The 71,910-nt window shown below is 44.3% G+C and overlaps 2 protein-coding genes across 3 annotated transcripts in view; one reads left to right on the forward strand and one right to left on the reverse strand.

The window, feature by feature from the left end:
* Positions 1-5,696: 5,696 nt before the first annotated feature.
* TTLL6 (tubulin tyrosine ligase like 6) lies at positions 5,697-44,792 on the reverse strand. Its single transcript, XM_040245596.1, has 14 exons — positions 42,506-44,792; positions 41,462-41,580; positions 41,193-41,323; positions 39,471-39,627; positions 38,571-38,714; positions 37,862-37,947; positions 32,480-32,705; positions 30,978-31,153; positions 29,494-29,682; positions 28,520-28,697; positions 27,329-27,610; positions 14,456-14,825; positions 13,690-13,958; positions 5,697-7,053 (listed from the first exon to the last, which is right to left on the reverse strand). The coding sequence occupies exons 2-13, from the start codon at positions 41,480-41,482 to the stop codon at positions 13,690-13,692; spliced, it is 2,229 nt and encodes a 742-aa protein (XP_040101530.1). The 5' UTR covers positions 41,483-41,580; positions 42,506-44,792; the 3' UTR covers positions 5,697-7,053.
* Positions 44,793-65,435: 20,643 nt separating this feature from the next.
* Positions 65,436-71,910, forward strand: part of CALCOCO2 (calcium binding and coiled-coil domain 2) — a 23,363-nt gene continuing 16,888 nt past the window's right edge. The window contains exon 1 of one of the 2 annotated variants that reach the window (XM_040245597.1): positions 65,436-65,546. In XM_040245597.1, the coding sequence (XP_040101531.1) occupies positions 65,446-65,546 (101 nt within the window). In that variant the 5' untranslated portion in view covers positions 65,436-65,445. Of the gene's footprint in view, positions 65,547-65,752; positions 65,977-71,910 lie in introns of those variants that run through there. The other variant, XM_040245599.1, reaches the window with a different exon arrangement.

Below are 71,910 nucleotides of genomic sequence, written 5' to 3' on the forward strand. Positions count from 1 at the left end.
AATTCCACTTCTCAGCCTCCGACTTCGTCTGTAAATGGATATAGTAGCCCCCTCATCAGGTGGTTTGGGGGATAATAAAGCTTCTTATGCGCTTTGCCCCAGTACCTGGAACATGATGATTGCTGAATAAACGGCAGCGATGCCTACGGATTCTCTAGTCCATACCCAAGGAAGCCAATTTCACACCCTGACGTTACCTCAGAGGCTTTGTGGAGCGAAGCCGAGAGTGGAGCGAGGGGGAAGCGCCTGGTAACCGGCGGTCTGGCCCTGGCCCGAGCATTCTTAGCGAATCTCAGGCGCAGCCCGGCCGACCTCTGTCCTACTTCCACCCCGGACCCATCGTCCCCCGACCCCGCTGGGGCGAAAGCCTGGCCTCTCTACGGGGAGCCTTTTCGCCCGCGGCCGCGGCGCCGGAGCCGGGATGCGCTGGGCGGGACACCGCGTGGGAGGCGCGGCGTCTGGAAAGCAGGCAGCGAGAAACGGTCCACCGGGGCTTTTCTCCCCTGGACTCAGCGCCCCGAGTCAGCCTACTCCTTGGGTCGCTTGGAACCGCATTTCGGGCTTGGGTGGTGGGGAGCGAGGTTTTTACTGCTCGTTTCCTAATCTCCAACGACAGGCAAATTCCCCCCATGCGCTTTTGCCGGCGGCATCTTCTCCAACAGAAGTTCCAAACCAGCTCTGCACAGGCCTCGCTCTCTCCCGATGACCCGCAGCCCACCCTGCCTTCTAAGTCCTCTCTCCAGAGACAGGGACTGGAGGACTTGCTCCAAGCGCGCCGTTCACCTCCTCTTTCCCAGGCTCCTTCTGACAATGGCTTTTCCCTGAAAGGTCCCCAGAAGCAGAGCAAATAAAAATGTTAGAGGAAAAAAGTACTGGTTCTGTCCCTCCTTCTCCTCAAACAGTCATGTTGGAAAAATAATCAGAAAATTTCAAATAACCAGGAAATCTGCTGAGAAATGGGGACCCAGAAGGGAACAGCCCACCCAAGAACTGGCTTTTCTTTTCTCAATAGGAGCCCAGTCCCTCCATTAGATATAAATATAGCTTCTGTGTGGCTGGCCATGAAACATATATTTCCCAACCAGGCGGCAAGGGATATGAATTTTCATTGTGCCCTAGGGACATCAAGAGACCTCAGGTCAGAAGAGGGTTTATTCAGACGGTGTCCAAACACAACGAAATTATAACATGAAAAGCAGAGCTCTTGATTCAGATCTTTCCTGTTTAAATAAGGGGTGAGGGTAAGAAGCACTGGTGAAATATCCAAATAACTGAAAATATTTGTAAACAAATTCTTCTCACTGGACCTCTGTTTATGTTGGTGGGTGTGGCACACAGAATCAGGGGTCCACTAGCTGTTTCCTAATAACCCCTCCCCCTCCTTTGAGCTTCCCAGGTGGCACTAGTGGTAAAGAACCCACCTACCAAAGCTGAAGACATAAGAGACGTGGGTTCAACCTCTGGGTTGGGAAGATCCCCTGGAGGAAGGCACTCCAATATTCTTGCCTAGAGAATCCCATGGACAGACAAGCCCAGCAGGCTGTAGTCCATAGAGTCTCAAAGAGTCGGACACAACCCAAGTGACTTAGCACACACGCACGCTCCTTTGAGTAGCCCCTCATTTTCTCAGAAACAGAATACTCAAGTCCACTTTAGAGTGTTAGAGCTCTGCCAGTGGAAGGACTGTGGGAACTGACGGGAGAGTTTGGAGTGGAGAGTGGAAGGGCAGATGCTGAGTCAGAGGCCTTGAGACAAAGTCCTGGCTCTGTGTCTTTAATGGCTCCTTGCCTCAGTTTTCTCATCTGCAAGATGGGGATAATACTGATCTACAAGCCTGCTGTGAAGAATAAACAAAGTAATACATGGGAACATGCTTGATCATCATCGTATGTTCCTTGCTGCTGCTGCTGCTAAGTCGCTTCAGTCGTGTCCGACTCTGTGTGACCCCATAGACGGCAGCCCACCAGGCTCCCCTGTCCCTGGGATTCTCCAGGCAAGAACACTGGAGTGGGTTGCCATTTCCCCCTCCAATGCATGAAAGTGAAGTCGCTCAGTCGTGTCTGACTCTTCACGACCACATGGACTGCAGCCCACCAGGCTCCTCCATCCATGTGTTCCTTGGCCTGTGCCTAATTCAAAGGGGATCATGGCAAGGATAGCAAGGGTCCAGGTTTTGCCCCAACCCATGGATGGATATGAGTGTCCCTGTGGCTATTTGATGCCCTGACCGCTGGGCTCAGCTGGCTCAGGTCTCACCCTCTACCAGATCCAAGGGAAAGTGAGAGTCCCTCTCAGCAGGCTGCCCCAGCCCCTGTTTACTTTGGCCACGTTGTGATGGCCCTGCTGGGTTTGCCAACAGGATTTGGGTGTTTGCTCTCCCGCCTGGCGTGACTGCAGAGGCAGCTGGCACTCTGCTCCTGATTGTCATGCTGACCAGTGTTGCTCACAGCAAGGGGATGCTGTGACTCCCTGCTGCTTCCGCCCTGTTCTCAGATGGGTGGAGTCTCTTTTTATTATCATTCCTAAGACTCCTAGGCTCAGGAAAGCAGGGTGGTAGAGAGATACCACAGTCTTTCCCTTTAAAATGGCTGCCCAAAGAGTACATACTCAAGAATTAAAAGGAACCAGAAAATAGCAAAAGAAATCAGACAGAGAGCTGAAGACACCAAGCACAAAATCTAAATTAAAAAAAAAAAAAAAAGTCCTAGGTTTTGCTTTTTTTCCTCACGCTTTTTCGGGACAGTAGATGTTCAGGAGTAAAAAGGAAGGGGGCGCTTACTGAGGCCACCCCAGACCAGTCATGGCCCATGGTTCAGGAAATTCATGGCAGAAGCATGATTAGCAGGTGCATGGTGGGAAAAACACATGCTCAGAACGATCCTTTCCCACCTCAGGGCAGCTCCAGGAGCCTCTCACCACCTCCCCAGCACATAGTGTGCTCTCAGGAGACGTGCAATATCCTCCCCAGGACACATTGCCGATTGGCTTTCCTAGGCTGCCAGTTAATAACTTAGAGTCATGCCTGGAGAATGGGAAATAATTGAAAGCAATGCTTAGTAAATTGCAGTTTCAAGGTCTTCATTGCCTTTCTAACAATTTGCAAAACCCATTTTATTGCTTTTTTAGATTCCTTGAGTTGAAATGCCACTGTGTGCTGTAATTAAGCTAAGTGACATGCCAGCTGTAAAGACAAGGCTTGTGAATGATTACATTTGGCTCATGTAATCATCCAATATGGGTGGGGGAGGATGCTTGGAACAGCTGCCAGTCTGCCAGCCTCACACCCCCTGCCAGGGTGGAGGGAAAACTGGACTGATTCAGAAATGGCCCTTTTAAGGCCAGGGAGAGCTAGCTTGCCTGTTTGAGGTGGCTACGGCTGTCCAGTGGGACGAGTCAGATGATTGGCTCCCGAACTTCACTAGGTACCAGGACCCTCTGAGGGAGATTTCTAAATCCAAGGTCAATACCGCCCTACCCCAGCCAGATTGACTAATTTCGTCTGAGAGAGTGGAGGCACCGGATAGTTTTTTTAAGCTGCCCAGATAGTTTTGAGCCTAGAGAACCTTCCTGATCCAACATGGCTGCATTTAACAGCTTTGTCTTCAGAAAATCATTTTTGTACTTGGAAACGTGTACTTCAGTGCTGCTCTTTTAAATCCATCTGGAGACAGGAACTCATCCATCTGCTTTATGAAACAAATACCCTGATCTCCATCCCCCAAAGCTCCAAAGTTCCTATTTTCTTTCACGGGACTCAGTTCTTTTGAGGCCATCTTTCTTGTTCCCCTTTCTTTTCCTCCTCCATTCATTCAGCTGCTGTGTCCCAGCTCTACAATGTTTGCCTCCCCTGTCTCCCTTTTTTTCCCACAGTCAGCCATTCTGATAGGGGCTGCAAGGGCTTGAAACCTGGATCAATGAGCCTCCTAACCTCTCTCCCAGCTTCGTTCTCTCCCCCTTGCTAGTCATCCATTCTATCATCTACTATGAAATTCACCTTTCTAACACTAAATAAAACCTATCCCATTCAAAAACCTTTAGTGGTTTCCTACTGCCCATTAAATTAGGTTAACATTTCCCAGGAAAACATTTTAGACTCTCCACTACATCAATTCATTTGGCAAGTATTTACTGAATCACAGTTTGGTCTTAAGCACCAGGCTGAAAGCAGAGGAAACAAAGAGGTAGAGACATGGTACAGTCCAGTGGAGAGACAGCCACAGACAAGTTCACCATCATGAAGTTTATGATAATGAAACAAAGAACACCTGGGTCTCCAGGGCCCTCTTTTAAACTATCTTTCTATTGTCATCTCCCAGTTATCCTTTCTGATCCAGCCAAATTGGACTAGACTTTACTTCTTGATCATGTCCCGGGTTGTTTATATTTTCTTCCAGAACTTTATTCCTCAGTCCCACCCCTCAAACTCACTTTTTAAAACCCTGTTTATATGGAGAAGATATTTGTAAATGACATACCCAGTAAAGGGTTAACATCTAAAATATATAAAGAACTCACAAAACTCAATACCAATTTTTTAAAAAAGCCAAACAATCCAATTAAAAATGAGCAGAAGGCCTGAACAGACATTTTCCCAAAAAAAGACATATAGCTGGTCATCACGTGAAAAGATGCTCAACATAACTATCAGGGAATAACAGGCAACAAGTGTTGGTGAGGATGTGGCGAAAAGGGAATCCTCATGTACTGTTGGTGGGAATGCAAATTGGTGCAGCTACTATGGAAAACAGTATAGAGGTTCCTCAAAAAATTAAAAATAGAACCAACCATATGATCCAGAAATTCTACTTTTGGGTATTTATCCAAAGAAAAATCAAAACACTAACTAGAAAAGATATATGCACCCCTATGTTCATTGCAACATCATTTACAATAACCCAGTTATGGAAGTAACTTAAGTGTCCTTTCATAGATAAATAGATGAATAGATGGATAGATGTAGTGTACATACACAATGGAATATTCCTTAGCCATAAAAAGAATGAAATCTTGCCATTTGCGACAACATGGATAGTTCTAGAGAGTGTTATGCTAAGTGAAATAAGTTAGACACAGAAAGACAAATACCATATTATTTCACTTATAGTGAAGTCGCTTAGTCGTGTCTGACTTTTTGCAACCCCACGGACTGTAGCCTACCAGGCTTCTTTGTCCATGGGATTTTCCAAGCAAGAGTACTGGAGTGGGTTGCCATTTCCTTCTCCAGGAGATCTTCCCCACCCAGGGACTGAACCCAGGTCTCCCACACTATAGGCAAATGCTTTACCATCTGAGCCACCAGGGAAGTCCCAAGCAAAACAAAAACAGACTCATAGATACAAAGAACAAACTGGTAACCACCAGAGGGAAGGAAGGTTGGCTAAATAGGTGAAAGGGATTTAAGAGAAACAAACTTCCAGTTATAAAATAAATAAATCACAGGGATGTAATGTATAGCATAGGGTATGTGTCAGTAATATCGTAATACTTTGTTTGGTAACAGATGGTTACTACATTTATGGTGGTGATCAATTCATAATGTGTGTAAACGTTGAACCACTATGTTGTATACCTGAAACTGATATAACATTGTATGTCAATTGTTTTACAATTAAAAATTTTTTTTGAAGGAAAGGCATTTCAAACCTAAATTTTTATACAAAATTTCATACAAAGGCAAATAAATCATCACTGCAATGTGAAACTTTTTACATTAAAATTTTTAATTAAAAAATCCATTTATCTTTTTCCGTCACCTCAAATATCACCTCTTCTAATGAAGAAGACTTAATCTTCGCAGCTGGGTGTGAGGGCATTTCCTTTTCATCCACCGGTGCTCTTCTTTAGTGGAACTTAAATCTGACTAGTTACCCAGGGACCCTTCTTACCCCACCACACACTCCATGGGGGCAAGGACTGCCAGGAGCATTTTTTGTCCCCCATAAGCATTCAGCAGACAATCGCTCTGCATAGCTCCATGGCTGAACAAGCAGGAGGCAGGTGGGGCCAGGAAAGCATCCTACTATTAACAATATTTTGCCTTTGGACAACCCAGAGCCATTACAGCCTCTAGGCAGGATCAGCTACCTAATTTGGTGGGCCCAGTGCAAAAATGAAAATACAAGACTCCTTGTTCACAAATTATTCAGAATTTGCAAGGCCTTCCTAGTGTGGAGCCCTGTGTGACTGCATAGACTGCATGAGCATGAAGGTGACCCTGTCGTTAGGTTCAAAAGTGCTGGCACCAAATTGTCCCTTAGGAAGACAAATAATTCTGACTTCACCTTAAGAGACTTCCATTTTATCAGCTCAGGAACCTTGACTGGCTGGGGTTGGTGACTAGGGAGAAAAAAGGAAAGATACAGAGCTTCTAGGAAGTCCCATTTCAGCAAGTCTCACAGCTTTTGTCTGGGCCAGACTATGACCTATGGCAGCCTAATAGTGACAGTGGCATCAGAAAAGGCAATCTGAGTTAGGATGGTAGGGAAGGCAGCCGAAGATATGTGGGCACAGAGCTGCTGGTGTAGGAGGAGGTCTGGTTTTTACCTGATGAAGCTACAACTGTCCTGATTCCTTTACTCAGGGCTCAGAGTTCTCTATCAAGCCTAGCTCTTTGTCTTTTCTCTCTGGAGTTGAAGACCAACTCACACTAGCCTGTTGGTGCCCTGAGGGCTCTGGGCTTCTGGAAATGTTGCAAGTCCTTCCTTGCCACACTCCTCCCTTCATGTTGCTTTATCCTTGGGAGTGTCCTGGATGGCAGTGCTGTGTGAGGGGCCCGTAAGAACACCACTGGTGGGGCAACTAGGACGTGTCCTGGGGCAGCACCCGTAACTCCCAGAAGTCGTGGTCCTCCAGTACTGTAAGCTAACTGGGGGGCGGGACAAAAGGCAAGGCTGTTAGCTTCAGTGGTGCAAATGGGAGGTAGTCATGAGACCAGGCTCTCTAGATGAGGAAATAAAACTTTCAGTTGCTTCTGCAGGCATCGTAGACATTGTAGGAAGAGACAAATCATTTCCTGGGAGTAAGAGGAAGAAATGGCAGAAATCCAGTCTGACTCTGGAAAGAAAAAAAACAAAAGATTTTTTTCTTAGATTTTGGTTTAAAATGGCTTCTAGAATATTTATGTCAATTAGCCCATCATCACCATTCCTATCTTGTGGTGATTCACATCCACAGTAACCAAAAACTCATTTTACCTACACAACATTCATATTCCTGAATCCTTATCATAGCCCCAAACATTTGACAAGGATCATTTAAGAGCTGCCAACCTGGCTGGTCCAGAGACAACAAGTGGTACTCGTTTAAGAGCACAAACTTAGCGCCCTGTATCTGTGTGCCCTTGGGCAAGTTACTTAAGTTCTCTAAACCTTGGTTTCCTCATTTGAAAAAAGAGAATAACAGTAGTACTTACCACAAAGAGTTGCTTTGAGGATTGAGATACTGTAGGCAGAACTTTTAATACACCCAAAACAAGTGTCCAGTCTGTGTCGGGCTCAACACCATCAGCACAGTATCATTACCACCATCATCACTACATTAGCTACATTTATTGAGGAGGTTGCCAAGCACCCTGCATTAGCAAGCTTTAAATCATCCTTAAGTCCTACAAAAGGGACTATTTATCCCCTAAAGCTCAACTGTTAGCAGATCTGAAGCCCTAACCTCAGTGGCCTCACTGCGAAAGTGGATCCCAAGGAAGGATGATGAGGTTGTGGAGATTTAAGCAGAAAAAATGGAGGACTTTGTCAGGGCTCCCTTCCTCACATGAGTCAGGATGGGATCTAAGTTCATGGCAGATTGGTAAAGAGGAAGAAACACTGGAACCCGCCACTGTGTGACATTGGGCAAATCAGTTAATATTCCCAAACCTTGATTCTCTTCCTCTGCAAATTGAGGATAAGGGAATAATTCTGTCTTGCCAACCTCACAGCATTGACCTGAGGATTACATGAGAGACAGTAGGTAAATGTGATGTGTGGAAGGTATTGTTATTATACCTACAGAGAAAGTTCATGATCTGTAATCTGAATATCTGCTCTGCGCTTTCCTTCTCTAATTCAAGCATTATTATGCAGAAGCCCTTTTCTCATACCACATCCTTCTCCATTTGTAAACCAACGTGTTGATAGGCATTCTGCTGCATATAATTAGACTTTTGCCAGTTTGCCTTGTATGTGTCAGTTCCTTGCAGTCTGATCAGCTGGGAATTTTGAGAAGCCATTACTTGACCTAAAAGCAGAGGATAAGCTCTGAGATCTGGTGACTCCACACAATACCCCAGAAAGCCCTGCTTGGCTGTGGCTACCACTGATTCCTGCAGAAATACCTTCACTAAAGAGCCATTTATCATTCCCTCAGCTCTAGCTGAAGACTAATATTAAAAATACCACTTGAAAGAAAGAGTGGTTGTAAAAGCTTGAGGATTGTGAATCAGAAACATCTCACTCAAACCCTTCACCACTGAAAGCTGTGGAACCTCCTGAATGTTAAACATTATGCTCTTTGAGCCTCAGTTTTTTCTTTTCTAAACTTCACAATTATGATTGAAATTAAATTATATTTATACAGACAGAGAGAATGCTAGTGCCTACAGACTACATTACCAAAAAGAAAGAGTAAATTTTACCATCATTAATATTCATCAGAAAACATGCCAGTACCTTCAGCCATCATCTACTATGGTAGAAAAAGTCCATAATAGCAAGTGACCACATGACAAACTGCTCTTAGAAATCAGAGGCAGTGAAAAGAATCACCCCTAAAGAATCACCTGTTTACTAGATGAGTAAATTTATCTTTACTCATTTAGGAGAAAATATCAAAACCTTCTCTGCCTACAATATCCCAGAGCTTCTCATGGAGTCCAAATCCAAGCTGGACTTTGCTAAAGAATGGCCTGAAGAAGCAGCATCCCATGTCAGAGCTTTCACCAAGGTTGAACTGAGAGAGAAGCTGTCTCTGTTCCCAGACTAGTTACATGAATGCCAGCGTGTATGTGCCAAGAGGTTGCTGTTGTTCAGTTGCTCAGTCATGTCCCACTCTTTGTGACCCAATGAACTGCAGCACGCCAGGCTTCCCTGTCCTCACCATCTCCCAGAGCTTGCTCAAACCCATGTTCATTGAGTTGGTGATGCCATCCAACCATCACATCCCCTGTCCTCCCCTTCTCCTCCTGCCTTCAGTCTTTCCCAGAATCAGGGTCTTTTCCAATGAGTCAGTTTTTTGCATCAGGTGGCCAAAGTATTAGAGCTTCAGCATCAGTCCTTCCAATGAATATTCAGGACTGATTTCCTTTAGGATTAACTGGTTTGATTGCCTTGCAGTCCAAGGGACTTTCAAGAGTCTTCTCCAACACCACAGTTCAAAAGCATCAATTCTTCAGCGCTCAGTCTTCTTTACAGTCCAACTCTCACATTCATACATGACTACTGGGAAAACCATAGCTTTGATTAGACTGACCTTTGTCAGCAAAGTAATATCTCTGCTTTTTAATGCACTGGTCGTAGCTTTTCTCCTAAGGAGCAAGCATCTTTTAATCTCATGGCTTCAATCACCATCTGCAGTCATTTTGGAGCCCAAGAAAATAACGTCTGTCACTGTTTCCATTGTTTCCCATCTATTTGCCATGAAGTGATGGGACCAGATGCCATGATCTTAGTTTTCTGAATGTTGAGTTTAAGCCAGCTTTTTCACTCTCCTCTTTTACCTTCATCAAGAGGCTCTTTAGTTCCTCTTCACTTTCTGCCATAAGAGTAGTGTCATCTGCATATCTGAGGCTATTGATATTTCTCCCGGCAATCTTGATTCCAGCTTGTGCTTCAACCAGCCCAGAATTTTGCATAATGTACTCTGCATATAAGTTAATAAGCAGAGTGACAATATACAACCTTGACATACTCCTTTCCCAATTTTGAACCAGTCCACCGTTCCATGTCCGATTCTAACTGTTGCTTCTTGACCTGCATGCAGGTTTCTCAGGAGGCAGGTAAGGTGGCCTGGCATTCCCATCTCTTTAAGAATTTTCCACAGCTTGTTGTGATCCACACAAAGACTTTAGCGTAGTCAGTGAAGCAGAAGTAGATGTAGAAGTAGCCAAGAGCTGAGGGGATGAAGAAACCAACAGAACCAGCCCTAATCTTGGGGAGTGTCCTGTCTGGGGTTGGGGTGGGAGGATGAAAACCCTGCCTTCAGGGAAACCCCAGTGTGATGGTGTAGTCATAGTCTATGTCCTTTGGGAGTCTCTGACTGGGGAGACAAAAAAGTCCAAAACAGGATGCAATGTTATTTTTTTCTGCTAAGAGGTCCAGAGCCAAATTCAATTGTCATTTTAGGAAGCACTTAATCATACCCTTTCAATATAATTATTTCTCCCTTTCTTGGTGTGGCTTCTGATCATTATAACTTTAACACTCATATTGCATATAAGGTTTCATGCCCCAGGCTTCCTGGTGGTTGAGTTGGTAAAGAATCTGACTGCAATGCAAGGAGACCCAGGTTTGATCCCTGGGTCAGGAAGATCCCCTGGAGAAGTAAATGGCAACCCACTCTAGTATTCTTGCCTGGGAAATCCCATGGACAGAGGGGCCTTGCAGGCTACAGTCCATGGGGTCACAGTGAGTCAGACACAACTTAGCGACTAAACCCCCACCACCACTTCACTTTAAAAAGTATTTATTTATTTACTTGGCTGCTTCAGGTCTTAGCTGTGGCACACAGGTGCAGTTGCTCCAAGGCATATGGGATCTTAGTCCCCCTATCAGGGGTTGAACCCATGTACCCTGCATCACAGGATGGATTCTTAACCACTGGACCACCAGGGATTACCAGGGAAGTCCCCTCTCCTTCCCTTTAAAAGTAGGAGCATAAATAACTTAAAATTCTAGAAAATTATCAACCAGGGACAGTGGGGGTGAGTTTGAGCCCCATCAGGACTGAGGAGTTTTGTTCCTATAACAGGTCCACAGGTCAGGGTGGCCATCACAGGTTCCTCTGCCCAGGCCTGGGTCTACATGTAGGAAAGTCTTCATTTCCACACTAGAGAGATGTCTTCAAAAGGCAAATTCCCAGTGGCCTGTCCCAAATCTCGTGTCAGAATTTCCAGAGGTGTGGCCTTGGAAACTACAGGCTTAACAAGGGCCCCCACACAATTCATATCATCAGGGAAATTTGGGAAACACTGGGCCAATTTTTTTTCCTTTGAGGGTGGTGAGAGGACCATCAGAACACATAGTGGAGCTTCTTAAAATGCAGATTCCTGAACCCCTCAGTAGGATCTACTGATTCAGAATTTCCAGGAGCAGGCCTTGGAATATGATTTTTATGAGCACCCAAAGTGATGCATATGGGCTGATATTTACTCGTCAGCCCTTCTGCAGTGTGAACTACAGGTCACAAGGGGGCCAGACGGTCCACTCAGTCTGTTTTAGGTGGCAGAAGTGAATGAGATGATTAAAATGTATCTCCTATGGGCAATCAAGCAGTATAAATCCCTCCACCATCAGTTCAGTTCAGTTCAGTCACTCAGTTGTGTCTGACTCTTTGTGACCCCATGGACTGCAGCACGCCAGGCCTCCTTGTCCATTGCCAACTCCCGGAGTCCACCCAAACCCATGTCCATTGAGTTGGTGATGCCATCCAACCATCTCATCCTCTGTTGTCCCCTTCTCCTCCTGCCTTCAATCTTTCCCAGCATCAGGGTCTTTTCCAATGAGTCAGTTCTTTGCATCAGGGGGCCAAAGTATTGGAGTTTCAGCTTCAGCATCAGTCCTTCCAATGAATATTCAGGACTGATTTCCTTTAGGATGGACTGGTTGGAGCTCCTTGCAGTCCAAGGAACTCTCAAGAGTCTTCTCCAACAGCAGAGTTCAAAAGCATCAATTCTTCAGCGCTCAGCTTTCTTTATAGTCCAACTCTCACATCCACATGTGACTATTGGAAAAAAAGCTTTGACTAGATATCTGGACCCTTGTTGGCAAATAATGTCTCTGCTTTTTAAAATGCTGTCTAGGTTGGTCATAACTTTTCTTCCAAGGAGCAAATGTCTTTTAATTTCATAGCTGCAGTCACCATCTACAGTGATTTTGGAGCCCAAGAAAATAAAGTCTGACACTATTTCCACTGTTTCCCCATCTATTTGCCATGAAGTGATGAGACCAGATGCCATGATCTTCATTTTCTGAATGTTGAGTTTTAAGCCAACTTTTTCACTCTCCTCTTTCACGTTCATCAAGAGACTCTTTAGTTGTTCTTCTCTTTCTGCCATAAGGGTGGTGTTATCTGCATATCTGAGGTTATTGATATTTCTCCTGGCAATCTTGATTCCAGCTTGTGCTTCATCCAGTCCAGCGTTTCTCAAGATGTACTCTGTATATAAGTTAAATAAGCAGTGGTGACAATATACAGCCTTGACATACTCCTTTCCCTATTTGGAACCGGTCTGTTGTTTCATGTCCAGTTCTAACCCTCCACCATTGGCAATGCTATCTTGTAGAGCTCTAAATTTTTACGTATCACCTTCCTTCAGGAGCACTAATGCTCTGACAGAGGGCTCTCTTGCCATCTCTTTGGTGCTTTTACATAGTGGAATTAAAGCTTAAGGGTCTTTGAACTTTTCTGGTTGTCCAGTAGTTAAGCATCTGCCTGCCAATAGACGGGACACAGGTTCAATCCCTGGTCCAGGACAAGGTCCCACGTGAACGTGCGCCGTACCACAACTACTTAGCCTGCGCTCTAGAGTCCACGTGCGGCCACTACTGGAGGCTCTGCGCCTAGAGCTGGTGCTGCACAAGAGAAGCCACCACAATGAGAAGCCTTGGCACTGTGAAGAAAAGTAGCCCCGGCCCACTGCAACTAGAGAAAGCCTGTGCACAGTAATGAAAACCCTGTATAGCCATAAACAAACAAACAAAAGCTTAAGGGTCTTTGTTTCCAGATCTTCTCGGCGCCACTGTCCTGTTATTCTGCCCCCTTAGTACACGCCTTACAGGGTCAGCTCTCAGGTCAAGTGCCCTGGACCTAAGCAGGCTAGGCCGGCAGAGGACAAAAGGTATGGAGATCAACCTTTTCGTGGTCAACATGGTTCTACTTCCAGGGCGGCAGTAGTGACTGTCTCAGTTTCAGCCAGAAGTGGAAAACAAGGCAAAGTGTAGTTAAAGCAGCAGGGCCAAATCAGTCATAGTAGAAACATATCGATACATTGCAAGGGACTCACATTTTGACTGTGGTGAGTGTTTTTTAAAAAACATTTTTATTTATTTTGGACTGGGCTAGGTTTTCGTTGCTGTGTGCAGGCTTTCTTTAGTTGTGGGGAGCAGTGGCTACTCTTCATTTCGGTGTGCAGGCTTCTCATCGTGGTGGGTTCTCTTCTTGCAGAACGCAGGCTGTAGGCGTGGGGCTTCAGTAGTCGTGGCTCCCAGGCTCCAGAGCACAGGCTCAGCAGCTGTGGTGGACTGGCTTAGTTGCCCCCCAGCATCTGGATCTTCCCGGACCAGGGACTGAACTCTCCTGCACTGGTAGGCGGATTCTTTACCATTGGGCCAGCAGGTAAGCCCTGAGGTGAGTCTTAACTGTCTACTTACCTGCATGTCTTTATGAATCTATCTGCCCACCTACCTACCCAACATTCCAGAAATATATGTAAGAGCGCCTGCCAATGCTCTAGACACACGAAGGGAATATAAGTGGGCCTACCTAGTTCCTCTCACATCCTCTTTGGCCAGAGATCAGGTAGTGACTGTATGCTTCCTGATCCTGCACACACAGGTCTTTCAAAGCACCTGGATGGCTTCTGCCAGGCCGTGGGTCCAGTCGGGCTGGAGTGGCAACCACCAGCAGGTCTTTCAGGGAAACATCATGGCCGTGAGAATTCTCTAAGAAGAGGAAGGAGGGCACATCCAGCTGCCTCTTCTCACCAGAGCTTCGGCTGCGAAAGTAGGACTCCCGGAGCAGGGAGGGGTTTTCTGGAAAGGCAAAGTCATTGGCATCATCAATCTGTGCTGCTGGACTCAGCACAAATTCCTGGCGAAGGCCACCTCCCACTAGGGTCTCCTGCTTAAAACTGGCTGAGGCTCCTTAATTAGAATCAGCCACTGTGCCTTTCTTCCAAACAGTTTCTCTTCCCGTTTTTTTTTTTTTTTCAGACTTAACACCCCAAACTTGTACAGGCTCAGCTGAATGGGTTTCATCTGAATAAGAACCCGAAAAGATTGAAAAGGGTACTTAGACATAGCATTCTATTTTTATCACTTTTTTTTTGTTTGTTTTTTTGCTTTCCCATTAAGGCTAGAGACTCCCTAAGTACAAAGACTATGTCTCCACTATCAGACTGGGATCTCCCTGAAGGCAGAGGTTTCAGCCCCCCTCAGATGGGGCACTCCCCAAGATTACGCTTTTTGTTTTCTTTTGTTTTCTTCATCCCCTATGCTCTTGGCTCATCTTCGAACACACTGACACTCACGTGACTGGTCACTCAGCACCAGCTTTGGGTTATAGTGAGCTGGGAACAAAGACAGCTTCTCTCTCAGTTGAACCTTGGAGAACAGCTCTGACATGGGATGCTGCTTCTTCAGGCCATTCTTTAGCAAAGTCCAGCTTGGGTTCGGACTCCACGAGAAGCTCTGGCATTTTGTAGGCAGAAAATTGTTTGATACTTTTTCTGGGATGAGGTACCAAGGCACCTGCTGTGGCTTGCATTTAAAGGAGGCCACCCTGTCCATCTTTGGGCTGCTACACTCAGAGCTGGCTGTCATAGTCACATTCAGCAGACATTCAGGGCTATCTGAGACCTGGGTGGTGGATTCTGGGAAGGCTTCTACTGAAGTTAGAGGCTGGAAGAGAAAATGGTCCAAAATGAGATTATGAAAAGCAAAGGGCTCCTTCCTATGCCCTTTTTAATTAAAACAAACAGATGAAGAGCTGCATTCATGAGCAATAAGAAAGATTTTGGTTAGAACAGTTTCTAACCATGAATTGGTTAACCACTAAGGCGGAAGATGGTGGGGAATGTCCACAGAGCTTTTTCTGGAGGTCTTTAAATGGAGAGACTTTAAACACTGGAGACTGATAATCAGAGAAATAGGTATTATTTCACAAGTATTAAACTGGCAAAAAATAGAAAGCTGGCTATCAGTGTTGGTGGAAGGCCGGGGAGCTACAGGGACGCGCACGCACTGCTGATGAGAATGTGGGTTGGTCCAGACACTCTGGTGAACCATCTAGAAAGATAAGTAAGATAAGATTACAACCCGTCCACTGCAATGAAGAGTAGCTCTTGCTCACCACTACAGGAAACCTGCGTGCAGCAACAAAGACGCAGTGCGATCAAAAATAAGTAAATAAGATTACAAATACCTTGTGACGCAGCAATTCAGCTCCTAGCTATAGATGGTAAGTAAGTTATAAGATCACTCCTTTTAAAAAAGTGTGTACACCAATGTTCCCAGTAACATTATTCACGATAGGCAAAAGGTGGATACAGCCCAAATGTCCACCAACAAATGAATGGATAAACAAAATGTGGTATAGGCAGAGTGGAATATTATTACCATCCTCAAAAGGAAGGAAATCCTGATATATGCTACAACATAAACAAACTCTGAACAGATTATGCTAAGTGAAATAAAGTTAAAGCGTTAGTCGCTTAGTCATGTCTGACTCTTTGCGACCCCATGGACAAAAGCCCACCAGGCTCCTCTGTCCATGGGATTCTCCAGGCAAGAATACTGGAGTGGGTTGCCATTCCCTTCTCCAGGGGATCTTCCTGACCCAGGCTTCGAACCTGGATATTCTGCATTGCTGGCAGATTCTTTACCGTCTGAGCCACCAAAGAAGCTCCAAAGTGAAATAAACCAGACACAAAGTACAATTATTGTATGATTCTCTTTATATGAGGTATAAATAAATATTTAGAAATAAGTCCATAATTGCAGTTGAGATTTTAAAATCCATCTCTAAGCAATTGATATAAAAAGCAGAAATCAAATTAGTCTGGATATGGAAAATCTGAGTGACCCTATCAACCAGGGTGATTGAATTGATATATATAACACTATACTCAGCAACTGCAAAATACACATTCTTTTCAAGTGCCCATGGAATATTCATCAAGGTATTGCTGGGCTGTAAAATAAGACGATAAAATTTAAGACACTGAAATTTTATCAAAGCATTGTACAAACCACAAAGGAATCAAATTAGAAATTAATAGCAATAAGCCCCAGGACTGGAAAAGGTTGGTTTTCATTCCAATCCCAAAGAAAGGCAATGCCAAAGAATGTTCAAACTACCAGATAATTGCACACATCTCACATGCTAGCAAAGTAATGTTCAAAATTCTCCAAGCCAGGCTTTAATAGTATGTGAACCATGAACTTCCAGATGTTCAAGCTGGATTTAGAAAAGGTAGAAGAACCAGAAATCAAATTGCCAATATCTGTTGGATCATAGAAAAAGCAAGAGAATTCCAGAAAAACATCTACTTCTGCTTTATTGACTATGCCAAAGCCTTTGACTGTGTGGAGAGATGGGAATACCAGACCACCTGACCTGCCTCCTGAGAAATCTGTATGCAAGTCAAGAAGCAACAGTTAGAATCGGACATGGAACAATGGACTGGTTCCAAATTGGGAAAGGAGTACATGAAGGCTGTATATTGTCACCGTGCTTATTTAACTTACATGCAGAGTACATCATGAGAAATGCCAGACTGGATGAAGCACAAGCTGGAATCAAGATTGCCTGGAGAAATATCAGTAACTTCAGATATGCAGATGATACCACCCTTATGGCAGAAAGTGAAGAACTAAAGAGCCTCCTGATGAAAGTGAAAGAGGAGAGTGAAAAAGTTGGCATACAATAACATTCATAAAGCAATTATCCTTCAATAAAAAATAAATGAAAAAAATTCATATCATAAATTTAAAAAACTAAGATCATGGCATCTGGTCCCATCACTTCATGGCAAATAGATGGGGAAACAATGGAAAGTGACAGAATTTTATTTTCTTGGGCTCCGAAATCACCGCAGATGGTGACTGCACCCATGAAATTAAAAGATGCCTGCTCCTTGGAAGAAAAACTATGACCAACCTAGACAGCGTATTAAAAAGCAGAGACATTACTTTGCCGACAAAGGTCCATCTAGTTAAAGCTATGGTTTTTCCAGTAGTCATGTATGGATGTGAGAGTTGGACTATAAAGAAAGCTGAGCACTGAAGAATTGATGCTTTTGAACTGTGGTGTTGGAGAAGACTCTTGAGAGTTCCTTGGACTGCAAGGAGGTCAAACCAGTCAATCTTAAAGGAAATCAGTCTGAATATTCATTGGAAGGACTGATGCTGAAGCTGAAACTCCAATACTTTGGCCACCTGATGCAAAGAACTGATGCAAAGACTCTGATGCTGGGAAAGACTGAAGGCAGGAGTGGGAGAAGGGGACGACAGAGGATAAGATGGTAAGGATGGCATCACTGACTCAATGGACGTGAGTTTGAGCAAACTCAGGGAGTAGGTGATGGACAGGGAAGCCTGGCATGCTGCAGTCCATGGGGTCACAAAGAGTCGGACATAACTAAGTGACTGAACTGATTGAATAGCAATAAGATATCTAGAAAACTCTTAAATATTAGAAAATTAAACAATATACTTCTAGATCACCCACGGAACAAAAATGAAATCACAAGGAAATCAGAAAAATATTTCAAAGAATGATAAAAATACAACATATCAAAATTTATGATATGAAGATAATCTGGTATTTACAGGGAAATTTATAGTGCTGCTGCTAAGTCACTTCAGTCGTGTCCGACTCTGTGCGACTCCATGGACTGCAGCCACCCAGGTTCCTCCGTCCATGGGATTTTCCAGGCAAGAGTACTGGAGTGGGTTGCCATTGCCTTCTAATATAAGTGCTAAACACTTACATTAGATAGGAAGAAAGGCTTACAGTAAATAATCTAACTTTCCACTTTAAGAAACTAGAAAATGGTGATTGAATTAAACTAAAAGCTAATAGAAAAAAGGGAAATAATAAAGATAGCATTGGGAAAAAAAAGGAAATAATAAAGAAAACACTGGTCTTCCCAGGTGTGTCAGTGGTAAAGGATCCTCCTGTCAAGCAGGAGATGCAGGTTTAATCCCTGGGTCAGAAAGATCCCCAGGAGAAGGAAATGGCAACCCACTCCAATTTTTTGCCTGGGAAATCCCATGGACAGAGGAGCCTGGTGAGTTAGTCTATGGAGTCACAAAAGAGTCAGACACAACTTAGCAATGAAACAACAAACAACAACACTGGAAAAGCAATAGCAATAGAAAATAAATAGAAAACGAACTGTAGAGAAAATTAACAAAGCCTAAACTTGGTTCTTTAATTAATAAAATGGATAAGCTCATACTGAGATCAAAATAAATAAAGAGGAAATATAAACGCTTTTATCATCCATGAAAAAGGAGATATCCTGATGTATCATGCAGACATCAAAAGGATAAGAAAATTTTAAACAACCAAAAGGGACAGTAGTTTGGTTCTGCTTCTAGCTAAGATGAATTAAGCATATTATATCTATCTCTCTCGTAGGCTATTCCTATAAAACCTGCACAGAATGCATGCATAGAATAGTTATCTGACAATTCTGAAAAGTAAACAGTACCAAGCAGATCGAGGAAGATTTGAGGAAGATGAGAATTCGAAGCAACAGCAAGTCAGCAGTGCTGTGCTTAGTCGCTCAGTCGTGTCCGACTCTTTGAGACCTCATGGACTGTAGCCTGGTAGGCTCCTCTGTTCATGGGGATTCTCCAGGCAAGAATACTGGACTGGGTGGCCATGCCCATGCTCTCTTTCATGGGCTCTTCCCAATCCAGAGATCAAACCCAGGTCTCCCACATTGCAGGTGGATTCTTTACCATCTGAGCCACCAGAGAAGTTGACTGTTTTTTCCTTCAGTATGCCCTGACCTGAACCCAAGGCAACTCAAAATTCAAAAGTGGGTACTGGGGAATATTCACTAGTTTGTTGTATCTTTTTAGATTCTACATATAAGTGATATCATACAGTATTTGTCTTTCTCTGTCTGACTAATTTCATTTAGCATAATGTCCTCCAAGTCCAACCATGTTGCTGCAAATGGCAAAATTTTGTCCTATTTATGGCTAAGTATCATTCCTTGGCCAGCTAAGTAATTCCTTAGATAGAGAAAACTCTAAGAGAACCTTTCAGTTGAGGCTCTTCTTTTCTTTTCTCTACTCTCTTTGCCCCCATGTCCATGATGAAAATCCTGAGGTGGATTTCAGTAATGAATAGAATTCAGTGATTAATAGAACAAGTATACAGAAATTTAGTAAGAATATAGAAGAACTGAACAACATCAGCAACCAAATAAATCTAATTGACCCACTGCCCAACAGCAGCAAAACAGATATTCTTTTAAAGTGCACATGAAACATTCCCCAAAAGAAACCATGTTCTGGGTCATAACACAAACTTTAACAAATTTTAAAGCACTGAAATCATATAAAGTGTGTTCTCTGATGATATGGAATTAAATTAGAAATCAATAACAGGAAAACCTCCAAACAACTGAAAGTTAACACATTTCTAAATTGCCAAGATATGAAAGCAACATAAGTGTCCAGCAACAGAAAAATAGATAAAGATGTGGTATAACCACACACACAAACATACACAGATACACACAAACACACACACACAAAAGAATGTTACTTAGCCATAAAAAGGACCAAATTTTGCCATTTGCAGCAACATGGACGGACTTGGAGGACATTATGCTAAATGAAATAAGGCAGATAGAGAAAGACAAATACTGTATGATATCACTTATATGTAGAGTCTAAAAAATACAACAAACTAGCAAATATAAGAATAAAGAAGCAGATTCACATATAGAGAATAAACCAGCAGTTACTAGTGGGGAGCGGTAATATAGGGATAGGGGAGTCAGAGGTACAAACTATTAGGTACAAAATAAACTACAAGGATTTATTGTACAAAATGGGGAATTGAGACAATACTTTATAATAACAATAAATGGAGTGTAACCTTTAAAAATTATGAATCACTATATTGTATATCTATAATTTATATAATATTATACAGCAAATATCAGAGAAGGCAATGGCACCCCACTCCAGTACTCTTGCCTGGAAAATCCCATAGACGGAGGAGCCTGGTAGGCTGCAGTCCATGGGGTCGCTAAGAGTCGGACACGACTGAGCGACTTCACTTTCACTTTTCACTTTCATGCATTGAAGAAGGAAATGGCAACCCACTCCAGTGTTCTTGCCTGGAGAATCCCAGGGACGGGGGAGCCTGGTGGGCTGCCGTCTATGGGGTCACACAGAGTCGGACACGACTGAAGTGACTTAGCAGTAGCAGCAGCATACACCAAATATAGCTCAATTAAAAAACACAAAAATAAATTAAAAAAATACGCATTTCTAAATAACCCAAGGGTCATAAAGACAATCTCAAGTGAAATTAGAAAATATTTTGGACTAAACGAAAATGAAAATAGATCAAAATTCATGGTATCTAGTTAAAGTTGTTTTTAGAAAGAAATTTATAGCATGAAATGTGTAGATTAGGAAAGAAGGTCTTATTCAACATTCTAAACTTCCCCCTTAAAAAATTAAAAAAACAAAAATAATCCAAAGCAAACAGAACCTAAGTATTAGTGACACAAATCAATGAAATAAAAAAATCAAAAAATAATAGGAAATTGGAAATAATAACAGAAAATAATCAGAAAATAATAGAAAATAAAAAAAATCCATGGAAACAAAACTCAGCTCTTTGAAAAGAATAAACTGATAAATTCTTAGTCAGACTTACCAAGAAAAAGTGAAAGAATAAACAAATTATCACTATCAGGAATGAAAGAATGTATCACTACAAACTCTGCAAACATTAAAAGGATAATAGGGAACTACTATAAACAACTCTTCATATATAAATCCAACAACTTAGATAAAATGGACCAATATCTTAAAAACCACAAGCAACCAAAACTCACTCAAAATAAAACACATAACTATTAAAACATTTAATTATAGTTTAAAATATTCCAAAAAAGAAATCACCTGGTTGAGATCATTTCACTGGAGAACTAACTGAATATTTAAACAAGAAATAATGACAATTCTACACAGTCTCTTCCAGAAAACAGAAGAGGAGAAAACACTTCCCAATTTATTTTATGGAGCTAACAGACAAAAAGTAACAAAACTATAGACCAACATCTCTGATGAACACAGACAATAAAAATCCTCAACAAAACATTAGCAAATTGAACGCAGCAATCTGTAAAAAGAACAACACAACATGGCAAAAGGGTCTTGGTCTTATATTCCAGGAATATAAGATTGGCTCAAGATAAAAAATTAATCAATGTAATATACCATATTGACAATGTAAGTAGAAAAACTTCTATCAATTGGTACCAAAAAAGCACTTGACAAAATTCAATATCCATTCATGATTTACAACAACTCTCAGCAAAGTAGGAATAGAAGTGAACTTCTTCAAGCTAGTAAAGAACATGGTCAAAAACTACAAATAATGCCATACTTAATGATAAAAGATTGACTGTTTCCCTTTTAAGACTGGAAACAAGGGAAGGATGTCTACTCTCTCCTCTCCTATTCAACATTGTGCTGGAAATCCCAGACAGGCAATAAGGCAAGAAAAAGAAATAAAAGGTGTGAAGATTGAAAATTAAGAAGTAAATCTGTCTTTATTTGAAGATGACATAATTGTTTGATGAAAATCCTATGGCATCAACAACAACAACAACAAAATAAAACCTTAAAAGAACTTATAAGGCACCTAAGCAATTCAGTGAGAAAAGCAAGTCTTTCAGTAAATAGTCTTGTAACTAGATGTGCCTATGGGGATAAAACCCTACTACCCATCACCTAGCACACTCAAAAGTTAATTTGAGTTGGATCATGGACCTATACACAAAGCTAAAACCATAAAGCTTTTAGAAAAAAACTAGAGAAATATCTCTGACATGGAAGTGCATGAAAACTTCTTAAACAGGACACAGAAAGCAATAACCATTAAAGAAAAATTCATAAGCTTCATCGAAATTGCTTTTTCACTAATCAAAAAACACTGTTAAGAAAGAGAATAGGTAGGTTTCCAGAATATATAAAGAGTTCCTACAACACAACAGCAAAACATAAAAAAAAAAAAATCCCATTTCTTTGGATATATGCCCAGAGAAAAACGGCCCGAAAAGATACATGCACCCCAGTGTTCACTGTAGCACTGCAGTGTTTACAATGGCCAAGACATGGAAAGAGCCTAAATGTCCATCAGCAGAGGAATGGATAAAGAAGATGTGCTGTATATATACTCATGCAATGGAATATTATCCAGCCATTAAAAAGAATGAAATAAGGCCATCTGCAGCAACATGGATGGACCTAGAGAGTGTCATCCTGAGTGAAGCAAGTCAGACGAGGAGAGGGGACATATCATATGACATCCCTTACATGTGGAATCAAGACATGATACAAATGAACTTACAAAACAGAAAGAGACTCACAGACTTAGAAAAGGAACTCACGGTTGCCAGGGGGAAGGGATAGCTAAGGACTTTGGGAAGGTCATGTACAAACTTCTATATTTAAAATGGATAACCAACAAAAACCTGTTGTATAGCACATGGAACTGTGCTCAATATTATGTGCCAGCCTGGATGGGAGGGGGTTTGGGGGGAGAATGGCTCCATGTATATGTATGGCTGAGTCCCTTCACTTGTTCACCTGAAACTATTACAACATTGTTAACTGGCTACACCCCAGTATAAGATGTTTTGGTGTTAAAAAATTTTTTTTTTTAATCTGGGACTTCCCTGGTGGTCCAGTGGTTAAGAATCCACTTTGTAATGCGGAGGACATGGGTTCGATCCCTGGTCAGGGAACTAAGATCCCACATGCTGCAAATGAAGATCCCTCATGCCACAATTAAGATTGAATGCAACAAATAAACAAATATATATTTTTAAAATCCCATTTCTAAAAAAGGAGAAAGGCAAAATCTTGAACAAACTCATCATAAAGAAACATACATGAATAACCAATAAACACTTGATGAAGAGCTTGACATGCTTAATCCTCAAATTAAAACTGAAATAAGACATCACAACGTAGCCATTAGAGTGTCTAAAGTTTAAAAGACAGCACCAAATGGTAACAAACATGGAGCAATCAGTACCTTCATCCATTGTTGGCTGAAATGTACAAAAGCTATTATAATCACTTTAAATAAAGGCTTTGGTGTTCTTATAAAGTTATACATAGATCTACCCTTTGACCTAACAATCCTTCTCATAAGTAGTTATCCAAGAGAAAAGAAAACTATGTCCGCAAAAAGACTTATACAGGAATGTTCATAAGAGCTTTAATCACAATAGCAATAAAAGAATAAAAACTAGGAACAACCCACAACAGGAGAATGATGAACACACTGCAGTGTAATTGTATAATGGAACACAATTCAGCAATAAAGAAGGACAAAATACTGATATCTCCAACAACATGAATGAATCTCACAGATATAATACTGAATTAAAGGAGTCACACTCAAAATAATATATACTATATTATTCCACTTGCACAAAATTCTAAAATAGGCAAAACTACTCTAAGATGAAAAAAAGTCAGGATAGTGGCTGCCTTGGGGAGGGATGCAGGGAGCAAAGGTCAATTGCCTGGGAAAGGCCAGAGGGAACTTTTGGGAAATATCAGAAAGTTCTATATTATGACAGGGATATGGATCACACGCGTGTATTTATTTGTCAGAACTGTTCAGCTAAAACTTAGCATTTTAATGCATGTAAAATTAATCTTAAAAAAGAAAAGAAAAAGTAGAGCTCAACAAGAATAAAAATAGGACATAGAATGAAATAAATAACCCAATCATATTTAAACAAAATTTAAATGCTTGCATTTTAAAAAATCTCTTCTTTAAAAGGAAACATGAACAAAAGATGGTGGCTAAGTGAATGGAGATGAGCATAGGGATAAAGTGACAAGTAAAACAAAACAGGCAAAGGCTTTGAATGAACCAAGTATAGTACGACATCCTGAGCCAATGATTTTGCTCAAATAAACATGAAATCCAAAAAAGGAAAAAAAATGAATTTTTGCTAGCTGCCTTATTTTGTAATTTCATCAGAGTTAAGTAGTACTGCTTTAAGTCTTAGGTTAAAGTACTGCTTTAATTCTTGGGTTTATGCAAAACACACACACACACAAGGGGGTGGGTCTTAAGAAGTAACAGTAACATTAAAATAATAGCTAATGCTTACTGACTCCTGTGTGTTGAATACCACTCGAAGCATTTTTGTGGATCCTTTCATTTAATCCTCATAGTAATCCATTGGTAGGTACTATGATGAAAATTCCATTTTTTAGGTGAGGCAACTAAGGCTTAGGGAGACTAGACTGACTAGATGGAAGTTGGGTATATAATAAAATGAGACCCCAAGAACCCAACAGAGGCAGCCAGATTCCCAAAGTATACTCCTTACTCTTAATTATTCTAGTAAAAAAAAAACCTCATATAACATAAAATTTACCGTCATAACCATTTTTAAGTGTATAGTACAGTAGTGTTTACTATATGCACATTGTTGGGCAACAGATCTCTAGAATCTTTTTCATTTGCAAAACTGAAATTCTGTACCCATTAAACATCCCTTTTTCGCCCCACCCACCAGCCACTGGCAACCACCACTCTACTTTTTGTTTCTAAGAGTTTGACTACTCTAGATACCTCATATAGGTGGAAGCATGCAATATTTGGTTTTTTTTTTTTTGGTGGCTGGCTAATTTCACTTTGGAGAAACGTCTATTTAAACCTTTCCCTCCCCACCCCACTTTTTTTCTTTCCTTTGGCTGAATAACATGGCTGGCAGGATCTTAATTCCTGACCAGGGACTGAACCTATGCCCTCTGCAGTGGAAGCATAGAGTCCTAACCACTGGACCACCAGGGAAGTCCCAGCCTTTGCCCATTTTTTAATCAGGTTGTTTGGTTTTGTTGTTGTTGGTAAGAGTTCTTTATATATTCTGGATATTACTCTCTATCCGATATATAATCTGAAAAGATTTTCTCCCATTCCACAGGTTGTCTTTTAATTTTGTTGATTATTTAAGTCTGATGTAGTCCCACTTATCTATTTGTGTGTTTGCTGCTTGTGCTTTTGGTGTCATATCCAAGAAATCATTGTGAAATCCAAGGGGATAAATCTTTGAAGCAAACTCTCTTAAAGGTGTTTATCAAACGATGGGTTGCAAACCTACCACTAAGTCATGAAATTAATTTAGGGAGTTGTAACTGGTATTTTTAAAAAAGAAAAGACTGAGCCACTCACTATATGCAGCATGGCTAAGCACTGTTTTAAAAACTTTTCTCCAGTTGTATGTATGTATATTTAATGGACTATGAAATAACATGAATTTCTATTATGGGCTCTGGTTAGAAATTTGAAAAACACTGCACTACTCTATACTGCACTTAGACCAAGTGAAGGCCCAACAATGCTGAAGATTTTCCAGTAGAGTCACCACATAGCTCTTGGTTGGCCTAAGTATAATGAATCCAAAAGAACCTGCGTTAGGACTGTCAGTACCACATTTATGTGGCAATTTGGTTTCTACAAAAATAGAAAATCAACTGTCATGTGAAGTTAATATTTTGTGCCGATTTTATTGGTGCTGTTTGTTTTGTTTTTTAATGAATTGATTTTTGGCCAGACTGAGTCTTTGGTGCTGAGCACAAGCTTCTCCAGTTCCAGGGAATGGGTGCTCCTCTTCTTTGTGGTGTGTAGGCTTCTCCTGCTGCAAAGCATGGGTCCTAGAGTGCGCGGCTTCAGCAGATGCAGCTCACAGGCTCTAGAGCATGAGCTCAACAGCTGTGCTGCATGGGCTTAGCTGCCCTGAAGCCTGTGGGATCTTCTTGGAGCAGGGATTGAACCCATGTCCCCTGCTTTGGCAGGCAGATCCTCAACCACTGGACCACCAGGAAGCGCTTTGTTTTTGTTTTGTAGCTGTGTAAGAGTTATAGGTTTCATGCAGGAGACACAGGAGATGCTGGGTCTTCCCTAGGTCGGGACGATCCCCTGGAGGAGGAAATGGCAACCCACTCCGGTACTCTTGCCTGGGAAATCCCATGGATAGAAGAGCCTGGTGGGCTACAATCCATGGGGTCACAAAGATTTGGCCACGACTGCAACAACTGAGCATGGAGCAAGAGCTATAGGTGCGCTTCTCTGATGGCTCAGATGGTAAAGAATCCACCCGCAATTCGAGAGATGTGGGTTCAATCCCTGGGTTGGGAAGATCCCCTAAAGAAGAAATGGCTACCCACTCCAGTATTCTGGCCTAGAGAATTCCATGGACTGAAATGTCCATGGGGTGGCAAAGAGTAGGACACGACTGAGCAACTTTCACTTCATTTCAAGAGTTATAGGTATAAAGGCTTTATATCTGATCTTATGCTTGTATATATTTTTTAAAAATTGTTTACAGTTGGAATCTGAAAGAGGTTTCTTTCCATCAAAAGGTGTCCATACATCAGTGGAGTTTGAAACTCCAGTGTTTCAAATGGAAATGTTGTTGAGGTGGTATACTGGGTTCAACAGCTCCCTAAAATTTATGTATACCCACAACCTCAGAATGTGACCTTACTTGGAAATAGGATCTTTGCAGATCTCGAGTTAAAAATAAGCTCATTGTGGATAAGGGTAAGCCCTAAATGCAATCACTGGTATCCTTATACCAGTCAACACGAGGAGAAGCGCAAGGAAGGAGTCCATGTGATGACACAGGCAGAGACTGGACAGCAACCACCGGAATCTAGCAAGAAGCAAGGAAGGATCCTTCCTAGAGAGGGGAGCATGACCCTGTCAACACCTTGTTTTCAGATCTTTAGCTTCTGATCTCAAGAATAGATTTGTGAGACCAGAGATGTGTGTTTCAAGCTTTGTGTTTCAAGATGTATGTTTCAAGTTTATGGTAATTTGTTACAGTAGCCCTACAGAAACTAATACAACAGATGGTAACCTGCCCCAAAGAGGGCATGCATCCATTCTAAAAGCCCTGTACCATAGGTCTAGACTCTTAGCAGGAGTGTAATTCCACAACTTGGACTTCACAAGTGGGGAAATTGAGGCCTGAGAAGGGTAGGCAGCTTACTCAAAGGGCCATATAAGTCAGGGGCAGAGAATGGACCAGAAGGCAAGACTCCTGCCACTACCCCACCCCACCCCAGCTCAGTCCTCAGGGGAGGCAGACTGCTCTACTTACCACAATGCCTGTGATTGTGTTCACTGCAGAGGTAGACTTGGCTTCCTTCATTCTGGAGATGGGTTTACTGAGCTCTGGCCTGGAGCAGCTGAGAAGGCTTGAATTCCTCAAGTCAGGTACAGAGCTGTAAGGCCTTGAAGATGAAGGCTTACAGAGTGCTGGATCAGCCTCCTCTTTGGGGGCCTCCTGGTCAAGGCTGCTATCTGCTTCATTTTTCTCTGTGTGTCTGACACTCGAGAGCAAGCCAGGTGCACCAGACACCAATATCAATGGCTGGAGATACTGGGAAGAAGGAAATCAAACATAGAGCCCATGGGAACCGAGCTCTGTCCACTTCCAGATCATCTGCACCCAATGGTAGGTGCAAAGGAGATCAGAGGAGAGGAAAGCAATCTGAATCAGTCTCTCTAATCCAGGGCTCCTAACCTAGGGTTCAAGGACACCCCTAGAGGGCTCATGGATGGCCTCTCGGGGCCTTTGAATCACTTAAAACCGCAGTTACTTATGGCAAGAGATACCATAGCTTTTATCAGATTCTCACAGGGTCTATGACCCTAACAAAATTAGTAAAAAAAAAAAACCCTCTAATCCTGTCACTTCAGAAAAGTCAACTGAGTCTTTTCACTGAGCAAGAAGAGAGAGCCAGGCCAAGAAGGGGGTTCCAGAGACTGAGATCACGGGACAACTGGACAGCTGGCTCCAGCCTGGAGGCTAGTCCATACTTGGAGCAGAGAGCAGCCTGGAAGGACCAGCTGTGGTCTGCCCCACATGTAGTGTTCTGAGGCCCTGCCCCCAGCAGTTCTTCCCTGTAGCCTCCTCTCTCAGTTGTGCCCCTGGCCTGTAGGAAGGGGGCATTCCAACCTAACCTGGGGTTGGGGGCCATGAGTAAGGTAGTCCTAGAGCCCACTCCCACATGGGGCTGGTCCTCAGCCTCCCAGCTGCTTTACTCCTACTGGAGGGAGAAGGACAGAACAGCGCAAGTCCTCTCTGCCTGGATGGAGGGATCCTCTGAAGGCCTCGGGGCTCCTTATGACTTCCAGGCCGCCCTCCTGGGGCCCAGCCCTCCATGCGGCCCCCATTCCTTCAGTGTTTCTGAGCTCTCAGCAGGGGTCTTCTCAGCATCCCCCCCTGGACTGGCCTCAGCCGGGGAAGTGTGCTGGGCATGTGTGTTCCCCTCCCATCCACGTTTACTTGTTTGGAGGTCTGGCTGGTGGTAGTCTTGCATTTCTGCTGTTGTTTCTCTCGCCTGCTCTGCCAGCTCTTGCCTCTCGCTTGCTCGCCTGCTGATTCCCCCTGCATGTCTACCCTCTTCTGTTTCATTTGGAAGGATTTTTTCTCTTGTTTCAGTCTCAGCTCCTGGATCAGCTGCCTGCCCAGTGAGGAACAGTATCACACAGGTTAGGGATGGGCTATGAATATTATGGACATACTTCTCGAGGGGCAGACAAGATGGGCAAGGAGGGGCAGTGCTCCATCTTCCCTGCCCCAGTGTGTCCAAATGATTGAGAGTTCCAAAGCAAGAGATGGAGGAGATAATCCTTCCTCCACCCACACCATTTCCCATCTGGGATTAGCCCAGGGAGAGATGTGGTGGGGGGCAGCACCCTACTCTACCACCCCATCTCTCTCCTCCCTTCCCAGTATGCCAGGATCACACAACCAACAAGTGCTAAGGAGAGGGTCTGGGTAGGAGGATAAAATCAGGAGCTCCCACATCAAACCCCTTCATATGCTGGGCCTCTCTGGCCAATCATGTGATGGAAATAACTCAGTCCCAGGACTCAGGGGACAGGGCTTCTAGAGCTTCTTCTGTCATTATCTGCTGGATGATCCTTGCTCTGCTCCATGAAATGGGTGGTGGGTAGGCATTGGACTGGATGGGATGAGTCCCTTCCAGTCCTTAGATGTGATACCTGAATGAATCTAGGAGGTAGTTCTGAGGGGTTGGGCTTTCTGGAAGTGGGGCTGGGGTGGCTGTCTTAGGGGTGAGTTTGTAGAAACAGCTTCATATCCACTTACCAACCTCCCACACCAAAGAACCTTATGATTCCTGGTCCTTGTGAGACGAAAGCAACCTCATGGCTGCCCCAAGGTCACACCATAGGTCAAGCACTATCTCCTCTTCCCCCAACACCCAGCCGCCCTCACCCCAGGAGCCTTCCTACCGGGCATAGACCTCCCGAGCCCTGGAGGTAACTGTATTCTGGAAGAGGGAGTTGTTGTCCTGGAAAAACTTCTCATACTTCTCCGAATTCACAGTGGGATAAATCAGGCGGAACCCTCCACAGTTTTCCTTCTCATACTTCTCAGTTTTCTCTACACGCACGGCCTGAAAGCCCTTGACTTCCTCTTTCCTGTTGGGAAGCAGAACACAGAGCTGCAGATAGGTTTTCTTGGGACCAATCTTGGAAAGGACATGGCCTTTCCAAGGACATGGATTTCATCTAGGGTGAGACCAAGGCTTTGCACGCAAGAGCGTTCAACCAGCGTTTCCTAAGTAAGTGAATACATGAACATTTCCTGAAAGGAGATTCTAGCCCTCCTGGGACAGCCGGTGTCATAATGCACTAATAGCTGGTTAGAACGGTCTTCCTAACAGCTCACCAAATTCTCTTCCATTACAAGTAAAGCCCATTTCCCTCTTGGCTTAGCTTCTGACAGGGGCAGACTGTCACCTTTCCAATCACAGTCCCTGCTACTCTCCTCTGGAGAACTGGCTAAACTTGAGGGCTTCATGGATAAGCCTGATGAGATTTTATGAGAGCTGATGATCTCATTCCCCTTCACAATCCCCCAGGAGGTGGAGGTCAGGGCAGAGGATCAATAAGCCCCTTTTATAGTAGGGAAACCAGGAGCCCCTGAGCCATCCAGGACCAAGTCATGACGAGGAGACTGATTCAGGGGATGCTCCTTAGACGATGCTGCCTCCTTCTCCAAGAGTTCAGTGGAAGGCATCCTGGAACGCCAGGCAGCACACACCTATCGGGCTCTGTGTCCAGACCTGACACTTGCCAGCGAGGTGACCTATACAGGCAGCTCCCCTTCCAGAGTCTTGGTCTTCTTAGCTCCAAAAGCAGGACATACAATCCCCCATGCTACCACCCACCTGCCCCCTCCTTACAGGGAAGACAGTGGACATGAATGTGCTCTGAGAAACAGAGTGCCATCCAAACAGAGATGGCCTGATGCCATGGCCTGGTTCCAGAAGTTCAGTTCCGAAGGATCAGGCTTGTGAGGAGGGCAGGGGCCACTGTGAGATCTGAAAAGCAGCAAAGCCAATTCCTTGACGGGCTCTGAGACTTCCTTTTCGCTCTGCAGACGAAGGCCTCTGAGGCCTTCGTCCCTCTTATAGGATGAAGGCAAATGCTATGCAGCAGGGATGAGGTGTTCCCCACACCACAGTGACAAGGGGAGAATAGACGAATGTTCCCTTTTGTAAAGACAAATGGTTTTACTTTTTGTATCGGTAATCCCTGGATCTCTTCATATGATATTAACAAACTTATATTCATCACATGTACTTATGTCTATAAATTAATCTCTTATTTTTAGGAACAAAGGAAAAACTGTTTAACCTGCCACATCCTGCAAATAGAAACTAATGTTCCAAACAGGATTATCATTTGTTAGAACTGACCCATGACTGTACCTGGTCTCCCGAGAACGACACTGCTGTAGGAACTGCCCCCGCAGTCTCTCCTCCTCTAAGACCTTCTTTTTGTCACAGCTTCTCAGGTTGATCAGGACCAGAGTGTCGTACAGCAGACTATCCTTTACCTCTTTATCCAACCAGGAGTCAGTGGAGAAGCTCGGAGAGTGGTTTACCTGTGAGGATAAGACAGCAGCTGGGGAGGCTGGGCAGCATGCAAGCAAGGGGTAAAGCTAAGCGCCCCCTGCATGGAGCCACCCAAGCCCACCTAGGGGCCCTGGCTACCACAATGAGTGGGAGGGAGAGGGAAAGAGGGTCTGGACCGGAGCCTCAGTGGAAAAAGGAGGGAGCAGAACCCCTTGCAGTGTACCCAGCTTTTATCTCAGTCCTGAATTCCTGAGGAGCACTGCAAGGGGTGGGGGTGAAGGGGCTGCCTTTGGTTTCCCCTCCATCCGGGGTGCATGTGCCCCTCCTGTGCACTGTACATCCCAGAGAACAGATGGAAGAGGGCAGTCCAGAGGGCCGGCTGGGAGCTGGGGAGGGGAAGGGAGTGATGCAGTCAGGATCCTGGCAGGGGTTAAGGGTCAGGATGGTGGCAGGACTGAGAGGACTCGTTCCTGCTCACACAAGAGTCCATATTGTTCAGAGGCACTATGTGACATTTGAAGACTTCTAGCAGTTTCTGAAGGCTTGCTCCTGGTAGCTTATTCTGCTCTTTGGTAAGAGCTCTGAACGGCCATATTCTCCTTCCTACCCACACCTGGGAACAAGGGCTAGGAATGGAGGAAAGGCAAGACCCCAGGAATTCGATATGTAATTCTGGGTCTTCCCCTCTGAGGGCTGCCTCTGTATCACTGGCAGCCGTCACCATCACCTCTGACTTGTACCACACCCCTGCCCTTGCCCCTGCTTCCGGTGTGTACACTGTAACGGCCGCAGGAGAGGCCTGCTTGCACAGGTCCAGTCAGGAAGAGACGCAGACACCCAGAAGCTTCCCTTCCTCCTCTTCCCACCACCCCATGGGTCTGGAGGAGACAGGAAACTCACTGAGTGGCTCCCCACCCTTTTCCGTGCCCACAGACACTAGGTTGTTCTCTGCTGGTGCTTGGAACTGGATCTAGGCCCCAGATAGCCAGGCCCAGTAGCTCCATCTGATCTCAAATATCCTCCACCCAGCTTTGATGAAGAACAAAGTCTCCTTTCTGTGACGGAGACAACTGTTAGAAAAGGAAGCGCCGTCTTTGGAGTCACTCTGCACCTGAGATCAGAGCTTCTAAGTCTGGGTGGACCTCAAGAAAGCACAAGGAATTCTCTAATTCCCGGCCGTCTACCTCCCTCTGGTGGCCGCTTTTCAGCAAAGGGAGACGCCCCAGGCAGCAAGCACCAGGGAGGCCATTGCTCGGGAAGTGGATTACAACCTCCTAGCTGAGCCAGGAGAGTGGAGGGATGGGACTGACCCCAGTAACAGGCGCCAGCTTCACCCCTCACCCCAGCCTCCCTACCTCCAGCAGCCAGGGCTTGAGTTTGTGATCTAACAAAATGTCAAAGCCCAGGATTTCAAAACAGGCGCTGTTGAGTGTGTGGTGGGGAAAGCAGGTGTGGTAGTTATGCTTGATGATGGGGTAGGCCGAGATGATTGTCTTGATGATAACGTCCTCAGTGTCTCTCCAGATCTGCGCCACGTTGTAGCCATGGCTCTCCATGTACATGTTGAAGGTGGAGAGCTTCCTGGAAGGGAATCATGGGCCGTGAGGCAGGGCAGCCCACCGCTGGTCATCTAAGGCCGTAGAATGCTAGAAACTAGAAACTTCTAGAGAGGATAAAGTCCAAAAGCCAGTGGGAGGGACACCCAGGAGCCAGGGTAATAGCTGTGTCAGCTCAGGAGGACCCGCAGGAGAAAACATCTGTGGGCTGGGGCAGGGATTGGGTATCCCAGTGGAAAGCTTAATAGATGAATTTTTAATATTGTAAAAACCAACACCCCACATCACAATGTTGCTTTTGTAGCAATGGTTTCTTAGCTTTTGGTGTTCATTAGAGGCACTTAAGGAGTCTTTTAAGACCACTGATATCTGGGTTCCACTTCCACTATCTGAGGGGATCCTGGGGACACTAAAGACATAGAAATATTGTTCATTTTATTCAATGTTAACCCCGTAAAGGGAAGCCCACAGGGAAAAGGCAACCCCAGGGCGTTTCCATAGATAGGGTTACCCACTGTCCCAGGCAAACCAGACAGTCTTGACTTTACAGCTGAAAGTCCCACATCCCAGGAAATCCCTCAGTCACAAACAAACCAAGATGGCTGGTCCCTCTGTCACAGATATCAGAGAATATCTATCCCTTGCAGAGAGGTTTGTGAAGAAATGCTCCAGTCAGCTCTGAGCTGGGCAGTACGGAGACAGGACAAATCTGACAGGTTCAAAAGACAATGGTGGGGACAGATACCCGCCCCCTCCCATACACACACGTGTGCACAGAGAGCCGAAGTAGGAAGTGAAAACACTGGAGGAGGAAATATGGGTGATGCAGGAGAATGAAAAGCAAAGAGAAGAATGAGCAGACAGGAAATACAGCTCAACCAGCAGTCCATAGGTCTGGACCCCAGTCAGTGGAGCCAGTGCCCACTTACTAAGGGCCTGCTGGTGGCACCAGTGGTAAAGAACCCGCCTGCCAATGCAGGAGACATAAGAGACGTGGGTTTGATCCCTGGGTCGGGAAGATCCCCTGGAGGAGGGCCTGGCAGCCCACTCCAGTATTCTTGCCTGGAGAATCCCATGGGCAGAGGAGCCTGGTGGGCTATAGTCGATGGGTCACCAAGAGTTGGACACAACTGAGTGACAAACACACTGTTGTGTGTGCAAAATTCATGCGATGAGGGGATCCTGAGAAACCAGCACCTCTCCTGTGGGAAGCCTAAGGACCATTTGAGGAGCCAGCACACATATGAAACAGCCAAAGATGCATTTATAGGATGACAGGTAAACAGCGATACTCAGTACAGAGGCACGCCTTTTCTACCTGCCATTGTCCAGGATGAAGTGCTGCTCATAAATGAATTTTCCAGATCACCTGAAGCCAATCCTCTCAAGTGCAAAAAAAAAAAAAAGTGTGTTTAATTTGCCTAACTGGGAAATAAATATTCCCAAAATAGATCAGACACTCCTCTACCATCTTATAATAGACATTATGAATCATAACATAACCTCTTTTTGATGACTCAGCCACATCACAATGAATACACATTACTGTGTAATTTCATAACACCCAGTGGTTAGTCCATTCGATTTAACACACCAACTATGTGCCAGGCTCCCTGAAAGATGAAGAAGGCCTGGTCTCTGCCCTGGAGGCCTGCCAAGTTTCCAGTTTTTCTTCTTCACTGCTCCTACTGAGCTTGCAGTCTGGTGGGGATTTATTGTGGGTATGGCTGGTGTCAAGGAGGGGAGTGTAGGGCAGGTGAGGCAGTCAGTAGGAGAAGCAGATGGTTTTAAAAGGTGAGGAAGAGGAGAATGAAGTGAGCTGAAAGCAAATTAGAGGGAGAGAAGGAAAACACTCTGCCCTAAAACATGGGAAACACCTAGATTCTAAAGCCAGGGCGCTATACTAACCCTCAAGGAACTTAATTAAGTACAACTGGGGACACAAGACAAACATGTGCTCCAAGCAAAGAGTAGTTACAGGCTACAGCTGATGTTGATCAGGAGGATGGTGAGAGTCCAGAGATGGAGAGGCTTCTGGGGTGATTAGACTCAGATTCCACAGGCTTGTCCTTAGAGATGGAAGACAATCCTCCCATCTGACAAGTGAGGAAACAGAGGCCCACAGAGAAGATGGGTTTCCCCCACACTGCAGTGGTTATGTGGCTGGACCAGCATCTAGAACCAGGTCAGAGAAGGCAACACAGAGCTTAGTTAGACAGAAGGGCCTTCAAGGATGTTTCCCTATGTTTCCAGTTGGAGCTGAGCAAAGGCAGAGAAGTGGGAATGAGCAAGGCTTGTGTATCAAAAAGTGAGCAAAAGAACATCCTGGGAGAATACCACAGAGTGGATGGTGCAGGCTGTGTTACTAGTAGTTAAGGGCAAGGACCAGACTCAGGAGTTAATTCCAGCTCTGCCACTTTCTAGCTGTGTAACCTTGGCCAAGTTTCTTAACCTTATGATACCTGTTCCCTAATATGCAAACTTGGGAAATCATGCCAACTTAATAGTGTCATTGTGAGGATTAAATGTATTGAAGTGTGTAAATTTCTCAGAGCAGTGCTTAGCAGACAACAAGTGCCCAACAAATAAAATGGTAACTATTATTGCAGTAATAATAGTGGGAAATGGGGTCTGGTCAAAGCATAGAGCGACTAGAGGAGTTTGAACTGGTACTCTAGGCACCTGGGAACCATACTGGTTACCTGAGTGCAGAAGTAATGAGTATATGGAGTGTATAATAATAACAGGAGCCACCTGCACGGGGGTTATGGTTTTTGAGGCCTATTCATACACATCATCTCAATAAGTTCTTATGGTAAATCTGTTTGAGGCTGGCTGGCCAGGATTCATTTTTATTACATCATTGTATTTATCTATTTGTATTTATTTTGTGGGCTGCACTGCATGGCTTGTGGGATCTGATCAGTGAACTGATTAGGGATCAAACCCATGTGCCTCCTGCAGTGGAAATGCGGAATCCCAACCACGGGACCACCAGGGAATTCCCTATCAAGCCATTTTATTTATTTGTTTGGCTACGCTGAGCCTTTGATGTGGCATTCAGGATCTTTTAGTTGAAGCATCTAGGATCTATTTCCCTGACCAGGGATTGAACCCAGGCCCCCTGCATCGGAGTGAGGAGTTTTAGACACTGGACCACCAGGGGTGTCCCAATCTCGTCATTTCAGAGATGAGAAATTGGAGGTACAGAAAGGTTAAGCAGAGGTGCCTGGAGCTAAGGAGAAAGAGTGATGAGGTCATGCAACAGTCAAGGAAGAGGCTGAAACAAGGTCGGGGCCTGGTGGACAGGAAAGAACTGGGGGACATTTGAAGGAAGGAACTTCAGAATTCAATGATTTGCTGAAAAAGGAAACATCTGAGATGATACCAAACTCTCCAATCCTGCGAGTCAGAAGGTAGAAAAGGGGAAGCTTGGACTGCTGGGGTGGATATGAGGAGAGAGGATGCAAGACAGTGGGAAATGCTGAGCAGAAAGCAACACAGACATCCAGGTGCAGCTGAGGAGAGATGGGCCTAGAGAAAGGGTGGGTGGGGGACTGCAGAGGGGATAGGAGAGGGGGCTCCAGCAGGGAGGGGGATGGAGAAGAGCAGAGCGGTGAGACCAGGCCTGGGTGAGAGAGGCGAAGAGAAAGAAGAGGAAGGAAGGAAGGAAAATAAAGGCAGTAGAACAATACTCTACACCCCCACCTTGGTCCGGGCACCACATACACCGCCCATCACAGTCTGAGGGCCCAAAGTCTATTAGTGGGGTGTTTGTTCTCATAAGAGGAGGAGGAGGATGGTCCTTTAACTACACGCCTTTAGACTAAGAAGAAATCACAATAACTAAAAGCACCGTCTGGGCGCTCTCACAGGTCACGCGAGGCTTGGAGTGACCCTACGAGGTGGGCAGAGCAGGGCATCTCACTGCTCTCATCCTACAGACCAAGAAACGGAGGCTCACAGAGGTGAAGGGACTTGCTCCAGACGACTCAGCCAGAGAGAGTCAGAGCAAGGTCTAGAAGCGGGGCCTCACCCACCAAGCCCTGATGTTCAACATGGAACAGTGCAGAATGCCAGTGGGTCCTCAAGGACCAGGTGGGCAAAGAGGAGGTCAAGGAGCTGTGGGCAAGATGGGTGGTTGGCACTCTCGGACAAGGGGGAGATCGCCTCCTATCCACCCGACACGTCCCCTTCCAGCAGGCTTAACCTACTGATTTTCCTTTTGCTTTGTGGAACTCTGCTACCGAGGGAGTTGTGAAATTTCCTGTGCTTCTCTGATGCTCTGAAGCCAAACAGACTCTATTTATCGTCCTTTAAGCCTGATACAAGAGAAAGATCATGCACCTTGGAATCTGACAGACGGACATTTGTGTCCAGCTCTAGCATTTATAGCCTGTAATTTTCAGCAGCTTATTTAACCTCTCAGAGGCCCAGTCTCCTCAACTCTAAAATGGAGGTGATACCTAACTCATAGCTGTCCACCTACAAAGGGGAGGTGATGGCACCTCTGCCATGGTGTTGTGAAAATTCAATGGAAAAAACATGCACTCAAAGCACCAACATGGGCCCCGACACACAGGCCTTCCTTGCCCTCTCCCTTTAGCCTAGTCATCTTAAAACTCAATGAGACAGGATTAGATGATAATAGAAATGTAAAAGCCGCTGGGGAAAAGACTCATGCATTCCTCCCATTTTCCCCCATTCTTCTGGGGAAACTTCCAGCCAGCTAGCCACAGGTCATGTCACACCAGGACATCATGCCACATCATTTGAGAATCTCTATTGGAGCAACACCCCAGGGAACCCCAGGCCTTGCAGGTCCTTCTCCAGTGGCAGACCAGCAATCAATAAATAGCTGTTGGTCTGGAAATGTCAGAAGGGCCAACTGTAATATGAGTATGTTTTGGTATGTGTGTGTATCCTGCTGGGGAAACAGTTCATGTTTATCTCTCCTCCTCCCAACCCCCTAGGGTTTATGATGTGACCTTCTTTTAATGATTAACAGCCAGAAGGCAGAGGCTAAGGCATCTGTTCTGGGTTTAGAGGAAAAGAAATATTTTTTGAGACCACGTGATCTGAGATGGAAACACTGATGGGGACTGACGGGGTCTGAGTAGAATCACAGAGAGCAGCTCTGAGCCCAGCAGGGAAAGAAGAGAAGGGGAACTGCTTCCTTACCTCTTGCTGCCAGAGTGAGCATCTTGAAGGAAATTGGCACTGTGCTTATTAATGGAATAATTAGTCAGATGCATGCAGATATCATTCTGGGGAAAGAGACACAAGTCTGTGGGGTCAGAAGGAAGCACAGCCTCCCACTTCCTCTACGCACCCTCCCGTGGGCCCTGGGGTTTAAAGAGAAGGAAGAGGATGTCTTAGGGCTTACATATACTGGCAAAAAGGAGGAAGAAAGAGGGGGTACCCTATAGCCTGGAGCATAACACTCCCACTCCTCCAGAGGCTGAGTGGCACTCTGCTGAGGAAGACCTAAGGAAGCCTGGGGCCAGGGATGTCGGGGGAGGACTAAGGGCTTGCCCATGCCCTTTTTTTGAGCACCATGGAACTGTGGTTTTGCAGTCAGGCCACAAGTCCCATCCTCGCCTCTTCCTAGTTCTGTGAACTTGGGCCTTGGCCCAAGGTCCTGGACTTTCCTAGTTCTGCTGTCCTTATAACTGGATTTTAGTTTCCTCATCTGTAAATTGGAGATGATAATCCCTATTCTGAGGGCTCTTGGGAAGGCTAAATCCAAGAACAGATACACCCTGTTACCCAGTAAATGAGAGTCCAGCAAGTGACAGCCACATTCACATGCCTTGAGAATGCAGATGTAATGAGGGTTTTTTTTTACCAGCTTAAAGAGGAAGTGGAGGCAGCGTGTCACCGAGCTCACCAGGTTGTCTGTGCAGGGATGGGAGTAAGAGGTGGTGGCGAAGCGTGCCAGTCCTTCATTGTACACAAAAATCCTGAGGGGGTCACAGGATGTCATGAGCACATAAATCCGTAAGTCGAACTTGAACCCATCAATGATAAAGGGCTGGGAGGAGAGAACAGAAGCCACACAGCGTCAGAGGAGGAACCCAGACCTGAAGCTCATCAGGGCCCTGTCTTGTGTTTGGCGTCAGCTCCAGTGTTGCCTGTGTTTTAAAAAGGGTGGAATGGGCCGGGACTGAAGAGGGAGATGTGGGGCCTGGGCCCTGTGACCCATCATGTGACCTTGTGGAAGTCACTAAACCACACCTGGCCTTTGTTTCCTGATCTGTCGAATGGCGCAAGTAACTACCTTGAAGAGCTCTCCTGGCAATGAAACAAAATAACATGAAGTCCTGTGATGAAGGACATGTTGTCACCCTCCAGGACTGTATATACTACTGTTGTCCTTCTGCCAGAATTCTCATGCAGTTGCAATGCTGATGGCAATGCCAGCCAGGCTTCCCTTCCATGTACCTTCTAGAAGGCTCCCTCTCTGTACTGGGCTTTATTTCCAGTCATGGAGTAAAGCTGGTTGCCCTGGTCTCTCCAGAGCTACTTCTCTCTCCCAAAGAAGGTGGGATCTCCAGAGAGATCCTGCCAGGGGGCAGCCTGGCAGGGCCAGACCAACCTCCAAGGGTGCAAGGGCACTCTGGCCTAGGCACATGTCACCTCTCCAGTCAGAAGGCTTGGTCTGACCAAGTACAAGGCAGAAGACGGGATTTGGCATCACTCCTCCCCGTCCTCCCTTCCCTAGTTTCACAGTGCAGCTACAGCGTGAGGGTGTGTGGATGATAGATAAATAGTTATGATGAGGAAGTACCTTTGAGATATAGAGCTGACAGATCATATCCTCCCCTGGTTTGATTTCTTTCACTGTTCGGGTGATGAATATACCTTTCCCTTGGCAGCCCGAATCCGGCTTACAGATATAAGTCTTATTTTTTCTTGACCTGCTGTAGTTCTGCAAATCTCCCCAGCTACCAGAGCAGGGAGGGAATGAGACATCTTTAGGTGGGGATCAGCAAAAATGAAAGCTAGCTCTTTATTCTTTTTAAAAAAGTGACAAAAACCCTGGAATTGACAGACAGATGCCCAGAGATCTAGAGAGACAGCGGAGCACACATAGTGGAGAGTGGATGGGCTCTGGAGGGAGATCAGAGCTGGATTTAAGCCCAGGCAACATCACTCACCAGCAGTGTGGCCCTTTGCAAGGACTTGGCCTCACTAAACCTCAATTCCATCATCTACACAATGAGGACAGTGACAGTTATCTCATACATGACACAGTGCAGGCAAGGTGTTGGTACATGCCTCACATCCCATAAAAGTAACTGTGATCCACACAGTTTGGCTTTGAGTTTACAGATAAGAGATGTGGAGTTCTGAATCTGACTCAAGCCCTGACAAATGATGTGACTTTGGATCTCCTTCTGGACTCCAGCTTTTCTTCCGTAACACCTCCACTCTAGCTACAGTGACAGGGAAAATGCTATCTTTTTAATTTTTGGCCTCACTTCGTGGCATTTGGGATCTTAGTTCCCCAACCAGGATTGAACCTGCACCCCCTGCATTGGAAGGCGGAGTCTTAATCACTGGACCACTGTGGGTAGTCCGGCAAATGCTATCTTTGAATGTACTTTGAAGAAAGTATACTCAGAAGCAAGCAACCAACTTAGAGGATTCTAAACCTCAGCCTTGCAATACTTCTTGTTTTCCATTTAACTCAAGGAGCTTTGTGGCCACTGGAGGTTATGTAACTACAATGTCTCTCAGTGGCCATGAAATCTGGAGGAGCCTGTTGACCTGATGACAAACATATTTCCTTCTAAGTTGCAGCTAAGCTCTGCCAATTGTTCTAGACAAGTCTGAAAAAGCTGGGCACCCTGGCGCTCTTGGTTCGGGAAAGCACTCAGTGGAGCAGGGACAGTGGGACTCCCGTGGGGCCCCTGCCCTGTGAACATCATTCTGATGGCAATGCTTCTGTACCCCCACCTCATCCAGACACCGGACTGTATCCAGGTCATGCTCATGTCACCTCACATTTCTCCTGCTTCTCAGCGGTGTGGTCCAGAGTACTTTATGTACCAGGGATGGATGTTCAGATGGATATAGTGAGACAGAGATGGGAAAAGGCTGACTGCCATGTCCTGCCATGGGTCAGAGGTCAGGCATCCCTCCCTGCTCCTAATGGTTAGAGGGCTCTAACCATCACCTTACTCCCTCCAGAAGTGCTCGAAGGTCTCAAAAATTCAGAAACTGCACAGTGAAAGGACTGGAACAAGTTCAAAAGCAACAGCTTTCAAGGTGAGAACAAACTCTCATCCCAACTGCGGGCACAGGATCCAAGGCACCCAGCCCCTAAATGTCATCTAACTTTACAGGCAAAGCCTTGTGTTTTCTCAACCTTGGACACGCCCTTTATCCCTTTTCTTCCTGAAGAGAGAGAAATGGAAGATCCTATGGGAAGGGAAAGTAGTAACCAGGGTTAGGGGCAAGACGAAAATGTAAACTGGGGGTGGGGAGTGGAGAAAGGGGCACTCACTCAGCAGGAAGACACCAGGTCCTTGGGAAAAAGTGGAAATCTTTCGGGAACATCTTCAACATGCGGCTCATATTCCTTGCCAGCAAGTCCTTGCGGCAGATTTCACTCATCCCTGGGAAGTGATTGATTTTCTGCAAAGGAAGCTGGAAGTGGTGAACAATGGGGCCCACAGGAGCACCCAGGAGCTCCCCTTTGGGGTCAGTCATAAGAGTGGGGCGCCACAGGGTCGATGCCACGCTTACACCGAGGACCAGCTCTGACCCAGATACCTGGTAACTTTTCATTTCCATCACCCGTTCCAGTGACACTGAGAAGTCAGTCCAGTAGAGAGTCCAGTCGTCATTTTCTCCTCCCTCTCGAAGGCCATACTGTTGGGCGGCCCTACGCACTGCCAGGAAGGAGAGGAAGAAAGACCCATGGGGGGAAGTGGGGAAGGAGCACGAGAGGGGGAGGTTATGTTCCTAGGTGCTCCCAGCCTACACACGGAAGCCAGACTAGTGGGCTCCTTGGGACCAGAAGCCACCTTGCCCCATCTGGATGCGCCGTTGCCGAGAAAGGAGCACAGAGAGTCAAAAGCTATTGGAGAGCACGGCCTGTGCCCAGTGATCACCACAGAAGGTTTTCTGAGGTCAGTGTTTCACCCACCCTTGCCAGGAAGCAGGCCTTTGGCTTTCCTCCAAACACTAGCACTGAGTGTTCAGGGAATATAAACTAATCCTTAACGTCAGCCAACACCAAGCTTAATTAGTAAGGTAAATTGACAGAAGAAAACTACACAGTGTATTTCAAAACCACACACATCCTTCTTTCCTGGTCCCTATTAATAACTGGGAGCTGACTCCAACACAAATTCAAATACTTTCAAGGATCTGGAGAGGAAGAAGTGCCTGTAGTGACCAGAAGTCAGGATCAGCCTAAAGCACCCAAATTCAGAGTGAAAGTAATAACACTCTGCTCTGCAGTCAAAGTAGGTCTGCAGGTCATCTTTAGCCCATGGACTGCCAGTTTGTAACTTGTGCTCCAAAAAAGAGCTATTGATTGCAGCCATCGCTGCCAGCTCCTCAACAGATCCCCCAACAGTCATACACAGAAACTATAGATAGTGGAAGTACACACCACTGAGATCAAAACTCATATTTTCTTGCAATGAGATTCCCAACTTTCTCAAATAGTTAATTGAACTGGGCGATACAAAGAACACAATTAGAAGACACCCCTTTCCCATCCTCAGGAATATATGAGCGACCCTTCCCAACTCTTCGGGGGAATCTGGTGGGGTCCCCATGGTGGATGCGTTGAGGGCGGACGCTCACCACTCTCGTATCGGCAGCTGGATAGATTGATCACCAATCATCTGGAAAAGAGAAAGGGGAAAGCACCAAGACAGAGACAGACACACTTGCCCGAACAAGTGACTGCATGCAGAAACATCCAGTCCCATGGGAGCTGAGTGACATCTCAGTGGCTACACTGAGCCTGCTTTGACCATCCCTGTTACTGGGGACACACACCCCTGTAGCTCCAGAGAGACAGAAAACATGGGTGCAGAGTACTGTTGCTCTACCTATGAGCTAGAAATGCTGTATTGTGATTATGGCTGATTTTCCTTGAAGCTTCACATTAACATCATCACTCCTCAATCCTCTAATTCCAGTGGCCCATCAGGAATAGGAAGTGAACATCTTTTTGGCCAAAATATTTAATGGCCTCCCTCCTACTGCCCCCCATTAAGGGAAGCTATGAGTTAGAAAGCAGATAAGATGTCAGATATCAATCAGTTTGAGGAGTGATTCATTCCCCCCACCCCCCGACCAAGAGTGGAGTAGGGTATGGCAAAATATTAAATAAGAACTGGAATACAGAAGCCACAGTCAGATGCTAAGAAATCAACATTTAAAGTATCCTAAATCCCCAAGACAATAAGCAGTTTCTTAAAATGAGGAAATAGTCTCTCCCCGCACAATTTTTCAAAAGGCATTCTAACAACAGAAGGAAGATGAGGACAGGTGTGGTTTTAGATTACACACACCATTATTATTTGATTCTATAAAACAGACTCAAAAGTAGGTTCTTTTTTATATGAACCGAAAATGGTGTGACTTACTCCACACAGTTTCTCTTTACCGACTCCTTAGCAGCTGAGGCCCCCTCCCTTCCAGGTCCCCCCTGCTTTTCCCCCGCCATGGATCCCCATTCCCCATCTTGCAGTCCTAACCTCTTTCTCCTCCTCTTCTTCTTGCCTTGCTGACGGGCACTCTGAAGCCCCTTTTGAGCCCCAGTGTTCTCTCGCACAGAAGCCACGGTGGCGCTTTCTTTCGAACCTTCTACAGAACCGTCCTCTTTCTCTTCTGAGTCTGTCCCTTCCTCTTCTTCCATAGGCAGGCACTGGAGCATCTCCCCTGCCTGTGAGGAGGCGCGGGGGAAATGCTGCCCCCCCACACCCTGGAGAGAGGGCAAACAGAATGGCAGTTACTCAGATCCACCTGCAGGGGGACCCCCTCCCTTGCTCATGTGGGCGGTGGGCCAACACTCAGAACCAGACAACAGGTTGCAGTGTATGAAACGCTACCTCACCTCCACGGTTCGTGCAAGCTCCAGCAAGGAGCTGACTCCACCTTTTGCCATGACTGTGACCTTGGGGACTCACTCAGCCAACTGTGGCCTTGGTTTTTCCCTCCTGGGGTTTTCAGCATCATAGCAAGCTGAATGCTATGCCTGGCACCAGGTAAACAGTCTTATTATTAAACTGAGTGAGTATCTGGAGACAGCCTCAGAACTGAGCCCTGAGCCTCCCTAGCTGAAGGAGTTGGTCCTCGTGGTTGTAGATGGGGTGCTTTGAGGAGGTCTGTTAACTATTCAGGCACTGCACCAAACATTCCGCATACAACTGGCATTCACAAGTGCAGGGCTGACTTGTAGTTGACTTAGCAAGACTCCAGCCCAGGGTCAGATGCAACCCTTCAGAGACTTCAACCACAGAAGAGGCTACAATGGCTCCCTCACCATCCAATTCAAAATAAAAGCAAGACAAAATAATAAAATACCTACAAGGAAGTCCAGCAAAGTTCTCATCCCCTAACCCCACCTCCATGATGACTTCCTTGATGCTTGCTTGAAATTTCAAATATCAAGTTTTTCAACATGGTTTTTAATGCCCTTGCTTCACTAATCCTTAGGAATGTGCTTAGTCTGCCTTTGGGTACCCAGAACTGCCCAATGAACTGATTCATATTCCCTTCACATCTGAGGCTTCTATGACCATAAAACCAGATTTCTGGTACTTTCTCCTCCTCTTCTCACCTCCCCACACCCCACCAACCTCTTCATTATTTTAATCCCTCTGATTTGATGCCAATAGTTCTCTTGCTAATTACCCTATTCTTTCCTCAAAACTCCTTGGCTTTTAACAAATGGTTAATATCTTTACTACAATTTATTCTAATTTATTATTATCATTGAAATACTGTAATGTTATAACATTAAAGGAAGCTCAGAAAAGGGCAAGGTGGGAAGCCCCCTGTAACTAACAGAGCAACTTTGGCCTTTTTGTGTATTCTCTTTAAGACTTTTTTTTAATGTGGACAATTTAAAAAGTCATTATTGAGTTTGTTACAAAACTGCTTCTGTTTTATGTTTTGGTTTTTGGCCACAAGGCATGTGAAATCTTAGTTCCTGGCCCAGGGATCGAACCTGTGTCTCCTGCATTGGAAGGCAAAGTCTTGGCGACTGGACCAGAGGGAAGTCCCTTGTATATTTCTTTTTATTCTAAAATTCTAATTATCCTTAGTCTTATATAATTATATGTCTTATATAATTTAATTATATAATAAAAAACATTTGATCTGCTTTTTGTCCCTTACTATCATATCATAACCATTCTTTTGGTTGTGGCAAAGTTTACGTAGTTCTAGCTTTTCATCATTGTGTAATAATATCCCACTGAAGGAATGTGTCTGAATTTAACCAGCCATTGCAATTAAATGCAGTTATTGGCAATGAAAGTTGCTTTCAATTCTGCTATTATATAAATAGCTCTAAAATGCACACTTTCATGTATAGAAGAGCCTTTATCTCTTTAGGATTATAGTCTTAAGATATTTATCCAGAAGCAGAATTACTAAGTTAATGAATACGGAAATTATGTAGCCTCTGATATTTTATTCTTTAGGATTATAGTCTTAAGATATTTATCCAGAACCAGAATTACTAAGTTAATGAATACAGAAATTATGTAGCCTCTGATATTTTATTTATTTATTTATATTACCATGTTATTTCCCAGAGGGATTCCAACAATTTCAACTACCACCAGCAACATGCAATTACAGCAGGCTCACCAGAGTCACACAACCTCTTGGGAATCACCTCCCCTCTATACCTAACCTTGCTAATTCCCGACAACTTCGATACCTTACAGCCATGTTTTATTTAACATTATGATACCCTGCCACCACTCTCCATTTCTTTTTCAAACCAAAATGGAGGAGGGTGCTCTAATTCAGGGGCTACCTATGAATCATTTAATAATAAAACCCTACATGGACATAATTCCTTAGGTTTTCCAAAGAGTTTTCACATACACCATCTCACTGAATGCTCGTAGCCACCACTGAGAGTAACAGCAGAGCTATTAAGTGGCCAAGAACTGCCCCCTGTTTCTCTCTCTCGCTGAAGAGGGTTGTTCCTCACAGCCAAGCCATCTGTGGTGACGCCTGCCCTGAGCAGGGGGAGAAAGGTTGCACTCAGTGCAATTAACGGATGAAACCTGGGCGTTGTGCGTCAGTTTTTCTCAGTGAACAGGCATATTCTTGGAAAAGTTCAAGAGGACTGCAGTACATGAAATCTTGACCTTGGACTTCTCGCTTCCTGCCAGGTAAACGGCCGGCTCCCCTCCCTGGCCTCCACAATGCCTCCTGTTTACCAAGCCCTCTAGGAGGTGTGGCTCCGTTTACCTAAAGGTTAATGTTAACTTGAGGAGGGAAAACTGACCCTGAATCTGGCCTCTGGAGTTGAAAGTTGTCTTTGCCCTTTTTCAAATCCTTGCCCAAGTGGTAAAAACAAGTCATGGTTGCTTGTATTTGTCTGCCTCAAAGAGAACAACAACCCTCCCCCACCAAAAAATAAAAAGCCAGTCACATTCTGTTTACTCTTGCACAAGAGAACCTCGGGCACAGAAAGCAAGGAAGGGACGCAGCTTGCATAGTTCTGTGGGTTCGTCATGACAGACTTGCCCACCCTCCTCTGTAAACTAGGCTACGTGAGACACACTTGGAAGGCACCCGAGACGTGCAAGACAGCAGACAACAGTCAGTGCCACGTTTGACTATTTTCGCTTTGTCTTTGGGAGCTTTCTCTTCCCCCAGCCCTCTTCTTCCTGTTTCATATCCAAGGCTAAATCCTGTTGGCTTCTCTCCAGCCCCTAAAAGAGAAGAGCTCACTCACCATTTGTCACCAGGGTTTGCCTCCTGAATCTAGCCTACAGAAATGTTCACTTGCCCCATGGTGGTGGTCATCACTGTTAGAGATGTAAAAGAGGAGTAGCTGCCAATAACTGGGAAATGTAGATTTCTCCTAAAAAAATCTAGATGTCCAATTGCTTCAGGCCAGCAATCAACCAGAACTGAGCAATGGCTCCCTCTCTAGACATTTTCCAGTCTGCCTCAGTCCCTATCATTCCCTATTGTCTCCCTGATTCAGGAGCCAAGTGACAGTTACCCTCACGTTATTGTTCTCCATTTAGCAGCATTAAGAGAGAGAGGAAACACCAGATCACTTCTCTTTCATTAATTAGGCTCCACGTCTGACCCCCCAGACATCTGAATTTACTCAGACTCTGTTAGCAGATCTCAACTTTTCTTTCCCAGTCTCAGCAACTACTCCCTGTTAACCTGGGGGTTCCTACCTACTCTCCTGTCTTAAAATGTGGTCAAAAGCAATCTTGCAGCCTTGAGAAATCAAAAGAGGTGAGACCACAGATTCAAAGAACAAGGTTAAGGAGAATACAAAGAAGGGAGGGGGGCTGCTGCTAGCATCCTGAAATACAGTACTTATATCCCAGTGAAAGGGCCTGTGCCTGATGCTGAAGCTCCAATGCTTCGGCCACATGAGAAGAACTGACTCTTTAGAAAAGACCCTGATGCTGGGAAAGATTGAAGGCAGGAGGAAAAGGGGATGACAGACGATGAGATGGTTGGATGGCATCACCAACTCAGTGGACATGAGTTTGAGCAAGGTCCGGGAGATGGTGAAAGACAGGGAAGCCTGGCATGCTGCAGTCCATGGGGTCACACTGAGTAACTGAAAACAACAAAGGCCTGTGCAGTCAGGGATGTGGCTTTAAACCACTTACTAAGAGGCAGCTGTAAGGAAGTGGAAGAACTCAAGATTCTGGAGTCTATCTGCCTAGATTTAAGTCTATGCTTTGCCACTTCCTAGGTGAGTGACCTCAGGCAATTTACTTATCATAACAGCTTAGCTTCCTCAGCTGTAAAATGGTATACCCCAGCCCTGAGAATTAAATGCAGTAATTCGTTTGAGTTAATACAGTATGCTTAGGAGAGTGCCTGGCACATAGCAGGTGCTCACTATTTGCTATCATTCTCAGCTGTGTGGCCCTGGACTGTGACTTCTCTGATGGAAGAGGCTGTTGTGAATTCTCAACGCTTGCCACAGTGTCTGGCACACAACAGAGATCCTTATGCTTCTTGAATGAATGGACTGGAAGGATGAATAAATGCAGAAACTAGTTTCACCTTTCTAAGGTTCCTTTCCTCATCTATAGAATAGAAATGTTGTGTGAGCATAAAAAGTAACTTTTGTAAAGCATTGACTATGCATCCTTTCATACAGCAGGCATTTAAAAGTTTCATTCACTATAACAGTAAATACTATTTACAACCTACTTACCAAGAACGCATGCATGTGTGCTAAGTTGCTTCAGTCCTGTGTGACTCTGTGTGACCCTATGGACTGTATAGCCCACCAGGCTCCCCTGTTCATGGGATTCTCCAGGCAAGAATACTGGAGTGGGTTGCCATGCCCTCCTCCAGGGGGTCTTCCCAACCCAGAGATCAAACCCATGTCTCTTACGTCTCCTGCACAGGCAGGCAGATTCTTTACCACTAGTGCCACTTGGGAAGCCCACTTACCAAGTATAACAGGTATTAATTATACTTACCAAGTATAACAGGTATTAATTATACTAAAGCACTTTACATACATACTGTCTCATCTCATCCTCATAATATCATACCATAGATACTCTCTTACTTCTATTACAGATGAGAAGGCTGAAACACAGAGAGGGTAAGAGGCAGACCTGGGATTAGAAGCTATATTCATACTCATCCGACCCCACAGCCTGTCTCTCCTCTACACTCCATCCACTGCCTTTTCCTCTCTGCCAACCACCCGTAAACGACCGTAACCGTAAAGTGAAGCGACTGATTTCCTAGCTCCCAGAAGCAGTCTTGGTGATGTTAGCCTCTTAAGAATCACCTGGTCCCACACCATTTTCCTTTAAACCAAATACTTCTAAATTCCCACTTCCAACAAGGGGCCTGGATCTCCCCAGACCTGACATAATCTGAGACCAGCCCTATTGTTCCTACTGTATATGTATTACTATGTTTCTTTCCTTTCTTTTCGCCAGTGTCCACACTGTACCAGGACTCTTATTTGAGTGTAATTAGAGCATGTTCCAGTGGAACTCCTGAATATTACAGCTGGGAGGAACCTTGGAAATTGTCCAGTTCAGTCTGTTTGCTTCTTAGAGGTTTTGAAATCCCCCTCCCAGCTAGCGGAGAGGGACAACTTGTAGAAAGCCGGAGAGAAGTCAGCAGAGCCAGGATCAAAACCCCAGCTTCCTGCCCTTCTACAGAGCGTTCCATTATGCCAGTCAGTGGGCAGGCAATATAGACCAAGGGACTTGGGGAGTTAAAGCAAAAACAACATACATACTATGCTGCACAAATATATGTAGCAAACATAGCAAATATCATCTTCAGTTTGTCTTGATGACACAAGACACAGTCAACTCCCTTTCCCAAGTAAAATAGTTAAGACAGAAAAAACCTGTTTGCATTTGGCTATGGGATTTGATCTTAGGATCTTCCAAGTAGAGGTTGCCAACCAAAGCCTAGTGACAGCATGAAAATGACTTCCATTGGCCACCAGGGGGAGGGGATGAGCCCTGGGAGAGCTCTACCCAAGCAAACACACTGCAGGTTACGTGGAGGGACTCGTTTCCACTTCTCAAAGACTACACATGTTGGCTACTCTTCTGGGCCCGAGAGGTGCTACAGAAGGGTGGGAAATGTTTAGTGCTTTCCTTTGCTAGGCGGAAGTAATACGTTTAGTTGCTCAGTCATGTCTGACTCTGCGACCGATGAACTGCAACCTGCAAGGCTCCTCTGTCCATGGGGATTGTCCAGGCAAGAATACCACACTGGGTTGCCATGCCCTCCTCCAGGGGATCTTCCCAACCCAGGGACTGAACTCAGGTTTCCCCCATTGCAGGCAGATTCTTTACCGTCTGAGCCACCAGGGAAGCCCGAGAATACAGGAATGGGTAGCCTATCCCTTCTGCAGGGAATCTTCCCAACCCAGGAATCGAACTGGGGTCTCCTGCATTTCAGGCAGATTCTTTACCTGCTGAGCTACCAGGGATTAATATGGGAGTCTGTAAAAGGGAGGAAAGAATCATTTGGTTGTTAAGTGTTTCAAATGTTAGCCTAGGTTTTTTAACCCTGACCTTCACAACCCAGGCTTTTCTTTTGGTCTGTAGGAATTCATTCAGCACTAAGAGTTTTCCTACTGTGTCTGCCTGTGATTTCCTTCTCTTCCTCCAAATAACAGGTTTTCCTGCACTCCACTCACCTTTTCATCTTTTGGTCCTCATTCCCCTACCAGAAGCATAGAACGCCTCTGCTAGCTCTTAGAAAAGATAGGAGATAGGGCAAAAAAAGATATGGAGTAAGATCTCTGGATCTTGCTTTTAGCTTTGCCTCTTTGACATAGGATATCATATTTAGAAGCCAGTGCTTATATTCGCCCTCATTTCCTATCTTTTCCATCATTACAGAATCACCAAGAAGATAAAAGCTTAATATCCAGGAAAGTGCTTTGAACTTTGAAGCGGGCAAGATAAAATAAAATGCCTACTATGGTCCTCCACTCCTTCCCCTACTCTAGCAAGGTTGTTTTTTTTTTTTTTCTGCCCCTTGTTACCAGAGTCAATTTGAGCACTATTTGGTCTATATTTTAGCATAAAACTATAACTTCAGAAAGGAAGGGCTTCCCCGGTGGCTCAACTGGTAAAGACTCTGCCTGCAATGTAGGAGACCTGGGTTCAATCTCTGGGTTGGGAAGATCCCCTGGAGAAGGGAACAGCTATCCACTCCAGTATTCTGGCCTGGAGAATTCTATGGACTGTATAGTCCATGGGGTCACAAAGAGCTGGACACGACTGAGAGACTTTCACTTTCACTATGGTCTGTTGGCTTTTCATTCTATCCACCCTTTGAATTTCAGCACAAGGCCTGAAGGGACCCTTAGCAAAACACAGACTAACAAGGGAGGCACTCAGCTATTCAAGGGTTTTGCCAATAAGTGCTGAGAATAACTGGCCACATTCCCTGCGAACAAGAAACTTGCTGACTCAGATGCCATCTTTTATTCTGCTAGAAATCAAGGCATTCTGCAAGACTGGAAGATGCAATTTTCAGGCAGGCTCATACCCAGTCATTTTCTCCACAATACGCAGTGCGTAACTAGCAAAGACAGATTGGTTCTGGATCCAAACCCCACCTCTACCACTTACTATAACAGAAGGGTGACTGTGGGTGAGTGAGTCTCTCTGTACCTCAGTTCCCTCGTAAGTAAAATGATATTCACCTCATGGGGTTGCTTTAAAGATTAAGTGAGTTAATATTTCTAAAGCTCTTAAAGTAATGTTTGGTTCAAAATAAGGGCTATTGTAAAATGAAAATATAATTGTGGCACTGGTGTACACAATAAATAACTTAAGTGCCTAGCACATACTAGGGTTTAGTAAACTGTAGCTCCCTTCCCACGTTCATTCCTATTAATAAATATGTTACATTTTTCCCTAGGGTTCAAATCCCAAAGAACTTTCCTCAAGCCTAGAAGGGTTTTCCTTCAGGAAGGTGAGAAATAACGCCTAGAAGTGAAAGAAAAGGAGATAGGTTATTTGGAGAGGGTTGGAAAGGAGGTAGGTTATTTGCAGGGGGCTGCACTGCCACGAGAAACAGAAGTGTCTTTCTGTAAGGATTCTCCAGACAAAGGAAGAAAGGTGATCAGGAGAAGGATCCGAGGATGAGGAAGGAGGAGAGGGACAGAGTTGTGCGATTCCCAGGGATCTCTGGTATCTCAGGGACAGCTCCCTGGGAGCAACGGTTTGGGGAAACCGAGGGAGGGCAGGAAGTGAGGGTGCGCACAGAGGGCGACCCAGGTTTGGGAGGAAAGGTAGGTTAGGAGAGTGAGGAGCTGGGAAAAGAATGGTTGGTGTGTGAGAAAGATCTGGCCACGGGGTCCTGAGGACGAGAAAAGGGAGTGAGACTATTTTAGCAGTGAACTGAGTATGGGGCGTGGAAGGGGGCGAGCGGTACCTAGACCTGCTGAGAAGAGGCGGGCTACAGCAGAACCGAGAGAAAGCAGGGGCGTGCGGGAGGCTTTTGCCACAGAATGCCTCCAGGGAAGGGGAGAGGGGTAGCCATGGGAAACTGGGCACCGTGGGGGACCAGGGGAGCATGTAGAACCCGGTTTTCACTGGGGAGGCACTAGGAGGCCGCGGCCTGGGGGCAGCAGCGGGCTGTGGGGCGCTCTTACCCGCAATCCCTATTCCCCCGTCTCGCCCCCGCTCTGCCGCCCGTGTCGCTCGCAACCACACTCGTGGGTCCCCTCCTCGAAGGAGACGCTCCCTCTGGCTTCCAGACAACCCCTAACCCCAACCCGAGCCGCTCCTAATGTGGGGTCCGCCCGGCCCCCCTATTTGCATATAGGGCTTTCCAGGCCTTCGATTGGCCCCTTCGGTAGTTGGCATGCCCCCCGCCTCCCGAATCCAGTTAACCGCTCGGAGAGAGAAGAGCCCGAGGTCGTCCCGGGAGACGCCGAGGACGCTGGGACGCGGGGCCGCGCTCCCGGAGCGCGAGGCCCAACTACCGCTTGCCCTCCGTGGGTCCCCGCCTTACCGGATCCGCCCAGCCCTCCCCGGTCCGCCCCGCCCCCGGGTCCCAGGCGGACCCGGCCCGCGCCGTCCGGGCGTCGTGCGCAGGCGCGGCTTGAACGTCGGGGGCCCGAGCGAATCAGAACGTCTGATTCTGGAGCTCCAGGGCAGTTAGTCGGTCCCAGCGAGGGGCGCCTTGGGCCTTAGGCACTCTGTAGAGGGTAAACATCCACTACCCGGAGCAGGAAACACCGAGCGGAGAGGGCTAGATTGAAACCCAAGTCGAGATCTCAGGTTGCCTGTGTAACCTCGGACAGCCGACGTGACCTGAGACTTAGCTTCTTTAGCAGTAAAATGGGTATCACAGGCCTGTGACGAACCGCTCAGGCTTATTGAATCATGATACATCAGAGGGTGGGGGCGGGGGGCCGCCGCTGAACTGGCCAATAAGAAAGCCGCCCAGGGCTCAGGGGTTTTGACTTCTCAAAGCAACACCTTGACTGTTCTCAGGTGGAGAATCAGAGTAGTGACTGGATTCAAATAATTGTGGTTTCCTAAAGTTTCCAGCTGTCTGAGCTTAGAGTCCTGCCTGGAAAGGATCGGCAGCCAGTAAAGAATCGCACGACTGAGAGACTAAGCACAGCACAGAGCTGTTTTTGCTTGGGTTAATTCAGATTGGTGAACGATTGAGCAGAGGATTGATTTTAAGTCTTGAACCATAGCGATTTTGAGAAACTCCCTTACGGATTGAACCGAGGGAGGATATACATCCCTCTTCGTTCTTGAAATTTTTCCAGATGCTTGACTTGATGCCACTGAAATGTAACTGCTCCTGTGAAAAAAGATCGTTTAGTCCCAAGGAGTAAGATTTATGTAAGACTTGGATCATTACTTTCTTTTCCAGCAATTGAGGGGAGACATGTAAGAAGGAGAAGGCCTCCCTAAGAAAACCTGTAGTCAAAACAACTAAGGGAAAAGACAAAGTCCACATCTGTGATGTGAAGCATGCTGAAGTTAGTCCAGGAGCTAAGTTTTAGCAGGTTCACTGGGAACTTTGTGCCCAGGACTTCGTGCCATGCTGTGATAGAATACTGGAGAAACAGCAGGTGAATGGACTTAAAAAAAAAAAAAAAAAACAACCTTCAGGAGAATTTTTACTTTAAGTTGGAAGTATTTGGGCTACAGCCGATGCAGAAAGAAATCCAATTTGAACTTCCCTGATATAAATAAACCAGAGTTTTCCAAACACCAGTGGTCACAATCTGGCAACCCCCTCCACCCATCCAGGAAGATCTCCAGTCAGGCAGGCACCACCCAGCCATTTGGAATGTCCATTTTTTTGGACATTCCAAAAAATTAGACACTTCCATCATTAGAGACTTCCATCATTAGAGACTTCCATCCTTTGAATCCCTAACCACCCCCTACTCTTATTAAACTGATGTCCAAACCTTAATCCCTAGCTATTTGGGGTAGTTACTCCTGAATGCTCTGGTGTACTTAAAAACTTTGTTACCTTTCAGACCTAAATTGGTAGAGGAAAAGTTTTCCTGCCAACACAGGACACTACCCCTTTACCTGCTGATCTGCTTAAGCAGGAGGCTAAAGGCAAAGGCATAGCTTAACCTGAAGCAGACACTAAAATCCTGCTACTTGGTGCTTAAATTCACACTGGAGGGCCCGAGGTGCACACTTCCAGAAGCCTCTCTGCCATCCTGTTCTCTTCCCTCTTCCCACCAGGTGGCCCTAGGCCATCTTGCCCTTCCCCCTCTCCAGGGTCTTGGGGATCAGGTGACCATCATCAACTGGCCACCCAACAGATGCTTCCCTAAGACCAACTGTCCCAGCTCTGTTCCCTTCCCCCATCCCGCCTCTTTCTTTCCCCAGTGTCCTACCAATCTGCTCTGGCAAGCTCGGGCTTGCTTTGGTCTCCGGTCCCTCTGGAGTAATATTGTGATGGAAATGAGAGAGAGGATGCAGGAGGGAGCCACAAAGATTTACAGCTTCCAGAGGGCTTCCATTAAAATCCCTGACAACGGGTTATTTATGAGAGGGTTGGCCGCAGTGGGAGCTAATAGGCCTGAGCCTGGCACTGCTGTCCTTTCAGGGGTAATGACAGGAACAAACACAGGGTGAACAGTAGAGCTGCCCCCACTGGAGAGCAAAGCAGGGTTCAACCCCCTCAGGCATCCCCTCCAGGGCCAGAGAGTGACAGCCAGGAAATCTGAGAGCATCAGCGATTTGTAGCAGACAAACCAGAAACAGGAAAACCCACATGACAAACACTGGGGTTTTCTGAGCCTAGGTGAGAAGGTTAAAGCAGTGTGTTAAAGGGTCCTTGCAGTCCTCAAAAAATGTAAGCTATGTCCCCTCCTCTGAGCTCCAACTAAGAAGCAAGAATGTGTGAAAAAATACAGGTCTGAAGCTGTTGTTTTCACTGTCTTTTTGTTCCTAAGGCACCCACCTGACTAAATAAATCAAAGACAATAACAGAACCCTCAGAAGTTTATTTACAGTTGACACACACTCTGTTTCCCAGTTTGAGACACTTCCTTTAAGTAATTAATGTAAAAAGATAGAATGTCCTGCTTTTGGTCCCCTGATCCAAGATCCAGCCTAGAAGCCCCTTCTTCTTGTGCCAATCAAAAGAAAGAACTGGTATATGTACCAGGGATGAAGCAGGAAATAGAAATGATGTAATGAATTAGGAAATATTATAGAGGTATGTCCAATCCCAGAAGTCTTGTGAAATCGGAAGAGATCTTAAAGACTCCCCTGGTATATCTCTTGTCCGCAGATGAGGAAAAGAGAGGCCTGGAAGAATATGATGCCTTGGCCAAGGCCTTGCAGGGTTTCATAGAGAACTGCTCCTTCCTTCACATACTTCTTAGTACTGTTATTGGTGAAACAGAAACAGAAATTGCTGTCCAGCACCTCTTCTGATGTCTCCCGTTTTGGTATGTATCTGATAGGGCTCAGAGAGGCCCAGGGAATAGGGCTGCTTGCCCAGGAGCAATGGAGCTTCCAACTTCTGTTTTTATTTTGTCCTTTTTCATCTTCCCTCTGCCTTCTGGGGGAAACAGCTTTCCCTGAAAGGAGCTATTGTTCATGATTGTTTTCACGGCACCCCCTTTTTTTGGTGTAGATGCATTTAGAAACAAATTCCATAGAAAGTGGCCCTGACTGCAGAGGAAATAACAGGTACATTACTTGAACACTTTATGTGTGCAGGGCAGCTTGCTAGATGCCTTGGAGACACCAGACACACGTATTTGTAAGTACACTAAAGTAAAGTGAAGTCGCTCAGTCGTGTCCAACTCCATGGACTGTAGCCGGCCAGGCTCCTTCGTCCATGGAATTTTCCAGGCAAGGATACTGGAGTCGGTTGCCGTTTCCTTCAGGGGATGTTCCTGACCCAGGGATCAAACCCGGTCTCCCACACTGAAGGCACTACTACATGTAGCAAAAGGATCCTATATAGTCAGTTACCTTTTTATTTTCCTTCAAATTGTTTGGAATACTCATTTCCCACTAATACCTCTTTTATAGACTCCAGCCTATGTACCCATGTATGTGGGTGAAATGAGTATATAGTATGGAGCCCTCTCACCTACACATTGGTATCATTTTATATGACTTCCCTGGTGGTCCAGTGGTTAAGAATCCACCTTGTAATGCAGGGGACACAAGTTCCATCCCTGGTCAAGGAAGTAAGAGCCTACGTACCACAGAGCAACTAAGCCTCTGTGCCTCAACTGGAGAACCCACATGCTGTAACTACCGAAGCTCACATGCTCTGGAGCCCTTGTACCACAGTTACTGAACCTGCTCACCACAACTAGAGTCCACACACTGCAACGAAAGAGCCCACACGAGGCTACGAAAGAGTCCACACGAGGCTACGAAGATCCGGGATGCAGCAACGAAGATCTGACAAAGCCAAATAAGCAAATAAATACTTATTTATTTATTTTAAAAAATAGTAATGATAGTCAAATTCAAGAATTTCAAAAGGAGTTAAACAAATGCAGACTCTTTGCTTTTTAAAAGTTGTTTAGGGAGTTCCCTGGTAGTCCAGTGGTTAGGACACCATGCTTCCGCTGCAGGGGTGCTGGGTTCAGTCCTTGGTTGAGGAACTAAGATCCTGTATGCTGCACAGCACGGTCAAATAATAACAATAATAAGTAAAGATTGAATAACTTAAATATTCAATGGTTAGAGAATGGGGAAGAAAGCTGTAGTAGAATCACTTATGCAACAACAACCAAAAAAACTCCCAATCATTATGAAGCTTTACCGCAGTATACAAAAGTTTTTTACCTGATAATAGTAACTGAAAAAAATTTATAAAGACTATGACTATAATTATGTCAAATATGTATTTGTATGCATTAAAAGTTTAAAATATTAAGAAAATGTTCACCAGAAAAGATAAAACCATGATTCACACAGGTATAAAAGTGAATTTGAACTCATGTTAAAGATTTTAGCTCATTCAGTGAAGATAGATGGTTCAGCTAGTTCAAAAAAAGCAGCACAATTTGTCTGATTAAAAAGAATTGCCAGTGCAAATAATCAATAACCAAACTATGATAGGAATAAAAAAGTTATATTTGAGTCAACCAAGAGACAGATAACTCTGAGAAAATTCTCAGATAACTCTGAAGAACTTCTCTGGAGAAACAGTGTTATATCTTTTCAGATCAAAAAAACATCAAACAAATCAGGGATACATTCCTTCAAGGTTTAAAAAAACAAAACAAAACAACAAATATCAGGATGCACGCAGCAAATTAGTATGACCTTGGCACCTGGGAAGGGAATCTTCTCATCAACGGAGTACCAGCATTGTTCCAGGGACTTTACTTTTAACATGTGCTGTGCTTAATGCTCAGTCATATCCGACTCTTTGTGACCTCATGGACTGTAGCCCACTAGGCTCATCTAGGAAAAGAATAATAATACATACTATGACAATAAATCAGATAGTTGTCTATGAAGCAAAGTGGAAAAATTGACTATTCCTGGGGGGAGCCAACTAGACAGATCATTTAAAAAGTCAGTCTTTTTTGCATCTTATAACCATTTTGCCTTTGTGGGAAAGACTGCTGAGAACCTAGGAGTTTCTAAATTCTGCAGGGATAAGGTAAACAGAAAAGTGCTTTAATTCTGCTTCAATTCAGTTCAGTTCAGTTCAGTCACTCAGTCGTGTCCAACTCTCTGTGACCCTGTGGACTGCAGCACACCAGGCTTCCCTGTCCATCACCAACTCCCCGAGCTTGCTCAAACTCATGTCCGTCAAGTTGGTGATGCCATCCAACCATCTTATCCTCTGTTGTCCCCTTCTCCTTCTGCCTTCAACCTTTCCCAGAATCAGGGTCTTTACCAATGAGTCAGTTCTTTGCATCAGGTGGCCAAAGTATTGGAGCTTCAGCTTCAGCATCAGTCCTTTAAATAAATATTCAGGACTGATTTCCTTTAGGATTGACTGGTTTGATCTCCTTGCAATCCAAGGGACTCTCAAGAGTCTTCTCCAATATCCAGTTAAAAAGCACCAATTCTTCAATGCTAAGCCTTCTTTATGGTTCAACTCTCAAATGAATTCTGCTTATAAAGGTATAATTTACCAAATTGCTATAAGCCATAATTAGTTTAAGGAGAAAAGTTCCCTTATATCTGGAAAACAAAGATTAGAAGTCAGCAGTATTTCAGATAAAAGTCACAAAAATCATAATCATATTTACCAATTAGTCAAATCCCATGTAGCTGATTTTTGTCCTGCTTGAGTTTAGTTTTTCCTTTAGTTTTGTTGAACTTGTCCGGTGATTGAGGATGATAGTGACAGTAATAATTTTAAGAAGTTTGTGAGGTTTTTTTTTTTAAGACTCTTATGTTGGAAATTCCCTGGCAGTCCAGTGGTTAGGGCTCTCTGCTTCCACTACAAGGGGCACGGATTAGATCCCTGGTCAAGGAACTGAGATCTTACAAGCTGTGCAACACAGTCAAAAATAAATAAATAGAATAAAAAAGAAGACAACTATGATTTTCCCAGTGAAGTAGGTGCCTTGATCACTGGAAAAAGCATACTCCACATGGAAAATACATTTTCTAACAGTTTCTTTGTCACTATGAGGATGTCAGCCTTGCAGCAAGGGAAGAGTTTAACCCATCAAGCAAAAATGGGGCTTGCCAGGGAACCAGGAAGAGCCGAGCAGCTGTATTGGGTTTCCCATAGCCTCAATTGTTTAATTTAAAGCTATTGTTTACCCATCTTAATTTCTCTGATTTGGGAGCAGACTGTTGTCATGTTCCAAGGACATCAGGATGGCAAAAGTTCAACAATGAAGGGTTCATTTTTATGAAGGTAGAATGGACTTTATCTATAGTGCCATAACCTTTACAGATTCTGTTGTCTTTGCCTTTGTGTGAAAGTCATTTCCCTAATACTTGGGTTCAGTCCCTTTAGTGCAAGCCTTAGTTTTGATGACAAATGGCATTTGAAAAAACTTTTTAACTATTAAATCTGAATGAGCTCCTTGCTAAATAGAATATTCTTGGTTGTAGTTTCTTCCCTTTCATCACTTTAAATGCCATTCCCTTCTGGTTTGTAGAGTTTCTGCTGAGAAGTCAGCTGATAAACTCATGGGAGTCCCTTGTATGTTGTCATTTTTCCCTTGTTGCTTTTAATATTTTATCTTTGTCTTTGATTTTTGTCAGTTTGATTACTATGTGTCTCAGTGTGGTCTTCCTTGAGTTTATCCTGCATGGGACTCTCTGAACTTGGTTGACTACTTCCTTTCCTATGTTAGAGAAGTCTTCTTCAGCTATTATCTCTTCAAATATTTTCTCAGGTCTTATCTCTCTCTCTTCTTCGAGAATCCCTCTCATGCAAATGTTGGCGTGTCCCAGCGGTCTCTTAGGTTGTCTTCATTTTTTTTCATTCTTTTTTCTATATTCTGTCTGGCAACAGTGATTTCCACCATTCTCTCTTCCAGGTTACCTTTCCAATATTCTGCCTTATTCTGCCATTGATTCCTTCTAGTGTATTGTTCACCTCCATATGTCTGTTTTTTAGTTCTTCTAGGTCTTTGGCAAACATTTCTTACATCTTCTCCATTCTTTTTCTGAGATCCTACATCATCTTTACCATCATTATTCTGAATTCTTTTTCTGGAAGGTTGCCGTTTCCACTTCATTTAGTTGTTTTTCAGATTTTATCTTGTCCCTTCATCTGGGACCTACCCTCCTGCTTTTTCATTCTGATTAACTTTCTGTGTTGTGGTTTTTGTTCTAGTTGCTGCGGGATTGTGGTTCTTCTTGCTTCTTTTGTCTGTCCTCTGATGGAGGAGGCTAAGAGGCTTGTGTAAGCTTCCTGGGGAGGGACTGGCAGAGGGAAAAACTGGGTCTTGTTCTTATCTGCTGATGGGTGGGGTTGTGCTCCCTCACTGTTAATTGTTTTGCCTTAGGTGACCCAGCCCTGGGCTCTAACAGGCTCTGTGGTAGAGTTAATGGAGACCTCCAAGAGGACTCAGACCAAGGGGCACCTTCCAGGACTACTGCTCCAGTGCCCCCATCCCCAGGGGGAGCCACTGCCGACCCACACCTCCACAGAAGACCCTCCAACACCAGCAAGTATGTCTGGTTCAGTCTCCTGTGGGGTCACTGTGCATTTCCCCTGGGTCTTGGTGAGCTCAAGATTTTGTCTGTGCCTTCCAAAAGTGAAGTCTGTTTCTCTTAGTCCTGTGGAAGTCCTGTAATTAAATTCTGCTATCCTTCAAAGTCAGATTCCCTGGGGATTTCCAGTCCCTTTGCTGGATCCCCAGGCTGGAAAGCCTGATGTGGGGGGTCAGAACCTTCACAACAGGGGGAGAACTTCTTTGGTATTATTGTTCTCCAGTTTGTGGGTCATCCACCGGCAGGTATATGGGATTTGATTTTATCATGATTGTGCCCCTCCTACCATCCTTACTTCTGCTTTGTCTTGGATTGGGGCTATATTTTTTTGGTAGGTCCCAGCATCTTCCTGACAATGGTTGTTCAACAGCTAATTGTGATTTTGGTGCTCTGGAACCAAAGTAGAAGGCACATATCCTTCTACCCTGTCACCTTGGAGGTTAGTTTTTTGTTACATTTAGAAATATTTGATTTGTAGGTGCTTATGCTGAAGTCAAGTAAATACAGCTCTTTTATAAATTAGATAATGTCATCTGGAGATAGAAACATATCATATTTATAAGACACACAGATATACACATACATCCAGATAGACAGAAAGATCTCATAGTGTTCTTGCTTGAGTTTAAAAGGCTTCTTCCCTCTCCCACCTTCTTTTTTCAATTTTAGGTTCTACTAATTGAGCCAAGGGGGCTCTCCTGGTGGCTCAGATGTTAAAGAATCTGCCTTCAATACAGGAGACCCAGGTTTGATCTCTGGGTTGGGAAGATGTCCTAGAGAAGGGAATGTCTACCCACTCCAGTATTCTTGCCTGGAGAATTCTGTGGACAGAGGAGCCTGACAGGTTACAGTCTATAACAGCCCATGGGGTTGCACAGTCGGACACGACTGAACGACTCACAAACATACTTAAGTACTTGCAAGTGCTGGCTCCACATCAATAGTACATGAAGCCAACAGTTCAGTGGGTGGCTATCTGTCCATGAGTTGATAAGCTTTAGAAGCACAGTTTTTCATTTTTAAAAAAGTTTAATTTTACTATAACATATACATCTTTCCAATTTTAAGCCACACTTTTTTAAAAAAAGGTCAGCCAACCTAGTTCATTCCAAAGTTTCTTCTAGGTCTTTCCTGCCTAAAAATTACCCCTTGGTCCCTGCCTAGGAATTTCCCCTATGACTTCTGTCTAGGAATTCTCCCTAGGTTCCTTTCATGTAGGAAATGAGCTGTTACCCCTTAAGACTACAGATCTTAAGATAACAGCTCAAATAAAAGTCATGGACTATCATTTAATAAAAGGATATCCAGATATCAGGGAAAACTCTCCAAAGCATCTGAAGAGTGCTGTGAGGCAGAGGTGGGTGGGGATGGGGGTCCTCAAGGGGCTTGGTACCAAGCACCAGCCTGAAGTAGGATACAGGTGACCTCAGGCCAGCTTTTCTGATATCCTGCCAACTACCTCAAGTATTGTCAATGTAAATAATTAGTAACCAAACTGTTATAGGAATAGAAAAGAGTTATAGTTTAGCCAAATTGAGGACTATAACCCAGGACACAGCCACTCAGATAACTCTGAAGAACTGATCTGGAGAAGCATGGTTTTCCATACAGTTTTATATCTTGTCAGAACAAAGAATACCAAACAAATCATCAGGGATACGTTCCTTCAACTTAAAAAAAAAAAAAAAAAAGCAGATCAGCACTTACACAGCAAGTTGTTATGGTCTTGACACCTGGGAAGGGAGTCTTGTCATCAAAGGAGTTCAAGCATTGGTGTCCTAGGAAGGGAGGCACTTAATTTTTATGGACATTTTAAACTTTTGGTTACTAAACCATTTTCTTTTATGGCAAAACAGATATATAATATATGTTTGATAGGCCACAAACAGCATAAAATTCAAGTTAAATCATCTAGAAGCCAGAATGATCTCCCCATACCTCAATATGTGAAAATATCTTCCATTAGAATATTGAAAGGAGTTGCAAGCAGAGGCAAAACTGATTTTTTTTTTCCACAAGAAAAGGAGGGAAAACAATCAAACCTCTATCAGACAAGTCAAAATTACCTGTCCACAAATTACTTACAATTTACAGAATTGTGAAATAATTCCTATTGAATCGATTTGAATCAGCTAATTAAAGGAAGAGTGTGCAACAGACACATTTTTCTCTACATATGGCAGTCTTGAAAACATGAGTGGAATTACAGAAAATTTTTTTTGTTTACTTAATGTACTTTATAAACACAAATATATGCCTCCCAAATTTTTAACAGGACATTCCAAAGCACCCTTTAATATTAACATCCCCTGACGTTCTAAGTAGGTGATTGGTTTGCCAGCACATTTCAGAAACACCTGATTAATGTGGGGCATGCCTGGTTCTGGTTTCTCTTGAAGTTTATGAAACACTATACTTGACATAATTTTTAATTGCCTTCTTGCCATTGATTACTCCTTCTCGTTCTCAAACCTGGGCATACAAGCTATCTCTGCATTGTAAGTCATCAAACTGTGGAGTCTCTAGATGGTTACAGAGATAGCAAGCTTCAGGGATAAAATTCCTCTCCTTTTCCGTCGAGTTGACAGTCCAAAGGCCAGAGGAGTCACTGGTTTCTGGGTAGGACTGGGCAGGACTAGAGCTGAGGGTGAAGGTGCTAGTGGGGCACCTTCTCTGAGGCTGCCCCTGCTTCTACTTTCCAGAGTCCACAGCCCTGTCACCCAGCTGCAGCAGATCTGCACTAGCTGGGACAGTGGTCACATAAACCTAGTTAAATTTACATTAAATAAAAATCCGGTTCCCAGTTGTAATAGCCATATTTCAAGTGTTCTATGTGGTGTACATGTGGTGAGTGGCTCCTGGACCCAATAGTGCAGATAGAGGACATTTCCATCATTACAGAGAATCCTGGTAACAACGGCACCACTGCCGTTGGCCAATGGCCACTCCCTCCCTCCATCTCAAATTCCCCTTCCATCCCTTTTTCTCCCTGCCACATTTGTTATTCACATAAATCAAGCATCTGACAAACACTCTCTCTTTGACCAAACTCTGCTTAGGCTCCTCTGAGCCCTTTTCTCAACTCGGCCTCATACTTGGGCTTCTGTGTCTATCCTTGCCAAGTCCAGTTTCAGCAAAAAGCCTAAGTTGATTCAGAAAGAATCCTCCACCCTGATATCTAATCAGTTCCTAGCCTGACCTCGGCAAAAATCCTGTTAAGTCAATTGAGCAAGAAGCCTCATTACTCTTGGTATCAAATCCTTTTAGTAGTTTTGCATCTACTCACCCCTTTACTCTGCTTAATGGCTATGAATTCCTATGTGTCCTTATGTATTTGGAGTTGAGCGCAATCTCTCTCCCATGTTGTAATGTTTCTATTGTAATAGCTCTGAATAAAGTCTTGTTATCATTTTAACAGACTTCAGAATAACTTTTTCTTTAACACTTCTTTGAAAGCTTCCTTCTTGGCCCTAGGAAAAACCAATTTTGTTTTAACACCATAGCAATTCTCCTAAAGCCAATATCACGATATTAAACTCATTTATGTGTTTGTTTGTCTTCCCTTATCGATTACTGAACTCTCATGAAAAATACAGTGAGTATAGTGATTGAGTACACTGGAGTCAGAATGCTGGGTTCAAAGCCTTCTAATGGCACTAACTAGCTGTGTGAACTTGGGGCAAGTAACTTTATTTCTCTAAGCTTCAATTTTATCAACTATAAAATGGGGATAGTAAAAGTTCTCTTGTAAGGATTAAATGAGATAACCCACTGTGTCAGGCACAGAGTAACCTAATCTCCAGTCTTAGTTAGCCGCCATATCTAGCAGTTGAAAACAGAAGTGGAAGATTTTCTTTGTAGGTCTAAATATAAATTCTCATTTCTTTAATATTCAGTTATAAAGGATTGTACTTGCAGCCTTCCCTTGACACTTATATTGGAAACATCAGACTGATCTTTTTCTTCTATGCTGTCTAATTTAGCTCCCCAAACTATCAAGAAAACAACCAGTTGATAAGATATAACTGAGTTTATTCTTACCGCAGTAAGGAAGACTACCACCTCAACAGTAAGCTGTGTGTGTGTAGGAGGTGTCAACTCTTAGTGCATTTCAAAAGACTAGTAAGTAACATTAATGGAAATATATCCAGGATTCTGAGATCACTCACCACAGTAGACAGAGTTTTAGATAGAAGAGTATTATTTTGGTAACGCAGAGGTAATTAGAACTTTCAACAGAAACCCCGCTCCTGGGTTTACTCATCATTTCCCACCATCCTTTCATCTCAGTTGAGTGCCAGGAATCTTGTGAGAAGGCAGAATTAGAAACACTCATTCTCCTGCCTGAAACCTCAAGTGGCTTCGGGGGCATAAGTTCCCTTGTTAAATGACACAGAAAAGTTACCTTTCAGATTTAGACAGATGCTGCACCTTGGAGAAGGGGCACTTCTGAATTTAATCTTCCATAGTCAACATGTTCCGTGTTAAGAAATAATTATCCTGACATGATAAAAGAGGGACTTTATCCGGGACTATTGCAATGTGTACATTACACTAAAGGAGAGAGATTGCTGCTGCTAAGTCATTTCAGTCGTGTCTGACTCTGTGCAGCCCCGTAGACGGCAGCCCACCAGGCTCCCCCGCCCCTGGGATTCTCCAGGCAAGAACGCTGGAGTGGGTTGCCATTTCCTTCTCCAATGCATGCAAGTGAAAAGTGAAAGTGAAGTCGCTCGGTCATGTCCGACTCTTCCTGAGACAGATTGCACTAGACTCCAAATACAATAAGGAGAAGTGGATGGAAAATTACTAAGAGAGGACATCAAGGTGGAGGGATTGTTGCTAAACCTACTTACGAGATTCTTGCTGAAGACAGGCCAGGGTTTCATCAGATATCAAAAAGTGGGGGAATTTTCTCTAAACTGACTTAGCAGAAACTCTTGCTGAGTTTATTCTTAACCCAATTAGGAAGAGCACTACTTTGACAGAGTCAACATTACAGAATAATTTCTTCCTAGAGGGGAAATGATGAACCACAAACTAGGGCACCCAGGGAGATTGCTGGGTCTCCCTGGGCAGGTGGGAGGCATGATTAAATGCCAAAGGCATTCTCATCTGTAAGACTCTTAATGAAGTATTTTGTGGAGGCAGGAGAAAAATAAAGATGATCTTTCAATGGCCCTTCAAATGTATGGAGCTTTCTCATTCAAAACGGAAATTTTTTTTTTTTTTTTAAGTAAATGTCTCGTCCTAGGGGAAGAAATAAGCTCCTTCGGGATGTGATTGCTGCTCCGGAACACACAAGGTGACGGAAAACTCTGGAACTCATGCACCTGAGCACTACAAGTCCCGTAAAGCACCGCGGTGAGGGCGGGACTTGCTGACCGTTATGACGTGATGGGCGGGGTCAGACAGGACAGCTCTTCTGGGTTTTTAGCCCCGCCTCTGTTCCCCTCTGTGCCCTGTTGCTGTAGCGTTGCCGCTGGCTGTAGCCCTTGGTGAGTCTCTGGCGCGAAGGTGGGCAATTAGGGACAGTTGGGCCCTCAAGTTCTCCGACTTCACACTTTCAGTCCTGAGAAAGGGCCATGGGCTGGCGGATGTGCGGTTGGTTTCGGTTTTCACCTCCTTTCATCTTTCTAGGGTGACCGTAAGTGGGTGTGACGTCATGGGCCCCCTGGAGCCTCTCCGCGGCCTTTGGAGGGTTGCGGGCAGTTTTCTGCCGAGGAGGGCAGGGCTTCAGTGCCCGGGGCCGCGTGGGCGGTCCCTGGGACAGAAGGAATCCTCTGACCCGAGAGAGGGTCTTGAAGTCACGGCGTCATGCCCCCCTCGCCGGCCGAGGTCATGCTGACTCCTTAATTCCCGTGCTTGACGTCATCGTCATCGCGGTCGGCTTGGTGGCAGAAGCGGGACCCTGCCCAGTGACCCTAGGCAAGTTACTTTCTCTTTGGGTCTCAGTTTCCCCTTCCTGATCACTGAAGCTACCTTCGTTCAGTTGCCGTTTGTAATTGGAGATGTTCTAGACAGTTGAGAAGAGAGAGCAGCTGGAATGCGGTGACCTGCTTCTTTACCATCCATCTCCTGTAGTCCTTCCTCCCCAATACTCCCCCCAATTTAGTTCGGGGGCTAATGTTTCTACTTTTATTTATTGAGTGCAACCCTCCTGGACATTTAAACTTTTCTCTATCCCTCGGATTCTTTGCTTCTGATGTAAGCCAACAAGTAGCCATGGTTGGAGGGGAGTAGAATAATATAAAAGCTATAGAACAACTACACTACTGCAAAAACCTTTAAAAGCAAAAGACTTTAATACAGTAGGCCTTTGTAGATTATGTAGATGATTAAGGAATATCCTTAATGATTAAGGAATATACAGGTGACTCACTTTCACAGATGCTTTCAGAAGGCCTCTATCTGAAGGTCTACCCTTTTGCAGAAATGACATCTGTGGAGTGGAAAGGACTCTGAGAAGGGTAGTAAGAGTTACACAACACTAACACATCCTGCAGACTTTGGAGTCAGAGTACAAATAGGGCTCTTCAAAATTTTTGACTGTGCTTATTAATATAATACCATGCTTCCTCATTTTCTTATACGAAGACAGTTAAACTCTGTCTTCACTTCCTTCTTCCTTCACTTGGGATCATCATTATAGCCGGAAAGTTTCTTAGAGATGTTCTTGCCTGATCCATGCATTTTTACAGATGAGGAAACTGAGGTTTAAAAAGTAGTATGACTTGGCCAAGATCTCAGAGCTAACGAACTAATGTAGCGAACTAATGGACCCAGGTCCCTTGGCTCCTAGCTTAGTTCCCTTTCTGCTACACATCGAACACTGTCACTACCCTTATCACTTCAAGGGTTAGCATGATCACCCTCTTCACAGAAAAAGTATAAAATCTCAGTAAAGTAAAATGAAAGAAAATGGCGATTGAGTACACATTGAGCTTTTTGCAGTTTCTTCTGGTTGCTCAGAACTGTTTCTCTATTTTTCCTTAGTACTTTTGGCACAGTGATGTGGTATAAGGGATGAAGGCTGCTTAGAATAAGCTGGGTAACAAATCCAAAGAATTATTAGTGAATTAGGTATTAAAAGTCTCCTGGGGGTATGAAATTTACTTAAGTCACTCGAAGATTTTAGGTAAGGAACTAGAATGAACTTGGAAAATTTGGATTAGAGCAAGTGGCTCTAATAATCTGAGGACAAGTGATTATGTATCTTTGCTTTTGCTCCCCATCTCAGGGCCATCTACACATCCGTAATAGCTATTGTCAGTGTGCTCTAAAGGGTAGTTTTGTGGAATCATCTCTTCCACGGCCGGGGGAATGAGATTCAAATCAGTTCATCCATTTTGCTAATTGCTAGTAGTTTAGAAAGTTAAGTAAGCAGAAGGATGAAGGAATTGGGTTGAATGTGTGTTTTGTTTTTAACTATTCCCAAATGAAGAATTGATTAGCATTTCTCTCTGGGCTTCGGATGCATTTGCTTTCTGTGAACTAATCCAGGGAAATTTATCTATAGTCTTCATTTATCATGAAACATGTGCCCACTGGTATAAAAGGCTAACATAAAAATGTTGGACATTTGTGTGGTAGAATTTTAGTTGTTTTTTTTTTAAATAAGGTTATTCTTCCTGATTTAGCATAATGAGGAAAATTCTTTGGGAAAATTGGTAAGATGATTTGGTTGAATATTTGCATTGTTAGAACCTAACCAGAAAGTTTAAAACATTTTTAAATTTTTTTGCTAAAAAGTGTTATCAGTGTGGTTTACAGATTCATTCAGAAAGAGCAGGAGTAGAACTGGCTTTTTTGTTCCTTTTCTTCAGGGAAATATAAGAGAATCTGTGCCCTCATCGAACAGTCCTAGGAGATGTGTATTGATCTTGAGATGCTCATTAGATGAAAACGCGTCAGGTTTTCTTAGAAGCCAGGAGCCAGTTCAGGAGACTCATTTTAAAATACATTACCTTCCTCCTCTGAGAACCTTAATCATTTCGGAAACTGAGATGAAAAAAACAAGTAACTATGTCAGAGTTCCATCTAAGGCTTGCTCCTTGGAATAAAAGCTATAGCAAACCTAGACAACATATTAAAAAGCAGAGACATCACTTTGTTGACAAAGGTTCGTATAATCAAAGCTATGATTTTTCCAGTAGTCATGTTTGGATATGAGAGTTGGACCATCAAGAAGGCTTAGCGCCAGATAATTGATACTTTCAAATTGTGGTGCTGGAGAAGACTCTTGAGAGTTGAGTCCCTTGGACTTCAAGGAGATCAAACCAGTCAATCCTAAAGGAAATCAAATGATGAATATTCATTGGAAAGACTGATACTGAAGCTGAAGCTCCAGTACTTTGGCCACCTGATGCAAAGAGCTGACTCACTGGAAAAGATGACTCTGGGAAAGATTGAGGGCAGGAAGAGAAGGGGATGACAGGATGAGATGGTGGGATGGCATCACTGACTCAGTGGACATGAGTTTGAGCAAACTCTGGGAGATAGTGAAGGACAGGGAAGCCTGGTGTGCTGCAGCCCATGGGGTCACAAAGAATCAGACACGACTTAGTGATTGAACAACAAAGATTCCGTTGGCTGTATACTCAAGCCTTAGAGCTTGAGCTCTGTCATGTCATTTTGTGTACATATGCTGTTATTTCTTCAGTGTTCTGTTCTGAGCTAACTTATAGATTGCTTGTTTTCTAGTAAAGAAAGAGAGGCAGTACCAAACTCCCCTACCCTTGACTGGTCCTGCCTTTCAGAGTAGCATACATTTGCAAAACAGCATGCCAGAGTTTGAGTGTGTGGAAGGCAGGTAATGGAGTGTGAATTTTATGGGTCCTTAAGGAAATCAAATCTGTGCCTTTTATTTTTTTGGCACCATGCCACTTGAACCAGCTCTGCCCGCTGAACCAGCTATACCGAGAACTGACATAACACTTGGAGATTTTCATCTCTTTACCCTACTTTATTTTCTATTTTTTTGGCCACATCGTGTGGCTTGTAGGATCTCAGTTCCCCAACCAGAGACTGAATCCCGGCCATAGCAGTGAAAGCCCAGAATCCTAACCACTTAGCCACCAGCAACTTGCTCCTCATTCTATTTTAGAAAAGAGAAAACTGAGAAACAGCAGCTTCTCCAAAGACACCAAACAAATTAGGAGCAGGGCTAAAGACAAGAATTAGCGCCACTATCATACACACCATTGTTTTCCTACAAAGTTCCTTCCTTTCAGTTTTTGATGAGTTACATGCATATCTTATTCATTCATTTATTCTGTGAGTTCTTAGTTAGTGGTTACTATGGGCTAACATTAGTGTTGTATATACAGTTAAGATAGTGTTATGAAGGAAAAGAACAGAGAATATGATGGTACTTAGGTTAATTGAGAGATGGGGCCTGAAGTCACTCTTACTGGAGGTATTGATCATTATCCATGGTAAAGCACAGATCAAGTTACATGCTCAGATAAGTGGTGCTCCAAGCTTAGGACCCAGTGGCTATGCTGGCCTCAGTGGACTGAAGACCACTAGGAAAGACAGGGGTCGGCAAGCTGAAAAATCGCCCTGCCCATTCTCCTGCAGCATTCATCAGATCAGCAGGCCACAGCTTATCAGGAGGAACAAGTGCTGGCCTAGACTGGAATGTAAGCTGTCCTTTCCTTAGAAAAACTGATCTGAGTTTTGACATTGAGGATGTGGCCAAACTGTGTCACAAACCAGAAAGCCAATACATTTCTTAGCTCCTCAGTTCAGTCCCAAGGACAGACAGTTGAGTACCTCAAAGTCCTCTTGCCTTCTCTGTGAAAAAACTTATTTCTGGGGGAGCTGGAAGAGAAGGCCTGTTTGTTTAGAGTTCAAAATAAAACCAGGAAATAAGTGGGTGGGGCAGAGCCAGAAGAGCAACTGTGTTTTTTGTTTATTGTACTTACTATTCTTTTAAGTTGTGTTTGCATGTGTGTGTATACAGTCTTCCAACATGTTCTAGCAGCTGAATCTGTAAGGTATGTCGTTTTTGCATATGTACAGCTCTTTCTTCATCTGCTGTGTAGAGCTGCAGTATTGTTCTCATTTCCCAGTACAGCTGAGGGTTGAGTAACATAGACTCACTAAATGTTAGACCAAGGAGGCATTTAGAACACAGGACATGTGACTTTTGAAGGGCAGGAAGTATCAGGTCCTGACAGTGCTAAAGACTTTGTTTCTTTTATGTATTGTTTCTTTCTCTTCAATAGTTCCCCACCCTTGATCACATTGTATGTGTACTATGACCTCCAAAGGTGAAATCAGCTTACTGTCTCCATTTTTAGAGATCCAAACTTGCTTGCTGTCCTCCAAACATGGACTGCATTTTTCTGTTTCTTTTCTTTTATGCATGCTGTTACATTCATCTGAAGTTTCCTCACCCCCAACACACTTGTCAAAACCCTAATCTTCTTTGAGGATTTACTCAGGATTCCACTCACTGCTCAAAGCTTTTCTTTATTTTCCTAACCAGTTTCATCTCTCTCCCTCTTTTGAACCTGGGAGTGTTTTGCATGTATTTATCCATTTGGCAGTCACTTAAATTCACATCTAACCTCCATATCGGATTGCGACCCTTTTGAGGGCAAAGAGTGTATGCCAGAAAAGAAAAAAAAAACCCACAAAAGTAATAATCACATCTGTTAAGTCCTCTCTTTATGCAGACTTTGTCCAAGTACTTTATTCTGTCACTCAACATGACTTTAGCAGCTTCCCAGTTGCCTCAGTGATAAAGAATCTGCCTGCCAAGCAGGAGACACAGGTTCGATTCCCTGGAGAGGGAAGTGGCAACCCACTCCAGTATGCTTGCCTGGGAAATCCCACGGACAGAGGAGCTTGACAGGCTACAGTTCATGGCATCACAAAGAGTTAGACATAACTTAGCAATTAAACATGCCTTTCAGTTCAGTTCAGTCGTTCAGTTGTGTCCGACTCTTTGCGACCCCATGAATGGCAGCACGCCAGGCCTCCCTGTCCATCACCATCTCCCGGAGTTCACTCAGACTCATGTCCATCGAGTCCGTGATGCCATCCAGCCCGTGATGCCATCCAGCCATCTCATCCTGGGTCGTCCCCTTCTCCTCCTGCCCCCGATCCCTCCCAGCATCAGAGTCTTTTCCAATGAGTCAACTCTTACTTTGTCTGAATTGCCTACTCTATGACAGGTACTAATTTAAGGACTTGACTGCAGTCCATGGGGTCGCTAAGAGTCACACACAACTGAGCGACTTCACTTTCACTTTTCACTTTCATGCATTGGAGAAGGAAATGGCAACCCACTCCAGTGTTCTTGCCTGGAGAGTCCCAGGGACGGGGGAGCCTGGTAGGCTGCCGTCTCTGGGGTCGCACAGAGTCGGACACCACTGAAGCGACTTAGCAGCAGCAGTTAGCACTGTCTATTATAGGCATACCTAGTTTGTTTCACAGATACTTTTGACATTTTTTTACCAAATTGAAAGTTTGTGGCAACCATATCTTAAGGAAGTCTGTTAGTGCCATTTTTCTATCTGCATTTGCTTACTCATGTCTCATTTTGATAATTCTTCCAATACTTCAGACTTTTTCATTATTTTTATATTTATCATGGTGATCTGTGATCAGTCATCTTTGATGTTGCTTTTGGCACTTTTTAACAATAAAATATTTTTAATTAAGGTATGTACATTGATTTTTTTAGACATAATGTTACTGAGCACTTAATAGATTATAATGTAAACAGAATTTTTATATGTACCGGGAAACCAAAAAAAATTGTGTGACTCACTTTTATTCAGTATGTGCTTTATTGAGATGGTCTGAAACTGAACCTTCAATATCTTCAAGGTATACCTATATTTCAGT

The sequence above is a fragment of the Oryx dammah genome, unplaced genomic scaffold (genome assembly GCF_014754425.2).
Source record: "Oryx dammah isolate SB20612 unplaced genomic scaffold, SCBI_Odam_1.1 HiC_scaffold_8, whole genome shotgun sequence".
NCBI lineage: Eukaryota > Metazoa > Chordata > Mammalia > Artiodactyla > Bovidae > Oryx > Oryx dammah.

Excerpts from the sequence above, each read along its gene's own strand:
- TTLL6 (XM_040245596.1), bottom strand. The coding sequence starts at position 41,482 with ATGGAAATGAAAAGTTACCAG. Across the intron at positions 38,715-39,470 it reads GTCAGCTCTATATCTCAAAG|CCCTTTATCATTGATGGGTT; the intron begins GTACTTCCTCAT and ends CTCTCCTCCCAG. Across the intron at positions 32,706-37,861 it reads GCTCACTCTGGCAGCAAGAG|GAAGCTCTCCACCTTCAACA; the intron begins GTAAGGAAGCAG and ends ATTCCCTTCCAG.